This window comes from Eretmochelys imbricata, chromosome 1 (genome assembly GCF_965152235.1).
Source record: "Eretmochelys imbricata isolate rEreImb1 chromosome 1, rEreImb1.hap1, whole genome shotgun sequence".
NCBI lineage: Eukaryota > Metazoa > Chordata > Testudines > Cheloniidae > Eretmochelys > Eretmochelys imbricata.
In genome coordinates this window covers 2,793,166-2,854,113 of record NC_135572.1, presented here as the reverse complement: position 1 = coordinate 2,854,113, position 60,948 = coordinate 2,793,166, and the positions used below count along the sequence as shown (strand labels likewise).

At 46.0% G+C, this 60,948-nt stretch overlaps 3 protein-coding genes across 3 annotated transcripts; all 3 read right to left on the bottom strand.

Annotated features, from left to right (window-relative positions):
- Positions 1-12,509: 12,509 nt before the first annotated feature.
- Positions 12,510-13,457, bottom strand: LOC144277936 (olfactory receptor 52R1-like). The gene has a single exon (XM_077838969.1). It carries the CDS (start codon positions 13,455-13,457, stop codon positions 12,510-12,512), a length of 948 nt encoding a protein of 315 aa, XP_077695095.1.
- A 16,929-nt stretch (positions 13,458-30,386) lies between these two features.
- On the bottom strand, positions 30,387-31,385 carry LOC144277929 (olfactory receptor 52K1-like). The gene has a single exon (XM_077838956.1). The coding sequence runs from the start codon at positions 31,383-31,385 to the stop codon at positions 30,387-30,389; it is 999 nt and encodes a 332-aa protein (XP_077695082.1).
- A 23,544-nt stretch (positions 31,386-54,929) lies between these two features.
- LOC144277920 (olfactory receptor 52E4-like) lies at positions 54,930-55,928 on the bottom strand. Its single transcript, XM_077838944.1, has one exon. It carries the CDS (start codon positions 55,926-55,928, stop codon positions 54,930-54,932), a length of 999 nt encoding a protein of 332 aa, XP_077695070.1.
- Positions 55,929-60,948: the final 5,020 nt, after the last annotated feature.

The window sequence follows — 60,948 nt, the reverse complement described above, 5'->3', positions numbered from 1 at the left end:
TAAATTGGTTAGTCTCTAAGGTGCCACAAGTACTCCTTTTTTTTTTTTGTGAATACAGACTAACACGGCTGTTACTCTGAAACCAGAGAATTTTAAGAGCAGGTTAGACAAATACCTGTGTAGGGATTTTATAGATGGTTCTTGTCCTGCCAGTTGTATGATTCTATTATTCTATGATTCTATGATATAGCTACATCGCTCTAGGGTGTGGATTTTTTTGCTGTTTAAAAATAGGCAAATACAATGTTAGGTTATATTAGCAGAAGTATAACATGCAAATCACATTCCTCATGATGGTATTCCTCGGTGCATGTTAGGTCTCAGTTGGAGAAATGTATCCAATTTTGCTCACTAATATGTAGAAGGGATTTAGAGAAACTGGAAAGGATCCATAGGCAAGTGATACATGTTATGTAAGGGATGCAAAGGAAGCTGTATGTGCAAGCTGAAGGCACCAGTATGTTTATCTGGAAAAAGGAGACTAATGGGTGACATGATTGTGGTCTTCAAATACTTGAAACACTTCCATAAAAAGATGGAGGAAAGTTATTCTGTCTCACCAGAGAGGGGCAGGAGAAGAGGCAATGGATTCAAATTCCAGAATAGCAGATTTAAATAAAATTTCAGGAAAATCTTCCTAACTTTAAGTACAGGAGGCCAGTGGAACAGACTCCCAGGGAAGTCATAGAAGGTCCTTCTGAGGAGGTTTTCCAAAGATGTGTGAATAGCTGTCATCTTAGATGACTAAGACAAAACAAATCCTGCATCTTGTCAGGGGATTAGACTAGCTGTCCTTTGCATTCCCTTATAACTCTGTGGTCCTATAATTCTGTGATGTAAAATCCTAATGTAGACCAGGCCTTAGTCACACACAAGATTTTGGCTCAATACAGAAGTAACTGAGTTGTAATTAATGGGCCTGTGTTTTACAAGAGGTCAAACTGGAGGATCAAATGGTCCCTTCAACTTAAACCCTATGGATGTATTGATAAAGAAATTATATGAGGCATTTACATTTAATGTGAACAATGGAACATTTAGTTAAATTGAAAGTCTGAGCATATAACACTGAGAAAAGAAAATTGCCAACATAATTCATATTTGGCCTGTAGAACTCCTTGCTACTGACATTATTGGAGGGAAAAGCATAGAAGAATGGGATTGACAAATGGATTGGCCATTGTAGGTGCGGCAGGTGGCATCAAGTTTGCCAAATTTTAGGTGTTTGGACTGAAATTTCAAATCCTGGGTGTCTACTTTGAGCAGAATTGTTTTTTTGAAAGTTTCAGGCATAACAGTTCAAACAACTTCTCGAATGAAGCTTGGAGAAAGTATGTGTTACCCATGTTGAAAAATTCTCATTATTGTTCTTTTGAGCAACCGTAGAGCCTCCAAGCATTTCAGCAGCTAGAAGACAGGTAACAGCCCCTATCCCCCGCCCCATTAACAGATAGAGCGCTGAAATGCAAGAGGAGGGGGTGACCGTGTCTGTGCATTAACACACAGCTGGCTCCTGACATTTTACTCAGTTCTTGCTCCAATGGTAGTTTTGCCTCACTGGGGCCAAAGCATGGGCCGTGGTCTCAGAATCTGGCCTTGTATTGCACATCTAATAACATCTTCCATCCTGAAGGAGTCACTGTGCCACTGAAATGCACCACCTTGGTGCTGGAGGCCATCAGGTGGGATGAGCAGGGATGCACAGAAATCAGTGACATTTTGGCCAGTGATTCTTTAGTGAGCTCATCACTTACGGCAAGGGCTCTGGGATGTGTCATGGTTGTGCAGAGGAGAAAGGACCACAGACTTACTCTCTATCCCTCCACACCCACGTTACACAGGGTTTGTCGATCAGGTGAGCTCCTCAGCAAGAGATGGGTACCTGTGAATTCTAAGACGGAAGTGTCCTCCCTAGAAATCCCCCTCAGGTATCTGTGACCAACAGCTCTCTCAACCCAGCGTCTGCAGCAGCATCCCACGCCGAAAGCCGACACAGAGGTGTGCACAGTTTATAATGTAGCTCTGTGTAATCCCAATGGGGTTCGCTCAGCCTCTAGAGAAGGGAGAATCTGAACGTAAACAGGCTGCAGACAAGCATGTCTCTGCTTCTGTGCTAATTATCCAGCTTTAGAAGTAAGTAGTAAGTAGGGGAAATTCCCAAAGGGAGTTGAGAACTCCTGGGCTCTGGGCTCAGGGAAAGAGGGATTGGCTGTTTTGTGTATATTTATAAAATATAGTTGATGAGAAAGAAAATAGTAGGTAATGCCTAGATGTCCATAGGCTCTGGTATCTTGTAAATGCCCATGATGGGTGGGTAGATAGGAGACAGTCAGATCTGGAGAAAGATGACTGAGGGGAGACGTGAGCACTTTCTGCAGACATATGCAGCTGTCGCTATGGGATCAAAGATCAGTAAATCTCCTCACTATATTCATAATGTGCAGAACCCTTCATTGAAGGATCTTCAAAACAGTTAGCAAAGGAAAGTCATTATACCCAGTATACAGATAGGTAAACTGAGGCACAGGGAGATATGAGCTGGCCAAGGTCACACACAGAATGGGACACGATGACAGACAGAACGCAGGAGTCCTGACTTCCCAGCTGTAACCACAGTCTCTCTGTCACACCAAGAAGGAAATGGACTCCAGCTCTTTTAAAAATTGTTTGTGGTGTGGGATGCAGAGGGAAGGCTGGAAGAGGGAGCCTGAGCCATTGCCATCCTCTCAAGGTGAATCTGAGGTTTTCAGAACTAGCTGGACATTGTGAGCTCCCCGCTTCTGTGAGGTGGGAACTCCGGGACTCCACTTCCGCTCCCACTGAGAAACCTGCCAACGCATCACAGTAACATGGGTCGCTTCAGGGGAACAGACTTAGGCTGTTCAATGCATCCGATGAAGTGAGTTGCAGCTCACGAAAGCTTATGCTCAAATAAATGTGTTAGTCTCTAAGGTGCCACAAGTCCTCCTGTTCTTTTTGTGAATACAGGCTAACACGGCTGCTACTCTGAAACCAGACTTAGGCTATGTCCACACTTGCAGATGTAATGATCTGGGAGTTAACCCCTCCTCAGAGGGTGCTGCAGGGATCACTCTGCTGTGTGTTCACACTGTCAGCGGCCAGCGCAATGGCACGGCCAGACTTGCAGCACTTGCAGGGCATTTGGAGTGGTGCACTCTGGGCAGCTCCCACAGAGCACCCCTTCCCCTTCAGCCGCCAATGTTTGTGCGAAGGGGGTGGGGGGTTTCGGGCAACCTGGGTCCTTTCCCAGTGCCCCTTTGTGCATTGGTTCACTCCCCAGCAGTCCTTTCCCTTCCATCCGTATTTGGCAGTATCTTTCAAGAGTTTTTGTACTGCATGGTCTGTCCACTGTTATGGTCTGCGGGAACGGATCCTGAACTGTTCATGAATATGCTGATGGCTCTCACGAACACGTCACAAATGCCAGACCAGCTACTCCTTAAATGGCAAAGTGAGGATGAGGAGTCCACCAAGAAGATGTTGACAGGCATAGTCGAGAAAACTCGAGCTTGCTTGTGGCATTCACAGATGTGCTGACCACAGTGAAAAGCTGTTTTGGAGTGCAGGAAACAAGCACTGATGATATGATCCACCACCACCCCACCTGGGGCTCCCTGCAGGCATTTGTACTGAGACCATCCCTGGGCACATACAGGAAGTCAGGGGAATGTACAGTACATGCAGGAGACACGATTCTGCCTCAGAGTTGGACACCTTCTCTCCTACTCTGTGTCAGATTCCAACACAACCTACTTCACCAACCCCTCCACCTTCATCCTGCTGGGCATACGTGGCCTGGAGGCAGCCCATGTCTGGATCTCTAGCCCCTTCTGTTCCATGTATGCCATAGCCGTCTTGGGGAACCTGACCATCCTGTTCATTGTCAGGAGGAAGCCGAGACTCCATGGGCCCATGTACTATTTCCTCTGCATGCTGTCTGTCACCAACCTGGTCCTGTTTAGGTCCATCCTTCCCAAAATGTTGATCATCTTCTGTGTGTGGTGGCCAAGATGGGCCTGGCTGTTGTGTGGCATGACAGTGTGGTTGTATGGCCCTATCCCTTCCTGGTGAGGCAGTGGCCCTATTGTTGAACAAACATTATCCCCCACTCGTACTGTGAGCATTCTGTTTGATCAGTCTGGATGTGTTTTTTTATTGCTGTGTCCTATATCCACATCTGCAGGGCCATCTTCATACTCCCCAGAAAGGACGCCCCGCTCAAGACTTTTGGGACCTGCAGCTCCCACCTTTGTGTGATTTGATGTTCTTACATCCCAGCTCTCTTCAGCTTCCCCATGCACAGGTTTGGCTACAATGTGGTTCTGCATTTCAAATTCTCATTGCCAACGGCTACCTTCTGTTGCCCCGCATGCTGAACCCCATCATCTATGAGGTGAGGACCCATCAAATCCGGGACAGGCCGCCCCTGCTCTTTATTCAAAAAGGGACCTAAAGTTTTCTCCTGGTGCTTCTGATCTCAGAGTGAGTTCTTTGACAAGCTAGCTGGTGATAGGGTTCTGGGCTCTCTTCCCTGAGTCACTTTCCAGATAGTCGGAAAGCCTTTAAATTCTTTCCTGACCTCACTGTGCTGTGTCAGCATGACAAGCTGAGGAATCGGTCTATGTATAATATAATGGGTTGCCACCTTTCTAATTGCTGTTAACTGGACCCCCAAGAACCCGACCCTTCCCTCACCTCTTCTGCCAAGACTCCACCCCTGTTTTGCCTCTTGTCTCCCCAAGGACCTGTCCTTGTTTCTTGTTCCTCCCTTCACTTCCCCGTCACTTGCTGGATTATTTCCACACCCCCCCCCCCACCACAAGCTGGAAGAGAGACATTTCAGTTTTTGATAGGGGTGGCAACTTTAACCATGACTCCAAAGGCTACCTAGACTTTTGAAAACTCAAGTTTTTTGGCAGAAGGACTGTATCTAATCTAATGTGTTAGTCTGTATTCACAAAAAGAAAAGGAGTACTTGTGGCATCTTAGAGACTAACCAATGTATTTGAGCATAAGCTTTCGTGAGCTACAGCTCACTTCATCGGATGTAGTGAGCTGTAGCTCACGAAAGCTTATGCTCAAATAAATTGGTTAGTCTCTAAGGTGCCACAAGTATCCTTTTCTCTTCGTATCTAATTACTACATAAAAGAAAGAAAATTAACTAAAGATGAGATCCCCTCAGCTCTAATACTAACAAGTCCTGAAATCCAGTGGCAAGTCACTTAAAGGACACTGGTTAAGTATAAAATGTTCATGTATAGTCTTACTTTGTTACTAACTCCGTGGAGAAACGGACCCTGTCAGGACTCCTGGGTTCTATCTCAGCTCAGGAAGGGGAGTGGGTTCCAGTGGGGGTCACATAAATCTTGGGACTACATAAGGACATCGGATTCCCCACATTGGGTCAGACCAGTATCCATCTAGCCCAGTATCCTGTTTTCTGAGATTGGCCGGTGCCACGTGCCTCAGAAGGAATGAACAGAACATGGAAATCATCAAGTGATCCATGTCGCCCACACCCAGATTCTGGCAAACAAATGCTAAGGACACCATCCCTGCCCATCCTTGATAACAGCCACTGATTGACCTATCAATAGAACATAGGTGTTCCATACCCCTAGTTATTTCTGTTGCTTTTCTCTGAAACTTTTCCAATTCCAACTATCTTTTTTTGAGATGGGGTTCACCAGATATCCAGACAATAATCAATATGTGCATGTACCTTGGGGTCTATATAGAGGCAATATGATATTTTCTGTTTTATTATCTATCCTTTCTTAATTATTCGAAATATTCGGTTAGCTTTTGTTTGCCATCACACATTGAAGAGATACTTTAACCCTACTAATGCACATGTAATTTCATGCACTGTCTGTATCCTTAGGTTTTTGTCTTCTCCTGTTCTCTTTGCTCACACACCTTGTGCTCGGAGGCAGGAGTTTGGGGTGGAGGCATCTGTCTATAAATAGGTTTGTCTTGAAGATTATCAGCCCTAACAAAATCTCAGCTGGACTGAAGAAGGAAGAAACTACATTCTAGATTAAACCAGTTTCTTCCAGGTTCCCTGCTCAGAATTGGGCATGGAAGAAATGGAACCTCCCCAGAAGAGGTATCAGAGAGAAGAAGTGTTGTTCAGCCTTTCAAAACCAGAGAGACTGGTTGAGTCAGGAGAAGTTGGGCAGGAGAGAGACACAAGGGTGGCAGAGAGGAATCTTGGGTTGCAGGGCTATGGCTGCAGAAAATAGAGAGACTCCAGATGCAGGAGAAGTTATGAGTTGCAGGAGGGACAAATTATGCTCCAGGGATGTGTGGACAAAGAAATGGCTATTGGAAAAATAAGTCCAACTATGCATATAAAATTATGGGGTCTAAATTAGCTGTTAGCAATCAAAAAAGGGAGCTTAGCGTCATTATGGATAGTTCTCTAAAAACATCCATTCAATGTGCAGCAGGGAATCAGTTAGAAAGGGAAAGACAGTAAGACTGAAAATATCTTATTTCCTCTATCTAAATCCATGGTATGCCCACACCTAAAATACTGCCTGCAGATCCGGGCGTCCAATCTCAAAAAGATATATTGGAATTAAAAATGTATGAAAAAGGGGACACGAATGATTAGGGGTATGGAACAGCTTCCATATGAGGAGAGAATCATAAGAATGGGATTTTTCAACTTGGGAAAGAGACGACTGAGGGGTATATGAGAGAGGTCTATAAAATCATGAATGGTGTGGAGAACCTAAATAAGGAACTGTTATTTACTGTTTCTTATAACACAGAAACTACGGATCACCCAATGAAATTAATTGGCAGTGGTTTAAAACACACGAAAGGAAGTATTTCTTCACACAGCATGAAGTCAACTTGTGAAGCTCTTTGCCAGAGGACGTGGTGAAGCCAAGACTATTACAGCTTTCAAAAAGAATGACATGAATTCATGGAGGATAGGTCCATCCATGGCTATTAGCCAGGATGGGCAGGGATGATGTCCCTTGCCTCTGTTTGCTGGAAGCTGGGAAAGGGTGATGGGGAATGGCTCACTTGATAATTATCTGTTCTGTTCATTTCCTCTGGAACATCTGAAATTGGCCACAGTTGGAAGACAGGATACTGGGCTAGATGAACCTTTGGTCTAACCCAACATGTCCGTTCTTAAGTTCACTGAAGAAAGAAATGGTGTGCAGATGTTGTGTTGTGTTTACCTGGATCTGGGTATCTCTTAGAATCATAGAATATCAGAGTTGGAAGGGACCTCAGGAGGTCATCTAGTCCAACCCCTGCGCAAAGCAGGACCAGTCCCCAGTGTTTGCCCCAGATCCCTAAATGGCCCCCTCAAGGATTGAACTCACAACCCTGGGTTTAGCAGGCCAATGCTCAAACCACTGAGCAATCCCTCCCCCCTTCTCCCCTCTTCTGCTGCCTAAGGTAGATGAGTTGTTTTAGCAACCTGTGAATGGGGTTTCCAGGGGGCCCCAATCTGAGATTGCTCAGTTAGGGCAAACTGCAAAGAAAGGGGATGACAATCCTCAAAATGGGTGGTTATTCTAATACTTGGACTAACCAAGTCAGCATCAAAAAGACTTTTGCAATGCTCTACTGCTTACACAGAAGCCAAAACACAATTCCCTTAAAGCAACCCAGCCTTGGGCTTCCACCCAGACAGACAAGTCAAGTACTATGGGGATTATTGAAAATCTTGTTCATCATATAATAAAGTTATACAAATCCCAAATCACCTCCCAGGTGAATAAATATTTCAGATATAACCCAAATACTCACTTAGAGCCGATTCTTATTAAATAAACTAAGATTTATTTTAAAAGGCTGAGTGTTGGTTAAAAGATAATTATACACAGGGACATGAGTTTTTAAGTCATTTTCATAGCAGAGATGGCTGGCTTCAGAGTTCCACAGAGTTCTTTCAGAATTAATCAAGAGATCACAGTCCAATGTTGAAATATTCATTAGCAGGACAGTTCAGGGTGTAACAGGTGTGAGGGAAAATTAACAGGACATAAAATTCAGGTCAAGGCCCTGACTTTGGTCAAGCTTGCCTGCAGGCCATAAACTGAGATCCTGCTTGTTTATGTGTGTCAAGGGGTAGGAGAAGTCACAGTGGGAAGTCCCCAAAACAGAACAATGGTTTTCTTTGCATAAGGGGAATGAAGAGGCAGGATGGAAAAGTCCCCAGACAGAACAAATTTGCAATAGTCAAGCTTATGAAATATATAACCACAACAGTTGTGTTAGAAGGTGGCTGACCACAAAAGAACAGACAGTGAGTAACAGGAGGGGCCTACAGGGGGAAGACACTTGTTTTTGCTTTTGACCAGTATTGATTTTGCAATTTATTCCAAAGAAGGTAATTAAAAGGAAGTATGTGTAATTTGTCTGTGCTTTTAAACTTTATAAGCTGGTTAAAGTTTAAGGAGGGCAGAGCAGCTTGCCACCTTGCATGGGGCTATGCTGACTCTCCTTGCATATATGCTCGCATAAATAAAGGAGCCTCAGGTGATTCTGATTTCAAACACAAGTGGTTAATTTTCCACCACACAGGAGACCAGAATCTTGGGACTCAGGCTTCCCCTGATGATACTTAAGCAAATCTGAGATAAAAAGGATCAGGTCCCAAGAGCCCTTTATACACTTCCTAGGCAGCATAGCAGTCCTTGGGTGGAGAATAGGCTTTTGAAGTAACCTTCTCTTTCCTAAACATCACTGGTATTTAACTACCTGGATTAACATAAGGTTACTATCCATTAAGAAGTTAAAGAGAGTTCACCAGAAACTTTACAGAGACATATAGAAATGATATTGTTGCACCCAAGTTCCATCTAATAATATTTCCTTTTCATCTCTAAATTAACTGAATACAGTTTTAGACAGGAATTGTTTGGTTTCCCTGTTAATCTCTGACAAGCTGCCGGTAAACGTAGACTGCTAAAGTTACTAACTTCTTCCAGTTCTTTAATAATACAAGTCTACATTTCAAAGCTCTAGCCTATTTAAGATGGAATGGCCCTAATTACCATTTACATACTTTTCTAACTTCTTTCTAAAGGGTGAATCTGGGTCAATTGCTTGCAAGTTGCTTAACTCTTTCTGGTCATGTGTCACACAAGCCATTTTGAAAGGCCTGGGGCTGTTTGGTTTAGAGGTCATGTGACCCAAAAAGGAGAAACTGGCAACAGAGTGTGCTCAATGGGGAGCTCTGGGAAGGGTGGGCTGAAGCAATTGGAGAGTCTGGGGGAGCTGAGCTAAAGCTAGCCTCAGGGCTTTGGGGCTTGCCGTGCAGGTTTCTGCTCCCTGAGGGAGGCAAGAGAATGGAAGCTGCACTGCAAGAGTGGGCCTGGAAACCCAGAACCAGAGGCAGGGCCTGAACAGTGCTGTGACTCAAAATCACATGGGTCTTGTTTGTGAGACCCAAACATGCTCAGCTGGTGAGCTATGTGCCACAAGATTTTTTTTCACTCAAATGTGGCTCCTCTGCCTTCCGTGTTTCCCCAAGTGCTCTCGTTCCAGACCTGATCCAGACGGGCTTCCCTGAAGGAAATGTTTCTGGAACACACAGTGCCTGTTTGGGGTCAGGGAGAGAGTTTGTATCTCCCTTGGAAAGTGCTCCCCAGAACGGCGGAGACCGGAAGTCCCGGTTCTAGTGGGTTTCATCCCATCTCTCTCTCTCTCCTTTGTAACTCACCCACATACACATGTGCCTCCCTCTGTCACTTCTAAGTCCCTGCAGCTGTGGTAGCATACTTGCTTGCCTATATATCTTTTCTTATGGGTTTGATTATTTGTTTTATTAATAAGATAGCCGATTTATAATAGAGTATATTTAACCTGTAACACAAGGGACCTGCAGGCCGCATCCTGTACGTTGAGCTAAAGCAGTGGGCATATATGACAAGGTGTGGTGGAAAGTGCAGCCAGAGCCTCATGTTGAAGTTGTGGAGGAGTTGGAATAGGGGCTGCAACTTTGCACATTCGAGATAAGCATGCATCAGTGTCTGCCTCATGCCACAAAATGGGCAGGCATCTGGAATGGGGGAGAACAGTGCCACATACATCCCTGTGCTCATGGCTCCATGAAGGAGCCACCAACTGATATTTCCATGGGACAAGGATGGAGTACTTTCTGGACCACGAGGCTTTCTCACCCTCCGAAGATGGTACTAGGTCCCGCCACTTGGTATCAGAGCAACTGAGGAAGTGAAGTGTGTGGAGCATGAGCATGTAAAGTTGTTCCCTTGGTGGAATTCAGAAAAGAACCAGCTGCAGGGCATGCAGCCCACCTTGGTTATGAAAGGGAGGGGTTCAGGGGGACTCGTGGGACAGGAGCCCAATCAAGAATTCCAGAGGTCCGGGGGTGAGAGGTAGATGGGGAGCACCCTCTTGTGGGACCCGTTCAAGGAAAAACCAAACAGTGGGCAATAAGGTGGCCCCCACCTCCTGGAGTATGCACAGGGATGTCTGAAGCGAGAAGAGCCCCACATGAGCTCCGAGATGAAAGAGGCCATCATGGCCACTGAGTGGTGGGCCGAGAACTGGGACGGCGAAATGCTGGAGGAGTGGGCCCGTGGAAGATGGAAACAAAATATATACATGCAGTCCAACTAGGAGTGGAAAAACCAATCAACCTCCACCTGGACATAGGTAAAAGTGGAATTGTCTTCCGGATCTTGGTTGTCCCAGATGTCCACCAGGGAGTGATGACTGAAGATCTCTTTGAGGATGCCTGCAGCAGCCTGGCTGCTTTTGATCCCTGAGCAATTCTGGTCCTCAAAATGGTATTAAAATCCACACCCAGGACTAGGCACTAGTGAGGATCCAAGGTGCCGAGGACGGCAGACTCCTGTTGATAGAAATACACACACGCTGGGTCTGCATTTTGGGGGTAGACATTGGACAGATTGAATGTCTGCCGCTCCACACAGACCTGGAGGTGCAGCAGGCAACCTGGGACAACCTAGGCAACTCCCAGCATCTGAGGATGAAGGTCAGGGGAGAACAGGATGGCAAACAAAGCCGCATGAACACTGAGATGTCTAAAATATCCCCTACCCCCCACTCCAGCCACCTACTAGTCTTGGCGGCTGGATACTTGTGGGTTTCCTGCAGGCAAACCACAGAATACCCTACGTCACAAAAGAAGGAGACCACCTGGCAACTGTGGAGACCTACCCTAGAGCCTCTGGAGTTCAATGTTGAAAAGATTGTTGGCTTCATTCTGAGGGCTGATCAGGATCCTCCTGGGCAGGAGGATCCCCAGCTGGATTTGCAACAATCACTGACCAACCTGAAAGGCTTGTCACAGATGTTGTAGGCCCACTGGTAGACCAGGATGTCCTACCTCTCAGTTCCCCTCCACTCCTCTAGAACAGTCCTCATGGCCCAGAAGATGAGATGGATGTCTCCCCAACGCTGGTGAGGGAGGTTCACCTTACCCTTGAAACGACAGGTGTCCACTAGCTCATTCTGCAGCACAGTTTGGGAAGGGGTAGTGGACCCCTGATGATCCTCTGGCTGGGCGCCTGTTATGACCCTTTGGCCCACGGAGAAAGGCAAAGAGGGAGAAGACCACTGGTGCAGCAATTGTACTGGTGGCACCGTGCAACCCATCTCTTTCTCCGGAAAGGGAAAGTGAGCTGGAGGAAAGAGAGCGGCCCCTAAACGGTCAGGGAAGGGAGACAAAAAAACTGCCCCCTGAAGTTCGTCCAAGGGCAGGGGAAATGAGTCAACCCATGAACGGCAGCGGTATGGAAGATGGGGGGATAAAAATGAGTAGGGCTTCTCTCCCCTGCTCCTCTCCTCCTGCTGCACAAGAATCACATGAGGATTGCCATGTTCTGTTTATTCCCTCTGAAACACCTGGCATTGGGCACTGTCAGAAACCAGGCTATGGGGCTACACGGAACATTGGTTTTACACAGTATGGCCATTCTGATCTTATTTAGACCCCAGATGTCTCTGCCTCCTGCTGTAAAACACTGTACCCCATTCCCTTCCCAGAGCTGAGACATATTGCAGGAGTCCTGACGGGGTCTCTCTCTCCACAGAGTTAGTAACAAAGTAAGAATAAACATTAAAATGTTAACACAAACCAGTCCCCCTTAAGGGACTGGTCATAAGATGTGAGAACAGATTGGTTTTAGAGATGACTGGGTCACAGGTGAGAAGGGGAGGGGAAGACAGGAGCAAGTGATGGGGCAGGGTCTTGGGGAGAAGACACAGCAGGGTCCAGGCTTGAGAGAGGAGATGGGGCAAGATTGCAAGTTTAAGGATCCAGTTACCAGCAATTAGAAAGGTGGCAACCCAGTATAGTGTACATGACTGATTCCCCAGTTCATCACATTGACACAGCACAGTAAGGACAGGAAAGGGTTTAATGTCTCTCCAGTGAGTGTTTCAGGGAAGTGGCCCCAGCACCATGCACTAGCCAGTTCTACACAGAGCTCAATCTGAGAGCCAGAGCACAAGGAGAACATATTTAGGTCTCTCTACATGTAAATAGCTGGAGCAGCCTGCCCCGGATCTGTTTGGTCCTCACCCCGTAAATGATGGGGTGTAACATGGGGGGAACCAGCAGGTACACACTGGCAATGAGAACGCGCAAATCCAATGGCACATTGTGGCCAAACCGCTGTGTGAGAGAGGAGAATAAATCTGGGATGTACAAAGCTAAGATTGCACAAAGGTGAGAGATGCAGGTCCCAAAAGTTTTGAACTGAGCATCCTTTGTGGGGAGGCGGAAGATGGCCCGGAGGATCTGAGTATAGGACACAGCTATAAAAAACACATCCATTCCGATCTCAGATAAAAGGTTAAACAGGCCATAGTAACTACTGATGCGGATGTCAGCACAGGCTAGGTTCACCACAGCTATATGCCCACAATAGGAGTGGGGGATGATGTTGGTTCTGCAATATGGCCACCGCCTTGCCAGGAAGGGGTAGGGTAATGTGAGTATTACACTGCGCAGCACAACGGCCAGGCATATTTTGGCCACAACAGAGTTTGTCAGGATGGTGGAATGTCTCAGGGGATGGCAGATGGCCACGTAGCGATCTAAAGCCATGGCCACGAGGATTCCAGACTCCATCGTTGAGAAGGAGTGAACGAAGTACATCTGGGTGAGGCAGGCACTGAAACTGATCTCCCTGGAATTGAACCAGAAGATGCTCAGCATTTTGGGCAGGGTGGATGTGGACATGACCAGGTCAGTGACAGCCAGCATGCACAGGAAATAGAACATGGGCCCATGGAGGCTCGGCTCCCTCTTCACGATGAACAGGATGGTGAAGTTCCCCAATACGGCTGTGGTGTACATAGCACAGAAGGGGATGGAGATCCAGATATAGGCTGCCTCTAGGCCAGGAATGCCAAGAAGGATGAAGGTGGACGGGTTGGTGAAGTCAGTTGTGTTGGAATCTGACATGGAGTAGGGGAGAAGGTGTCCAACTCTGAGGCATGAGTGTCTCCTGCATGCACTGTATGATATCCTGACTTTCTGTGTGTTTGTAGGGTCTCGGATGAGGGTCGCAGTAGAAATGCCTGAATGGAGAGACAACGTCAATATGAGACATTACATGCACAAGTGGAGACTGTTCTCATGGGAGAAGGAGACTGATCACTCTTCACACACTGAAAAATTACATTTTCATTATTCAGAGACAATAATTATGAATAGTGAGCGTACTAAATCCAATTCCATATTTTGTGGTGCTCTCTGCATTAATAATTCCTACACTTTGTGTTGGGGGAACCTTAGGAGGCACCAGCAGGAGACAAGTGTGGATACTGGTTATCCATCATTGTTCCTTAATGGAATGAGAGCCAAGATAGGGAGTCCATACTGTAGGGAGTTCACCATTCATCCAGTTCCTAGAAATCTGAGAGTGGAAAAAAACAAACTTTTGGGAAGATATGTTCTGGAAGAAACATCCCAACTAGAACACACCTCAGGGAAAAGACCTGGGCACCATTGATAGCAGCTCAAGAGAAACACCTGCTCATTCGCAGCAGTGGACAAAACAAAAGCAATGTTCCGATCACTAAGATAAGGGATGGAGAATAACATGTTCTGGATATGAGTTCAGTTTTGCTCACCTAGTCTCTACTATGGATACAGTATGTCTAAAAGGGATTTCCAAGACAGGCTCTGAGAATGGTGGAGGCTGCCATATACAAACACATAGAAAAGTCTGGGACCCTTTAGTTTACACAAGAGACAAAGAAGAGATCATATGATATAGGAGAGGAAAAAAAATGAAACTTATTTACATTCAAATGGACAGTTCCCAACCAGTACTATCTATAGACACTTAGTGCTCGAAGAGGACTAATTCCCAAAGCTGAGAAAACTTATCAGCAAAACTGATTGGGAGGAAAAATGTAAACAAAAAAATATGAATGAAAATTGGTAGTTCTTTTATCAGAGTTTATTAGATAATGGAAAAATCATGATTCCACAAAGTGAACAAGTCTGGGTTAAAAAACCAGTTCTGTGGTAAAGTGAAAGCAGCAATTGGAGGGGTCGAAGCAATATGTAACAAAGAGGAAAAAGGGAAAATAGAGAGCCAAGAATAGAAATGGGAAGTTCTGAAAATTGATAAGGGACATTAAAATATCAGGGAAAACTCCATGTTGGCAGGGCTGTGGATCACAAAAAAAGAGGTTATTCAGTATGTTAGCAACAAGGGAAATCCTAGAAAAGTTTTATGGCAATTTTTGTGTAAAATGTAAAGTATTAAAAATAAAGGGGAAGGTTTTTTTTATAAAAAAGAATTGACAAGGTTAAGAAACAATGGAAAACCTGGTCTGGGATTAGTTCAAACAAAAGTTGAGACATGTAAGGAATGACAGTTACCAACAGGGTTGCTGCAAACCAGGTCTTGTCAAATAAACCTGATTTCATCCTTTTATGAGAGTACACATTGGTTGATCAAGGGTACAGATTTGGTTGATATAAGAGAACCACGCAGATGCAACAATTCTTGATTTCTCGGAGGCATTTGATTTAGTGGGGGAAAATATTGAGTTGAAAAAATTAACACCCTACAATATCAGTAGAGAACATGTAAAATGGACTGAAAACTGGCTAAGTGATGGATCTCAGACAGCTGTCGTCAATAGGCCTTCATCAGTAAATGCAGGTGTTTGTAGTGGGGTTCTGTAGGCAACCCAGTTCCAGGCCCGATGCTATTCAATATTTTAATCAATGATCTGGAAGGAAATAGAAAATCACTGCAGATGAAATATGCAATGATGCAAAGATTTGCAGAGTGGATACAAGAGGCGGCAAGGCAGGCATACCGAGTGATATGGAGCATTTGGTAAGAGGGGCCCATGCAAACAAAATGTTTTAATACAGTCAAATGCAAAATGATTCTCTCAGAACAGGGAATGCTGGCCTGACCCACAGACTACAGCACTGTATTATGGAACACAAGGACCCTGAAAAGGATTTAGGGGTCATTGTGGACAATCAACTCAAACCAACTCATTGTGAGTGCCCAGTGCGATGCTCTAGCATTAAGGGACGATGGGGTCCTCAGATACATAAACCGGGGAGTGGTGAGTTGGAGCAGGGGAAGGATTTACCTCTGCACATGGGATTGGTGAAACAACTGCATCCAGTTCTTGGATCCACATTTGAAAAAATATGTTGAAAACTTCAAGAGGGGGCAGAAAAGAACCATAAAATAATTGGAGGATACAGAAAAAGCCAGACTACTAGACTTGAAGGTGTATATCTCTTTAATTTATCAAAAAGATGATCAAGTGGAGACTTTCATGGGGACAAAAACATAGGTAGTAATGGACTCTAATCTACCAGAGAAAGGCTGATCAAGACCGATGGGCTAGAAGCTGAAGCCAGGCAAATTCCAGCTCGAAATTAGGGCCAAATATTTAGCACTGCTGGCGATTAACCACTGGCACACGCTGAAAAGGGAAGTGTTGGATTCTCCAATTCCCCATGTTGGCAGATCCAGACTGATTGCTTTTCTGGAAGATCTCCTTCAATGGCTGTTTACACTTAAAATGCTACAGCAGTGCTGCCATAGTGCTTCAATATAGACACGACTTACACAGAGGGAAGGGGTTCTCCCCTGAGCGGAGGTAATCCCCGAGAGGTGGTAGCTAGGTGGATGGAAGAATTCATCTCAGGCTGTCTACACCAGAGCACAGATTATCCAGCTAGTTCTTGGAATGTATTGGAGGCATTTATTTATTCCAGAAGCTGGAGAAAGCTACGAGGAGAGAGGCTGTTCTAGACTTCATGTTGACAAACAAGGAAGAACTAGTTGAGAATTTGAAAGTGGAAGGCAGCTTGGGGGAAAGTGATCATGAAATGACAGAGTTCACATTTCTTAAGAATGGTAGGAGGAAAAACAGCAAAATAAAGACAATGGATTTGAAGAAGGCAGACTTTAGCAAACTCAGGGAGTTTGTAAAAAAAAATTTGATGGGAAGCAAGGCTAAGGGGAAAAAACAATAGACGACAGCTGGCAGTTTTTTAGAGACATTGTTAAGGGCACAAAAGCAAACTATCCCTCTGTGGAAGAAAGACAGGAAGTCTGTCAAGAGATGACAATGGCTTAACCAGGAGATCTTGAATGATCTAAAAAACAAAAAAAAAGATCTGCAAAAAGTGGAAACAAGGTCAAATTACAAAGGAGGAATATAAACAAATAACACATATGTAGGGGCAAAATTAGAAAGGCCAAGACACACAACAAGACCAAACTAGCTAGAGACATAAAGAGTAACAAGAAAACATTCTACAAATACATTAGAAGCAAGCAGGAGACTAAGGACAGAGTAGGTCTGTTACTAAATGAAGAGGGGAAAAAATAACACAAAATGTGGAAATGGCAGAGGTGCTTAATGACTTCTTCGTTTCGGTTTTCACCAAGAATGTTGGTGGTATTTGGACACCTAACACAAGAATGCCACTGAAAATGGGGTAGGTTCAAATACTAAAATAGGGAAAGAACAAGTTAAAAGTTACTTGGACAAGTTATATATCTTCAAGTCACCGGGTGTGATGAAAAGCATCCTAGAATACTCTGAAGGAACTGACTGAGGAGATATCTGAGCCATTAGCTATTATATTTGAAAATTCATGGAAGACATGGGAGATTCCGGAAGACTGGAAGTACAGGAGGCCAATGGAACAGACTCCTAGGGAAGTCATGGAAGCTCCTTCTGTGGAGGTTTTCCAAAGACGTGTGAATAGCCATCAGTCTTAGATGACTAAGCCAAAACAAATCCTGCATCTTGTCAGGGGGTTAAACTAGCTGTCCCTTGTGTTCCCTTTTAACTCGATGGCTGTATCATTCTGTGATGTAAAATCTTAGTGTACACGAGGCCTTAGCCACACAAGAGGTTCAATACAGAGGTAACTGAGTGAAATTTAATGGGCCGGTGTTTTACAAAAAGTCCGACTGGATGATCAAATGGTCCCTTCTGACCTTAAACACTATGCATCTATTGATAAAGAAAGTAGATGAGGCATTTATATTTAATGTGTCTCATAACATGAACAGAACATATAGTTAAATTGAAAGTCTGAACAGATAACACTGAGAAAAGGTAATTGCTAATATAATTCACATTTGGCCTGTAGAACTTCTTGCTACCAACATTATTGAAGCAAAAAGCATCAAAGAATGTTATTCACAAATGGATTGGGCATAGTAGATGGTACTGGTGGCATCAAATGTAGTCAAGGCTGTCTGACACCTTCCATTAGAAGACCTCTTTTTCAGTTGCTTATAAGTTTGCCAAATTTTTGATGTTTGGATTTAAATTTCCCTTTCTGGGTGTCTGCTTTGACCTGAATTGTTTTTTTTTTTTTTTGAAAGTTTCAGGCATAACAGTTCAAACAACTTCTCGAATGAAGCTCGGAGAAAGTATGTGTTACCCATGTTGAAAAAATTCTCATTATTGTTCTCTTGAGCAACCGTAGAATCTCCAAGCTTTCCAGCAGCTAAAGGTCAGGTAACAGCCCCTATCCCCCTGCCCCATTAACAGACAGAGCACTGAAATGCAAGAAGAGGGAGTGACCGTGTCTGTGCATTAACATACAGTTGGCTACTGACGTTTTACTCAGTTCTTGCTCCAAGAGGAGTTTTGCCTCACCGGGTCCTGAGCACAGCACGGGTCGTGGTCTCAGAATTTGGCCTTGTATTGCACATCTAATAACATCTTCCATCCTGAAGGATTCACTGTGTCACTGAAATGCGCCACCTTGGGGCTGGAGACCATTAGGCGGGATGAGCAGGGATACACAGAAATAAGTGAGATTTTGGCTAGTGAATCTTTAGCAAACTCATCACTTATGGTAAGGGCTCTGGGATGTGTCATTGTAGTGCAGAGTGGAAGGGACCACAGACCTATTCTCTATCCCTCCACACCCACATTGCACAGGGTTTGTCAATCAGGTGAGCTTCTCAGCAAGAGATGGGTACCTGTGAATTCTGAGATGGAAGTGTCCTCCCTAGGAATCCCCCTCAGGTATCCGTGACCAACAGCTCTCTCAACCCAGCATCTTCAGCAACATCCCACGCCGAGAGCTGACACGGGGTGTGCACAGTTTATAATGTAGCTCTGTGTAATCCCAATGGGGTTCGCTCAGCCTGTAAGGGAGAAGGGAGCATCTGAACGTAAACAGCCTGGAGACAAGCATGTCTCCGCTTCTGTGGTAATTATCCAGCTTTAGAAGTAAACACCAATTAAGGAACCTTCCCAAAGGGAGATGAGAAAACCTGGGCTCTGGGCTGAGTCAGAGAGGAATTGGATGATTTGTATATTTGTATATATTTATAAAATATAGTTGATTAGAAAGAAAATAAGGGATAATACCTAGATGTCCATAGGCTCTGGTACCCCATAAATGCCCAGGATGGATGGGTAGATAGTAGACAGACAGATATGGAGAAGGATGACTGAGGGGAGACATGAGCATTTTTTGCAGACATATGGGGCTGTCACTATGGGATCAGAGATCAATAAATTTCCTGTCTATCATCACAATATGCAGCACCCTTCATTGAAGGATCTTCAAAACAGCTACCAAAGGAAAGTCATTATGAAAATATCCCCAGTATACGCATAGGTAAACTGAGGCACAGGGACACAGAATGAGAGACATGATTGCAGACAGGACCCAGAAAACCTGACTTCCCAGCTGTAACCACACTGTCTCTCCGTCACACCAAGAGGGAAATGGACTCCCACTCTTTCAGGGATTGTTCGTTGGGTGGGATGCAGAGGAAAGGCTGGAAGAGGGAGCCTGAGCCATTGCCATCCTCTCAAGGTGAATCCGAGGTTTTCAGAACTAGCTGGATTTTGTGAGATCCCTGCTTCTGTGAGGTGGGAACTCCGGGACTCCACTTCCGCTCCCACTGAGAAACCTGCCAACGCATCACGGTCACTGTGGTTGCTTCAGGAGAACAGACTTAGGCTATGTCCACACTTGCAGATGTAACAATCTGGGAGTTAACCCTCCCTCAGAGAGCGCTTCAGGGATCGCTCTGCTGTGTGTTCACACTGTCAGCTGCCAGCGCAATGGCACGGCCGGACCTCCGGCACTTGCAGCGGCATTCGGAGTGGTACACTCTGGGCAGCTCCCGCAGAGCACCCCTTCCCCTTCAGCCGCCAAGCTTTGTGGGAAGGGTGCAGGGGGTCACGGGGCAAACTGGCTCCTGTCCCAGTGCCCCATCGTGCATCGGTTCGCACCCCAGCCGTCCTTTCCCTTCCATCCGCATTTGGCGCCATCTTTCAACAGTTTTTGTACTGCACGGTCTGTCCTCCTTTTCGGTCTGCGGGAACGGATCCCGAACTCTTGATAAATATGCTGATGTCTCTCACTAGCACATCACGAATGGCAGCTCAGCTGCTCCTTAACCGGCAAAGTGAGAGTGAGGAGTCCGACGAAGCTGTTGACATGCCTAGTAGAGACAACACGAGATTGCTTGTGGCACTCACGGACTTGCTGACCACAGTAGAAAGCTATCTGGGGGCTTGGGAAACAAGCATTGAGTGGTGGGATGATATCATCATGCAAGTCTGGGATGATGAGCAATGGCTGCAGAACTTTTGTATGAGAAAAGGCACTTGCATGGGACTGTGTGATGAACTCACCCCCACCCTGTGGCTCAAGAACGTGAGAAGGAGAGCTGCCAGGATGATGGAGAAGCACATAGAGATCGCACTGGCTATTCCTGCTGGCTATTCCAGACAGCTACCTATTGTTGGCTAAGCAATTTGGAGTGGGCAAGTCAATCGTTGGACTCGTGTTGATGCAAGCTTTCAGGGCCATTAATCACATCCTTCTCAGAAAAAAAAAAAAAAAACATGACACTCGGCAACATGTGTGACACTCTGGATGGCTTTGCCCAAATTGGTTCCCTAACTGCGGAGAGGGGATAGATGGCACGCATATTCCAATTCTGACACCAGACCACCGAGTCTCCGAGTCCATTTATAGGAAGGGGTATTTCTTGATGGTTCTCCAAGAGCTTGTGGATCACAATGGGTGTTTCACGGACATTAACGCAGGCTGGTCCAGAAAGGTGCACGAAGGATGAATCTTTCGGAACACAGGCCTGTTCAGGAAGCTGCAAGCCGAGACCTTTTTCCCCGGACAAGAAGATCACAGTAAGGAAAGCTGAAATGCCCACTGTGATCCTGATAGACCCCGTCTACCCCTGGATGCCGTGGGTCATGAAGCCATACATGGGAAGCCTTGACAGTAGAAAGGAGCAGCCAAACAACAGGTTGAGCCGGTGCAGAATGACTGTTGAGTGTGCTTTTGGCTATTTTAAAAGCCTGCTGGTGAAGTCTGTATGGGAAGCTGCATAATATTTGTGAAGGGAAGGGTGAAAGCTTCACTCAGGCATAGACCACTGAGGCTCAGCACCTGGAGGCTGAATTTGAACAGCCAAAGACCAGGGCTATTAGAGGGGCCCAGATCAGGGCCGTGAGGATCAGAGATACCTTGAGGCAGCAATTTGTTGCTGAAAGCAAGTAATGTTTGGTGCCATGCACGTGAGTGCAGTGGTCCCAGTGCTATTAGGCGTCTGTGATTGCTCCATAGGATGCACTGTCGAGCCATGCCTGCTGCTTTTCTGGGCTATGCTTGCTTTCACTTAATGCAATAAAGAATGCTTTCAAACCAAAACAATGCATTTATTAATATTAAAAAAAAGTAGTGAGACAGACATGGGATGACATATCTGCGAAGTGGGGGGGAAGAGTGGAGGGATGTGGTGGTGGGGGGGTCTGGAATCATTACATATTTGTGTATATACAGGTGTCATATGCAGCCTTGCTGTCTGGAGTGCCGTGCAACACTTCATCCGAGCTGAACTGCCTGTGGGTGGAGGTTGAATGAAGTGGGTAATGGTTGGAGTCTGCAGGGTTCGACAGTGAAGGTGGAGATGTTGGAGGCAGCTGGTGGTGATATGAACCAGGATAGTGGCCAAACTCTGTTGGAGGTGACATAGGGGCACAGGGGAAAGAATTTTGGGACAAGAACTGCAGGGGCAGGGGGGCAGGGGCGGAGCTGCTCCGAATAAAGTGTTAGGCGCGCCTGAATCGAGTCTGCTTGGTGTTCCCTAATGTTTAGCATTTGCTCCACAGGTTCTTGCCAGCCATCTGTGCTCTCTTGTGCTCTCAGCCTCCTTTCGCTCTCCCCTCACTCATGCTTTTTTTTTTGCTATTCAGCAAGCGACTGCCACATAACTTCCTGCAGAAGGTCCTGGTTGCTTTTCTGAGGCCACTTCCATTAAGCCAGCAAAAATGAGGAGGACTGTGATCCTGAGGTTGTATGTGTGAAGCCAAAACACTTTACAGATATACCATTGTTAACATTAGACAGAGTAATGATACAGCTTATCGCAAAGACAAGCACAATTCACAAACACAAACTGCCTATCCCAAAGGTGAGACCCACTAAAATACTGGACTTTTAGTCTGTTCACGGCTCATGGAGGCATAGAGACTCAAACCAATGGGATAAACTCAAACCCTGCAAAAATGGCCAGATCCCTCAAATTGACCTGGTGTTACCAGAGACAGGGGAATAGGAAATGTGGGTAATGAGCCACCACTCTTAAGAAGGTCCCAGATAACTATGAGGGGTGTAATGTTAAACTTGAGATGAATCCATTATTGCTTCTAAGTTGTGTTTTAATGAATATCATGTTTAGTATAAAGAAGTGGACATGGGATGTTAAATGTTCTATTAATTTTTAATGTTTTTGTATATAATATAATGCTGGTAAATCTTTATTATCCACAGTTGTCCCTATTCTTTACTGAACCTCAACAGACTAGAAACACAAATAAGGTGCTTTGCATGTTCTGATCTTTTTTCTTGTTATCAGCAGGTTTAAAACAAATAAAAGGAAGTATATCTTCAAACAACACAGTCAACTGTGGAACTCCTTGCCAGAGGATGTTTTGAAGGCCAGTCCTATAACGGGTTCAAAAAAGAATTAGATTTCTCGAGGTGAGACAGACCTCTGGGTAAATGGAGTGAGAGCAAGGACTCATATCCTTTTGCTAGCCAAATTCACCAGGGTGGTGCATAAGCCATGAAAATTCCAAAAAAAGTGGGACAGTTGACCTACTTACATCTGTTAGGAACACGTAACACTTTTGTTGTTTTTTTCCACACAATGGACTGACAAAAGTTTTGACAAAAGTGGTAGTGTAGACAAAGCCTGAGTTGCATGTTCGTAAAGATGACCACTGCCTCAAGTCCCGCAATGTTGAAGATTTCAGTTTCTGCTGGTCTTCTTTCTCACCAAGTCCAGCTGCTTTAAATTTATCTCAAAATTCTGCCTGAATCCCTTTCTCGGAGACCAATGCACCACCTGAGAGTTTCAACTCCTTGGGGTTTTCCAGTTGTTCCATCTCTCTGATGACTTCTTTGTTCCTTCACCACAGCCCTGTTACCTCTGCCCTCTCCTCTGGTCTTCTCTCTCATACTATGGGTTGGGAATTCATCAGAAGGAGGTTTCAGAGTAGCAGCCATGTTAGTCTGTACTCCTGTGCAAAAAGAACAAGTGTACTTGTGGCACCTTGGGGACTAAAATTTATTATAGCATAAGCTTTCGTGGACTACAGCCCACTTCATAGGATGCATAGAATGGAACAAATAGTAAGAAGTATATGTATATATAGATATATATACACACACACAAACACACACACAGTGGAAGTTGCCATACGAACTGTAAAAGGCTAATTAATTAAGATGAGCTATTATTAGCAGGAGAAAAAAAACCTTTAGTGATAATCAAAATGTCCCATTTAGACAGTTGACAAGAAGGTGTGAGGATACTTAACATGGGGAAATAGATCAACATCCCATGATCGAAGAATTCAAAGCCCTATCTCCAACACCACCTGCGTAACCATGCATTTACATCCACAATTCAATGCTCCCTACAAGTGAGTATTTCTTCTATGATCCGTTGTGAGAGCTAAGTGTCCTTGATGGTCCAACAGCACATAGCTATGTGGCCCTATCTACCAGAGGGGTGTTACCCAGGAACACAACACATGGGTTTAATAAAAGTCTGTGGACAATATTCAATATTACACTCAGAAAGATTATATATAAATTAGGACAGAAAATATATTGCTTCTATATAAATCCATGCTATGCCCACATCTTGAATATTGAATGTAGATGTGGTTGTCCCATCTCAAAAAAAGAGATATTGGAATTGGAGAAGCTTCAGAAAAGGGCAACAGAAATGATTAGGGATATGGAACGGCTTCCGTATGAGGAGAGATTAATAAGACTGGGACTTCTCAGCTTGGAAAAGAGACAGCTAAGGGGAGATATGATTGAGGTATATTAAATCATGACTGGCATTGACAAAGATGACTGAGCTCCCTGATGAGCTGGCTGGTGACAGGGTGCTGGACCATCTTCCCTGAATCACTTACTGGAGAGTCAGAAAGACTTTAAACTCTTCCCTGAACTCACTGTGTTGTGTCAGCATGACAAGCTGGGGAATTGGTCTACGTACAATATAATGGGCTGTTACCTTTCTAATTGCTGCTAACTGGACCCCTGAAAACCCACCCCTTGCCTCACTTCAGTGTCTCTGAGCCTAATAAGAGAGGTGACACTCCATCGGCGCTGTACGTAATAAACTCCTATGCTTGACCTCTACACGGTGTGGATTTATGTCCTTCAGTTACTATCTTTATAGAGAGAGGGACCCTGTCAGGATTCCTGGGTTCTATCTCAGCTCTGGAAGGGGAGTGTGTTCCAGAGGGAAGCAGATAAACCTTGGGATTACATAAGAACATTGGAATGCCCATATTGGATAAGGCCAATGGTCCAACTAGCCCAGTATTCTGTTTGTCGAGAATGGCCAATACCATGTGCCTCAGAGGAAGAGAGCAGAACATGGAAATCATCAAGTGATTCATGTTGTCTACACCCAGAATCTGGCAAACAAATGCTAGGGCCACCATCCCTGCCCATCCTGGCTAATTGCCATTGATTGACCAATGCTCCATAAATGTATCTATCTCTTATTGGAGCCTTGATACAGTTCATAGATACTAAGGTCAGAAGGGGCCATTATGATTGTCTAGTCCGACCTCCTGCACAACGCAGGCCACAGAATCTCACCCACCCACTCCTTCTCCTCTTACCTATGTCTGAGCTATTGAAGTCCTCAAATCATGGTTTAAAGACTTCCAGGAGCAGAGAATCCTCCAGCAAGTGACCCGTGCCCCATGCTACAGAGGAAGGCGAAAAACCTCCAGGGCCTCTTCCAATCTGCCCTGGAGGAAAATTCCTTCCTGACCCCAAATATGGATACCAGCTAAACCCTGAGCATATGGGCAAGATTCACCAGCCAGATACTACAGAAAATTCTTTCCTGGGTATCTCAGATCCCACCCCATCTAACATCCCATCACAGGCCATTGGGCCTATTTACCATGAATATTTAAAGATCAATTAATTACCAAAATCATGTTATCCCATCATACCATCTCCTCCATAAACTTATTGAGTTTAATCTTGAAGCCAGATAGATCTTTTGCCCCCACTGTTTCCCTTGGAAGGCTGTTCCAAAACTTCACTCCTCTGATGGTTAGAAACCTTCATCTAATTTCAAGTCTAAACTTCCTGGTGGCCAGTTTATATCCATTTGTTCTTGTGTCCACATTGGTACTGAGCTTAAATAATTCCTCTCCCTCTCCAGTATTTATCCCTCTAATATATTTATAGAGAGCAACCATATTGCCCCTCAACCTTCTTTTAGTTAGGCTAAACAAGGCAAGCTCCTTGAGTCTCCTTTCATAAGACAAGTTTTCCATTCCTCAGATCATCCTAGTAGCCCTTCTCTGTACCTGTTCCAGTTTGAATTCATCCTTCTTAAACATGGGAGACCAGAACTGCACACAGTATTCCAGGTGAGGTCTCACCAGTGCCTTGTATAACTGTACTACACAGTCTTGGCCTTCACAACATCCTCTGGCCCAGACTTGCACAGGTTGACTGAAGAAATATTTTTTTTTGTTTCAAAACTGCTGCCTATTAATTTCATTGGGTGACCCCCAGTTCTTCTGTTATGTGAAGGATTAAACAACATTTCCTTATTCATTTTTTTTCTACACCATGCATGGTTTTACAGACCCCTTATCCAACCTTCGTCATCACTTTTCAAAGCTGAAAAGTCAGAGTTTTTAATCTCTCCTCATATGGAAGGTGTTCCATACCCCTAAATATTTGTTGCCTTTCTATGTGTCTTTTCCAATTCCAATCTATCTTTTTTGAGATGAGGCAACCCAATCTGCACACAGTAATCAATACATGGATGTACCAGGGGTTTATATAGAGGCATATGATATTTTTTGTTTTATTACCTATCCTTTCTTAAGGATTCCAAACACTGTTAGATTTTTTGCTTGCCATTGCACATTGATGAGATATTTAACCCTATTCACGCACGTGTGATTGTATGAACTGTCTGTATCTTTTGTTTTCTCCTGTACTCTTTATTCATATACCTTGTGCTCAGAGGCAGGAGTTTGGAGAGGAGGCCTCTGTCTATAAACGAGCTGGTCTTTAAAGACTATCAACCCTAACAAGATCTCAGGCGGACAGAAGAAGGGAGTAACTGCATTCTAGATGAAACCAGTTTCTTCCAGGTTCTCTGCTGAGGGTTGGGCATAGAAGTAATGGAACGTCCCCAGAAGAGGGATCAGGGAGAGGAAGTGTTGTTCAGCCATTCAAAACCAGAGAGACTGGATGAGTCAGGAGAAGCTCGGGCAGGAGAGAGGCACAAGGGTGGCAAAGGGGACTCTTCGGTGGCAGGGCTGTGGCTGCAGCAGAGAGACAGATTCCAGATGCAGGAGAAGCCAGGAGTTGCAGGAGGGACAAAGTATGCTCCAGGACGTGTGTACAAATTAATGGTTATTGGGAAACAATCCCAACTATGCATATAAAATGATGGGGTCTAAATTAGCTGTTGCCACTCAAGAAAGGCAGCTTGGCGTCATTATGGATAGTTCTCTGAAAACATCTATTCAATGTGCACCAGGGAATCAGAAAGGGAAAGATAATAAAACTGAAAATATCATAGTGCCTCTCTATATATCCTTGGTATGCCCGCACCTAAACTGCTGCATGCAGATCTGGTCATCCCATCACAAAGAGATATATAGGAATTGAAAGAGTTATGGAAAAGGGGAACAAGAATGATTATGGGTATGGAAGAGCTTCCACATGAGGAGAGATTAATTAGAAGATGTATTTCCAACTTGGGAAAGACGACTAAGGAAGGGGATATGTTGAAGTTGTGGAGGAGTTGGAATAGGGTCTGCAACCTTGCACATTCTAGATAGGTGTATACCAGTGCCTGCCTCATGCTGCAAAATGGGCAGGCATCTGGAATGGGGGTGAACTGTGCCATGTACATCCCTGTGCTTATGGTCCATGAAGGAGCCACTAACCGATATTCCTGGTGGGCATGGGACAATGGTGGAGTACTTTCTGGCCCACCAGGGTTTCTCACCCATCAAAGGTGGTACTATGTCCCACCACTTGGTATCAGGACATCTGAGGAAGTGAAGTGTGTGGAGCATGAGCATGTAAAGTTCTTCCCTTGGAAGAATTCAGAAATGAACCGGCTCCAAGACGTGCAGCCCGCTTGGGTCATGAAAGTGAGGGGGTCGGAGGGGGGGGGACTCATGGAACAGGAGCCCAATAAAGAATTCCAGATGTCCTGGGGTGAGGGGTCAAGGGGGAGCACCCTCTTGTAGCACCCATTCAAGGAAAATCCGAGCAGTAGGCAATAAGATGGCCCCCACCTTCTGGAGTATGTGCAGGGGAATCTGAAGGGAGAAGAGCCCCAGGTGAGCTTTGAGATGAAAGATGTCATCATGGTCACCAAAATGGTGGGCCGAGAACTGGGACAGCCAAATGCCCGGGCAAGATCGAAACAAAATACATACATGCAGTCCAACCAGAAGTGGTGCAACTGATAGACCTCCACCTGGATATAAGTAAAGGAGGAATTGTCATCCAAGTGTTGCTTGTGCTAGACACCCACCAGGGAGTGATGGCTGACCATCTCTCTGAGGATGTCTGCAGCAGCCTGGCTGCTCTCGATCCCTGAGCAGTTCTGTTTCTCAAAGATGGTATTAAAATACCCACCCAGGACCAGGCACTAGTGAGGATCCAAGGTGCTGAGGACGGCAGACTCCTGTTGATAGAAACACAGCCACTCCGGGTCTGCATTTGGGGTGAACAAATTCAATGTCAGCCCCTCCACACGGGCCTGGAGGTGCAGCAGAGACCTGGGATGACCTCAGCAACTCCCAGCATCTCAGGCTGTAGGTCAGAGGAGAACAGGGTGGCCACCCCAGCCGGATGAGCGCTGAGGTGTCTGAAATAAACCCTGCCCCCTCACTCCAGCTGCCAACTAGTCTCAGTGGCTGGATCCATGTGGGTTTACTTCAGGCAAACCCTAAACTACCTTATGTCACAAAGGAAGGAGAGCACCTGGCAACTGTGGTGACCAAGCATAAAGCCTCTGGTGTTCAATGTTGAAAAGGTGGTTGGTTTCATTCTGAAGGCTGAGGAGTATCCCCAGTCAACCTTACAACAAATGCTGATGAACCTGAAAGGCTTGTGTAACGGTTCCTCCCCCACCCTGAACTCTAGGGTACAGATGTGGGGACCTGCATGAAAACCTCCTAAGTTTACTTTTACCAGCTTAGGTTAAAACTTCCCCAAGGTACAAATTATTTTACCCTTTGCCCTTGGAATTTCCATTGCCACCACCAAACTTTATCTGGGTTCCTGAAAAAACGTAGTTTGGACACATCTTTCCCCCCCAAATCCTCCCAACCCTTGCACCCCACTTTCTGGGGAAGGTTTGGTAAAAATCCTCACCAATTTGTATAGGTGACCACAGACCCAAACCCTTGGATCTGAGAACAATGAAAAAGCATTCAGTTTTCTTACAAGACTTTTAATAGAAGTAAAAAGGAATCACCTCTGTAAAATCAGGATGGTAGATACCTTACAGGGTAATTAGATTTAAAACACAGAGAATCCCTCTAGGCAAAACCTTAAATTACAAAAAAGACACACAGACAGGAATATTCATTCTATTCAGCACAGCTATTTTCTCAGCCATTTAAAGAAATCATAATCTAACACATACCTAGCTAGATTACTTACTAAGTTCTAAGACTCCATTCCTGTTCTGTCCCTGGCAAAAGCAGCATACAGACAGCTCCAGAACCTTTGTTTCTCTCCCTCCTCCCAGCTTTTGAGAGTATCTTGTCTCCTCATTGGTCATTTTGTTCAGGTGCCAGTGAGGTTACCTTTAGCTTCTTAACCTTTTACGGGTGAGAGGATTTTTCCTCTGGCCAGGAGGGATTTTAAAGGGGTTTACCCTTCCCTTTATATTTATGACAGCTTGTCACAGAAGTTGTGGGCCCACAAGTAGACCAGGATGTCCTGCCTCCCTGTTCCCTTCCACTCCTCCAAAACAGCCCTCATTGCTAAGAAGGCTAAATGGAAGTCTCCCCAACCCTGGACAGGGAGCTTCACCTTACCCTTGAAATGGCAGCTGTCCACCAGAAAATGGTCAAGCTCATCCAGCAGCACAGTGGGAGACAGGGTAGAGTAATTCTCTCCTCTGGCTGGGTTTCTGTTATGACCCTATGGCCCCTGGAGATGGGCAAAGAGGGAGAAGACCACTGGTGCGGGGACTGTACCGGTGGCACTGAGCAGCCTGTCTATCTCCGGAAAGGGTAAGGGAGGTGGAGGGAAGAGAGCAATCACTAAAGCATCAGGGAGGGGAAACAACAACAAAAAAACCCACACGTCCTGAAGTTCGTTCAAGGACAGCAGAAATGAGACAACCCCTGGGCGGCAGGGGTATGGAATAGGGAGATGACAAATGAGTAGGACATTGTCTCTGCTCCCCAGCAGCTCCTGTCTCTGCTCTGGGCCTGCAACTAGGACTTGGGACACCCTGAGATGAGGGCTTCTTCTCCTCCTCCAGCTGGAGTGGCCTGGACACTTACCCTCCCCCAGCAGCTCCCACTGGGGCTGGAGGCTTGAACTCCTGCCAGCTGAAGCTGAGGCTGGCTGGCTTGGGGCTTCTGCCAAGCTGCTACATATCAATCACACGAGGATTGCCATGTTCTGTTCATTCCCTCTGAAGCACCTGGCACTGGGCACTGTCAGAAACCAGGCTACTGGGCTTCATGGACCATTTGTTTTACCCAGTGTGGCCATTCTGATCTTATGTAGACCCCAGATGTATCTGCCTCCTGCTGTAACACACTATACCACATTCCCCCTCCCCCCCCAGAGCTGAGATTCAGAGACCCCATCAGGACTCCTGGGATCTCTCTCCATAGAGTTTGTAACAAAGTAAGAATAACATTAAAATGTTAACACTAACCAGTGTCCCTTAAGGGACTGGCCATAAGATGAGAGAACAGACTGATTTTAGAGATGAGTGGGTCACAGGTGAGAAGGGGAGGGAAAGACAGGAGCAAGTGATGGGGCAGGGCCTTGGGGAGAAGATACACAGCAGTGTCAAGGCTTGACAGAAGAGTTGGGGCATGATTGCAATTTCAGGGATCCAGCTACCAGCAATTAGAAAGGTGGCAACCCAGTGTAGTACACATGACTGACTCCCCAGTTTATCATATTGATACAGCACACTGAGGACAGGAAAGGGTTTAAAGTTTGTCTGTCCAGTAAGTAATTCAGGGAAGAGGCCCCAGCACCATGCACCAACCAGCTCTGCACAGAGCTCAATATGAGAGCCAGAGCACAAGGAGAAAATATTTAGGTCTCTCTACGTGTAAATAGCTGGAGCAGCCTTCCCCGGATCTGTTTGGTCCTCAATCCGTAAATGATGGGGTGTAGCATGGGGGGCACCAGCAGGTACACACTGGTAATGAGAATGAGGGAATGCAGTGTAACATTGTGGACAAACCGGTGCGTGAGAGAGGAGAAGAAATCTGGGATGTACAAAGCTAAGATGGCACAAAGATGAGAGATGCAGGTCCCAAAAGTTTTGAGCCGGGCATCCTTTGTGGGGAGGCGGAAGATGGCCCGGAGGATCTGAGTATAGGACACGGCGATAAAAAATACATCCATTCCGATGACAGAGAAAAGATCAAACAGACCATAGTAACTACTGATGTGGATGTCAGCACAGGCCAGCTTCACCACGGCTATATGCACACAATAGGAGTGGGGGATGATGTTGGTCCTGCAATATGGCCATTGCCTTGCAAGGAAGGGATAGGGTAATGCGAGTATGCCATTGCGCAGCACCACGGCCAGGCCTATCTTGGCCACAACAGAGTTTGTCAGGGTTGTGGAATATCTCAGAGGATGGCAAATGGCCACGTAGCGATCAAAAGCCATGGCCACAAGGATTCCAGATTCCATCTCTGAGAAGGAGTGAATGAAGTACATCTGGGTGAGGCAGGCACTGAAATTGATCTCCCTGGAATTGAACCAGAAGATGCTCAGCATTTTGGGCAGGGTGGATGCAGACATGACCAGGTCAGTGACGGCCAGCATGCAGAGGAAATAATACATGGGCCCATGGAGGCTCTGCTCTGTCTTCACAATGAAGAGGATAGTGAAGTTCCCCAACACAGCTGTGGTGTACATAGCACAGAAGGGGATAGAGATCCAGACATAGGCTGCCTCCAGGCCAGGAATGCCCAGCAGGATGAAGGTGGAGGGGTTGGTGAAGTCAGTTGTGTTGGAATCTGACATGGAGTAGGGGAGAAGGTGTCCAACTCTGTGGCATAAGGGTGTCTCCTGCATGCACTGTATGTTCCCCTGACTTTCTGTGGGTTCCTAGGGTCTCGGATGAGGGTCGCAGTAGAAATGCCTGAATGGAGAGACAACGTCAATATGAGACATTACATGCACAAGTGGAGGCTGTTCTCATGGGAGAAGGAGACTGATCACTCTTCACACACTGAAAACTTACATTTTCATTATTCAGAGATAATAACTATGAATAGTGAGCATACTAAATCCAATTCCATATTTTGTGGTGCTCCCTGAATTAATAATTCCTACACTTTGTGTTGGGGGAACCTTAGAAGGCACCAGCAGGAGACAAGTCTGGATACTGGTTATCCATCATTGGTCCTTAATGGAAAGAGAGACAGGATAGGGACTCCATACTGTAGGGAGTTCTCCATTCATCCAGTTGCTCAAAATCTGAGAGTGAAAAAAACACCAAACCTTTGCCAAGACATGTGCTGGGAGAAACATCCCAATTAGAACATGCCTCGGGGAAAAGACCTGAGTGACATAGATAGCAGCTCAAGAGAAGCACCTGCTCATTCACAGCAGTGGTCAAAACAAAAGCAATGTTCCGATCACTAAGATATGGGATGTCTGGATATGTGTTCAGTTTTAGTCACCCAGTCTCTATTATGGATATAGCATAACTAAAAGGGATTTTCCAGAAAGGCTCTGAGAATGGTGGAGGCTGCCATATACAAACACATAGAAATGTCTGGGACTCTCTAGTTTACACAAGAGAGGAAAGGGAAGGCTGAAAGGACTAGGTTTGTTTAGTCTGAAAAAGAGAAGACTGAGCAGGGACATGATAACAGTTTTGAAATACCTAAAAGGTTGTTGCAAGGAGGGAGAAAAATTGTTCTCCTTAACCTCTGATGATAGGTCAAGAAGCAATGGACTTAAATTGCAGCAAGGGCGGTTTAGGCTGAACATTAGGAAAAACTTCCTAACTGTCAGGGTGGTTAGGCAATGGAATAAATTGCCTAGAGAGTTTGTGGAATCTCCATCACTGGAGAATTTTAAGAGCAGGTTAGACAAACACCTGTCAGGGATGTTATAGATGTTGCTGGTCCTGCCAGTTGTATGATTCTATAATACAACTACATTGTTCTGGGGAGTGGATTTTTTTGTTTTTTAAAAATAGGCAAATACAATTTTGGTTATATTAGCAGAAGTATAACATGCAAATCATGGGACGCAATAGTATTCCTCTACTCGGTATGGGTTAGGTCTCAACTGGAATAATGAAAAGGAGTACTTGTGGCACCTTAGAGACTAACCAATTTATTTGAGCATGAGCTTTCATGAGCTACAGCTCACTTCATCGGATGCTGTAGCTCATGAAAGCTCATGCTCAAATAAATTGGTTCATCTCTAAGGTGCCACAAGTACTCCTTTTCTTTTTGCGAATACAGACTAACACGGCTGTTACTCTGAAAACTGGAATAATGTGTCCAATTTGTCTCAACAATATAGTGAAAGGATGTAGAGAACCTGGAAAGGATCCATAGGCAAGTAACAAATTGTATGCAAGGGATGGAATGCAAACTGTATGAGCAAGCCAAAGGCACCAGTATATTTATTTGGAAACAGTAGATTAATGGGGGACATGATAGTGGTCTTCAAATACTTGAAAGGCTGCCATAAAAAGGTGGAGAAAAGTTATTCTGTCTTACCACAGAAGAGCAGGACAAGAGGCAATGGGTTCAAATTTCAGCATAGCAGATTTAAATTAAATTTCAGGGAAACCTTCCTAACTGTAAGTACAAGAGGCCAATGGAACAGACTCCCAGGGAAGTCATGGAAGCTCCTTCTGTGGAGGTTTTCTAAAGACTTGTGAATAGCCATCAGTCTTAGATGACTAATACAAACCAAATCCTGCATCTTGTCAGGGGGTTAGACTAGCTGTACTTTGTGTTCCCTTATAAATCTATGGCTCTATCATTTTATCATGTAAAATCATAGAAGATTAGGGTTGGAAGGGACCTCAGGAGGTCATCTAGTCCAACCCCCTGCTCAAAGCAGGGCCAATCCCCAACTAAATTATCACAGCCAGGGCTTTTGTCAACCCTGATCTTAAAAATCTTAAAGGAAAGAGATTCTACCACCTCCCTAGGTAACATAGACTAGGCCTTAGTCACACACAAGTCTTTTGGCTCAATGCAGAGGTAACTGAATGAAATTTAACGAGCCTGTGTTTTACAGGAGGAGATCAGACTGGATGATCAAATGGTCCTCTCTGTTTTTAAACATTATGGATCTATTGATAAAGAAAGTAAATCAGGCATTTATATTTAATGTGTGTGTAAAAGCGTGTGGACTAACCCCTGCAGCGCCTCCTGCTGGTCTTCATCAGGAATTAGCTCAGCAGGCTCCGGAGCACCCTCTGCAGGCCAGTGATCCATCCTATCACTGGATCCGCATCCCTTCCGGACCCGGTGCGCCTTGGATGGCTGCCCCTGGCAGTACACCCACTGTCTCTCAGGGTCCCCCCTACGCAGGGGAACCCACAGCCCCTATCCCCACCTCACCTCAGTGTAAGGCTACTGCCAGTCACCAACTAGCCTCTTGTATCAGGGGCAGACTGCAGTGTAAAAGCCACTCAGCACTGGCAAGGAGGGGTGTGGACCTGCTGCCTCGGCCTACCCGTGGGCTGCCCCCTTTGCAACCCCAGTACTTGCCGAGCCTTCTACTAGGCCGCAGCCTGGGATTTTCCAGGCCAGAGCTCCCCAGATCCTTAGGCCTTTACCTAGCCCTGCTTCAACCTAGGTACTCTCTGCTCCCTGCAGCCAGGTCCTTCCTTCTCCAAAAGTGAGAGACAGTCAGCTCCTGGCTCACTGCCTACTTATAAGGCCAGCTGAGCCCTAACTGTGGCATGGCCCCAGCTGAGCCTACTTCCCTACTCAGCGTGGCCTGTTTGCCCCAGCCACAGCCCCCTCCTGGGCTTTTCTAAGCCCCTCAGGACAGGAGCGGGTGTCTACCCCACTACAGTGTGTCATAACATGAACAAGGGAACATTTAGTTAAATTGAAAGTCTGAACATATAACACTGAGAAAAGAAAATTTCTAACATAATCCATATTTGGCCTGTAGAACTCCTTGCTTCCAACATTACTGGACCAAAAAGCATAGAAGAATGGGATTGACAAATGGATTAGCCGTTGTAGGTGGTGCTGGTGGCATCACCTAGAGCTAAGTCTGTCTGACACCTTCCATTAGAAAACCTCATTTTCAGTTGCTTATAAGTTTGCTAAATTTTAGGTGTTCGGACTGAAATTTCCCATGCTGGGTGTCTGCTTCGAGCAGAATTGTTTTTTGAAAGTTTCAGGCAGAACAGTTCAGCCGACTTCTCGAATGAAGCTCGGAGAAAGTATGTGTTACCCATGTTGAAAAATTCTCATTACTGTTCTAGTGAGGAGCCCTGACACCTCCAAGCTTTCCAGCAGACCCTGCTACACAACCCCCAGCTCCGTCTGCAGGTGGCGGAGTCCCGCTCGGTGCGCCAGAGGTTGGTCCTGGCAGAAGTCATGAGAGTCGGAGACCTCCTGGACTACAACCGGGGAGACTGGCTAGATCCCCTGACACTCACTCGGTGCATGGGGCTCTCCAGACCTCATACCGCCCGGCACATACTTCAGGAGGTGAAGGCCGTTTTGATGCCCGCTGCTCGGGCTTATCTCAGCTGAGCCCTGTGCGAGGGCGCACCCTGCCCACCCTCTACCCCAGACCCGCCGGACCTTTCAATTGGGCCACTAGCCCGTAGATCCCAACAAACCCCTTAACCTTTCACTGCAAGCCGGCTGCATGAACTGCAGCCGGTCAGCTTCCAAACTGCGCTAAGGAAACATCTATACACACTCATGCTTCACACCCTTCACACCCTCACCCTGGTGTCCCGCCCCAATACAAAGTGGCGGGACCTCCTGCCACCTTTGGAGGGTGAGCAGCCCCGGTGGGCCAGCCTGTATTCCACCTAGGTCTCGAGGTCTGTCGAGGACATTAGTTGGCGGCTCCTTCACGGAGCTGTGAGCACGGGCGTGTTTTTGACGTGGTTCACCCCCATCCTGGATACTTGCCCTTTTTGCAACGTGAGGGAAACCCTGGCGCACGTATATCTAGAGTGTGCCAGGCTGCAGCCCCTTTTCTGGCTCCTCACAAATATTTTATTATGTTTTTGGCTCCACTTTTCCCCTCACCTTTTTATCTACACACTCCCCATCCGTGGCCCCACAAAGTCGCGGGATCTCCTGGTTAACCTCCTCCTAGCCCTAGCTAAAACAGCCATCTATAAAACCAGAGAAGGGAGATTGGCCAGTGAAGCGTCCTGCGACTGTAGGGCTGTTTTCCGATCCTCAGTACATTCACGTATACGGGCGGTGTTCCTCTGGGCGGCGTCCACCAGCTCCCTTGACGCCTTCGAGGAGCGGTTGGCACTGTCTGAGGTTCTCTGCTCGGTGACCCTGTCCGGTTCCCTCCATCTGACCCTTTGATTGAGGGGAAGAGCGAGAGACCCCAGCCGCTGCCACTGTGGATACCATCATCACTGTCACCTAGGAGGGGTCCTATCACATGTGGGTGTACGTCCCCCCAACCCCGCAGCCGTGCCCATCTTGTCGGGCACTCTCAGGAGAGGAATAATCGGTGACACTGGGCGTGGCACTAGGTAACTCGAGGGGGTGGAAGACCACGAGTGTGGAGGAAGCCCCCCCACTCTAGGCCACAAGGTAACTCAGGGGGGTGGAAGACCACGAGTGTCGAGGAAGCCCCCCCGCTCTGCGCCCAGGCTAGCCTGAACACTTCTCCCTCCTGAAGGCTGCTGTGTTATACTTTGTGTTTGCTTTTGTTTTGTTGCATAGTTTTGCTTTATCCTTTTTGGTGATTCTTTGTAAGTGTTACACAAATAAAATTCTTTTCTGCTTCAAAAAAAAAAGTGTCATGCAAATAAAATTCTTTTTTGCTTCAAAAAAAACAAAACAAAACAGACAGAGTTCTGAAATGCAAGCGGAGTAGCACACAGCTGGCTCTGGACATCTGTTCTCAGTACTTGCTCTAAAGGGAGTTTTGCCTCACTGGGGAATGAGTGAAGTATGGGCTATGGTCTCAGAGTTTAGCCTTGTCTTGCACATCTACTAACATCTTTCATCCTGAAGGATTCACTGTGCCACTGAAATGCACCACCTCGGGGCTGTAGTCCATCAGGCGGGATGAACAGGGGTGCACAGAAAAGAGTGACATTTTGTCCAGTGATTCTTTGGCAAACTCATCACTTATGGCAAGGGCCCTGGGATGTGTCATGGTTGTGCGGAATGGCAAGAACCGGAGACGTACTTTCTATCCCTCCATACTCACATTGCACAGGGTTTGTCGAGCAGGTGAGCTCCTCAGCAAGAGATGGGTGCCCGTGAATGCTGAGATGGAAGTGTCTTCCCTGCAAATCCCTCTCAGGTAGCCGTGTCCTACAAATCTCTCACTCCATCTTCTGCAGCAGCATCCCACGCTCAGAGCTGACACAGGGGTGTGCACTGTTTATAATATAGCTCTGTGTAATCCCAGGGGGTTCACTCAGCCTCGAGGGGAGAAGAGAGCATCTGAATGTAAACAGGCTGGAGACAAGCATGTCTACGCTTCTGTGATAATTATCCAGCTTTAGGAGTAAACAGTAATGAAGGAACCTTCGCAAAGGGAGATGAGAACTCCTGGACTCTGTGCTGAGTCAGAGAGGAATTGGCTGTTTGTGTATTTGTATATATTTATAAAATATAGTTGATGAGAAAGAACACAAGGGATAATGGCTAGATGTCCCTCAGCTCTGGTACCCTGTAAATGCCAAGGATGGATGAGTAGATAGTAGACAGACAGATCTGGAGAAAGATGACAGAGGGGAGACATGAGCACTTTCTATGGACATATGGGACTGTCGCTACGGGATCAGAGATCAATAAATCTCCTCACTATCATCATACTGTGCCGCACCTGTCATTGAAGGTTCTACAAAACAGTTAGCAAAGGAAAGTCATTATAAAAACATCCCCAGTATACACATAGGTAAACTGAGGCATGGGGCGATATGAGCAGGCCAAGGTCACGCAGAGAATGAGAGACACGATGACAGACAGAATCCAGGAGTCCTGACTTCCCTGCTGTAACCACAGTCTCTCCATACCAATAGGGAAATGGACTCCTGCTCTTTCAGGGACTGTTTGTTGGGTGGTGTCATAAATATAAAGGGAAGGGTAAACCCCTTTAAAATCCCTCCTGGCCAGAGGAAAAATCCTCTCACCTGTAAAGGGTTAAGAAGCAAAGATAACCTCGCTGGCACCTGACCAAAATGACCAATGAGGAGACAAGATACTTTCAAAAGCTGGGAGGAGGGAGAGAAACAAAGGGTCTGGGGCTGTCTGTGTGATGCTTTTGCTGGGGACAGAACAGGAATGGAGTCTTAGAACATAGTAAGTAATCTAGCTAGAGATGTGTTAGATTATGATTTCTTTAAATGGCTGAGAAAATAGCTGTGCTGAATAGAATGAATATTTCTGTCTGTGTGTCTTTTTTTGTAACTTAAGGTTTTCCCTAGAGGGATTCTCTATGTTTTGAATCTAATTACCCTGTAAGGTATTCACCATCCTGATTTTACAGAGGTGATTTTTTTTTTTTTTGCTTCTATTAAAAGTCTTCTTGTAAGGAAACTGATTGCTTTTTCATTGTTCTAAGATCCAAGGGTTTGGGTCTGTGGTCACCTATGCAAATTGGTGAGGATTTTTACCAAACCTTCCCCAGGAAGTGACGTACAAGGGTTGGGATGATTTTGGTGGGAAAGACGTGTCCAAACTACGTTTTCTCAGGAACCCAGATAAAGTTTGGAGGTGGCAGTGGAAGTCCAAGGGTAAAATAGTTTGTACCTTGGGGAAGTTTTAACCTAAGCTGGTAAAAGTAAGCTCAGGAGGTTTTCATGCAGGTCCCCACATCTGTACCCTAGAGTTCAGAGTGGGGGAGGAACCTTGACAGGTGGGATGCAGAGGAAAGGCTGGAAGAGGGAATCTGAGCGATTGCCATCCTCTCAAGGTGAATCTGAGGTTTTCAGAACTAGCTGGATTTTGTGAGATCCCCACTTCTCTGAGGCGGGAACTCCTGGACTCCACTTCCGCTCCCACTGAGAAACCTGCCAACGCATCATGGTCACTGTGGTCACTTCAGGGGAACAGACTTAGGCTATGTCCACACTTGCAGATTTAAATACATGGGAGTTAACCCCCCCCCCCCCGGAGGGTGCTGCAGGGATCGCTCTGCTGTGTGTTCACACTGTCAGCGGCCAGCACAATGGCACGGCCAGACTTGCGGCACTTGCAGGGCATTCGGAGTGGTGCACCTTGGGCAGCTCCCGCAGAGCACCCCTTCCCCTTCAGGCGCCAAGCTTTGTGGGAAGGGGTCACGGGGTCGCGGGGCAAACTGGCTCCTGTCCCAGTGCTCCGTCATGCATTGGTTTGCACCCCAGCCGTCCTTTCCCTTCCATCCGCATTTGGCACCATCTTTCAACAGTTTTTGTACTGCACGGTCTGTCCTCCTTTTCGGTCTGTGGGAACAGATCCCAAACTGTTGATAAATATGCTGATGGCACTCACTAGCACATCACGAATGGCAGCCCAGCTGCTCCTTAACCGGCAAAGTGAGAGTGAGGAGTCCGACGAAGATGTTGACACACCTAGTAGAGACAATATGAGATTACTTGTGGCATTCATGGACATGCTGACCATAATGAAAAGCCATTTTGGGGGCTCAGGAAACAAACACGGGGTGGTGGGATCATAATATCATAGAATATGCGGTTTGGAAGGGACCTCAGGAGGTCATCTAGTCAAACCCCCTGCTCAAAGGAGGACCAGTTTGCAACTAAAACTTCCCAGCCAGGGCTTTGTGAAGCTTGACCTTAAAAACCTCTAAGGAAGGAGATTCCACCACCTCCCTAAGTAACCCATTACAGTGCTTCACCACCCTACTAGTGAAAAAGTTTTCCTAAAATCCAACCTAAACCTCCCCCACTGCAACTTGAGACCATTACTCCTCGTTCTGTCATCTGCTAGCACTGAGAACAGTCTAGAGCCATCCTCTTTGGAACCCCCTTTCAGCTAGTTGAAAGCAGCTATCAAATCCCCCCCATTCTTCTCTTCTGCAAACTAAACAATCCCAGTTCCCTCAGCCTCTCCTCATAACTCATGTCTTCCAGTTCCCTAATCATTTTTGTTGCCCTCCACTGGATGCTTTCCAATTTTTTCCACATCCTTCTTGCAGTGTGGGGCCCAAAACTGGACACAGTACTCCAGATGAGGCCTTACCAATGTTGAATAGAGGGAAATGATCAAGTCCCTCAATTTGCAGGTAATGCTCCTACTTAAACATCCCAAAATGCCATTGGCCTTCTTGGCAACAAGGGCACACTGTTGACTCATATCCAGCTTCTTGTCCACTGTAACCCCTAATTCCTTGTCTGCAGAACTGCTGCCTAGCCACTTGGTCCCTAGTCTGTAGCATTGCATGGGATTCTTCCATCCTAAGTGCGGGACTCTCCACTTCTCTTTGTTGAACCTCATCAGATTTCTTTTGGCCCAATCCTCTAATTTGTCTCAGATCCTTTGTATCCTATCCCTACCCTCCAGCATATCTACTCCTCCTCGCAGTTTAGTGCCATCTGCAATGTTGCTGAGGGTGCAATCCACGCCATCCTCCAGATCGTTAATGAGGATCATATCATCATGCAAGTCTGGATGATTTAATTGGGGATTGGTCCTGCTTTGAGCAGGGGGTTGGACTAGATGACCTCCTGAGGTCCCTTCCAACACTGATATTCTATGATTCTATGAGAAGTGGCTGCAGAACTTTTGTAGGAGATAAGGCACTTGCATGGGACTGTGTGATGAGCTCACCCCCACCCTGTGGCACAAGAACATGAGAAGGAGAGCTGCCAGGATGATGGAGAAGCGCATGGAGATCGCACTGTGGAAGCTGGGTATTCCAGACAGCTACCTATTGTTGGCTAAGCAATTTGGAGTGGGCAAGTCGATTGCTGGACTCGTGTTGATGCAAGCTTTCAGGGCCATTAATCACATCCTTCTCAGAAAAAAAACAAACATGACACTCGGCAACATGTGTGACACTGTGGATGGCTTTGCCCAAATTGGTTCCCTAACTGCGGAGAGGGGATAGATGGCACGCATATTCCAATTCTGACACCAGACCACCGAGTCTCCGAGTCCATTTATAGGAAGGGGTATTTCTTGATGGTTCTCCAAGAGCTTGTGGATCACAATGGGTGTTTCACGGACATTAACGCAGGCTGGTCCAGAAAGGTGCACGAAGGATGAATCTTTCGGAACACAGGCCTGTTCAGGAAGCTGCAAGCCGAGACCTTTTTCCCCGGACAAGAAGATCACAGTAAGGAAAGCTGAAATGCCCACTGTGATCCTGATAGACCCCGTCTACCCCTGGATGCCGTGGGTCATGAAGCCATACATGGGAAGCCTTGACAGTAGAAAGGAGCAGCCAAACAACAGGTTGAGCCGGTGCAGAATGACTGTTGAGTGTGCTTTTGGCTATTTTAAAAGCCTGCTGGTGAAGTCTGTATGGGAAGCTGCATAATATTTGTGAAGGGAAGGGTGAAAGCTTCACTCAGGCATAGACCACTGAGGCTCAGCACCTGGAGGCTGAATTTGAACAGCTAAAGACCAGGGCTATTAGAGGGGCCCAGCTCAGGGCCGTGAGGATCAGAGATACCTTGAGGCAGCAATTTGTTGCTGAAAGCAAGTAATGTTTGGTGCCATGCACGTGAGTGCAGTGGTCCCAGTGCTATTAGGCGTCTGTGATTGCTCCATAGGATGCACTGTTGAGCCATGCCTGCTGCTTTTCTGGGTTATGCTTGCTTTCACTTAATGCAATAAAGAATGCTTTCAAACCAAAACAATGCATTTATTAATATTAAAAATAAAAGTTAGCGAGACAGACATGGGATGACATACCTGCGAAGTGGGGGGGAAGAGTGTAGGGATGTGGTGGTGTGGGGTCTGGAATCATTACAGATTTGTGTATATACAGGTGTCATATGCAGCCTTGCTGTCTGGAGTGCCGTGCAACACTTCATCCGAGCTGAACTGCCTGTGGGTGGAGGTTGAGTGAAGTGGGTAATGGTTGGAGTCTGCAGGGCTGGACGGCGAAGGTGGAGGTGTTGGGGGCAACTGGTGGCGATACGAAACAGGACAGTGGCCAAGCAGTGTTGGAGGTGACATAGGGCAGGGGTGGCTAACCTGTGGCTCTGTACCCATGTGCAGCTCTTCAACGAGCTGCATATTAACTTCTGTATAGGCACCGACTCCAGGCCTGGAGCTGCAGGCTCCAGCTTTCCAGTGTGTGAGAGGGTGCTCAGTGCTCAACCCCTGGCTCTTCCACATGCCCTGTCCCCACTCCACCCCATCCCAACCCCTCCCCTGAGCCTGCTATGCCCTTGCTCTTCCCCCTCTCCCCCAGAGCCTCCTGCATGCCACGAAACAGCTGATTGGGCAGTGGAGGAGCTGATCAGAGCGAGGGGCATATTACTGTGGCTCTTTGGCAATGCATATTGGTAAATTCTGGCTCCTTCTCAGGCTCAGGTTGGCCACCCCTGACTTAGGGGCACAAGGGAAAGAGTTTTGGGACAAGGACTGCACGGGGGGTGCAGGCGCGGAGCTGCTCCGTATACAGCGTTAGAAGCACCTGAATCAAGTCTGCTCGGTGCTCCCTAATGTTTAAGATCCGCTCCATGTTTTCTTGCCAGCAATCTGTGCTCTCCTGGCGTGTACCCTCCTTTCACTTTCCCATCACTTCTGCATTTTTTGATTTTCAGCAAGGGATTGCTGCATAAAATCATGCAGAACGTCCTCTTTGCTTTTCTGAGGCCAGTTCTGTTCTGCCAGCAAAAATGAGGAGGACTGTGATCCTGAGGTTGCATTTGTGAAGCCAAAATGCAACATTTTACAGAGGCATCACGGTTAACACTAGACAAAGCAATGATACATCTGATTGCAAAGACAAGCACAATTCACATACCTAGCACAAACACAAACTGCCTGTCCCAAGGTAAGTCCAACTAAAACTTTGGACTTTTAATCTGATCAGGGCTTATGGAGGCATAGAGCAACATGTCCAGAGAAGACTGAAACCAATGGGATGAACTCAAACCCTAACAAAAATGGCAAGATCTCTGAAATTGACCTAGTGTTACCTAGGGATCGATGAATGGAAAATATGGGTAACAACCCACCACTCTTAAGAAGGTCCCGGAGAACTACTAGGGGTGTACTGTTAAAATTGAGATGAATCTGTTATTGGTTCTAAGTTGTGTTTTAATGAATATTATCATATTTAGTATAAAGAAGTGGATATAGTATTTTGAATATCTTAAATGTTCTTCTCTTAATTGTTATTGTTATTGTTATTTATATATATATATATATATATATATATATATATATAAAATGTATAAAATGCTGGTAAATCTCTCTACATTCTCTCTCTACAATCTCTCTCTTATTTGTAAGAGGCATGTTCTGATCTTTTTTTCTTGTTATCAGCAGGTTTAAAACAAATAAAAGAAAGTATATCTTCAAACAACACGGTCAACTGTGGAACTCCTTGCCAGAGGATGTTTTGAAGGCCAGTCCTATAACAGGATTCTAAAAAGAATTAGATTCCTTGAGGTGAGGCAGGCCACTGGGTAAATGGAGTGAGAGCAAGGACTCATATCCTTTTGCTAGCCAAATCTACCGGGGTGGTGCATAAGCCAGGAAAGTTCCAAAAAGAGCGGGACAGTTGACCTACTTACATCTGTTAGGAATTATTGAAAGGACTCACTTTACTTTTTTCTTCTAAGGTGAAACTTTTACACTTTGAATATTTTGCTCTTTTGCTGTACTCAAGGCTCTTCAAATTTTTGCAAAAAAGTGTGTAATAGCCTGTCAGTCAGAGGGAGCAGGTTATGTCTACACCAGAGACCTTACAGCGGCACAGCTATACTGCTGAAGATGCACCGCTGTAAGGTCTCCCGCATGGCCGCTCTAGGCCTATAGGAGAGAGCTCTCCTACCAACATCACTAAACCACCCCCACCAAGGATTTCCTGGTCACGTAGCACGCACCACACTTGGTGCTTTTGTTGTCTTTTTTCACACCCCTGACTGACAAAAGTTTTATTGACTAAAGTGTTAGTGTAGACGAAGCCTGAATTGCATGCTAGTAAAGACGCCTGCTGCCTCAAGTCCTGCAATGTTTAAGAAGATTTCAATTTCTACTGGTCTTCTTTCTCACCAAGCCCAGCTTTTGAATAGATCTTTCTCAAAATTCTGTCTGGATCCATTTCTCGGCAACCAATGCACCACCTGAGAGTTTCAACTCCTTGGGGTTTTCCAGTTATTCCATCTCTCTGATGGCTTCTTTGTTCCTTCACCACAGCCCTGTTACCTCTGCCCTCTCCTCTGGTCTCGCATCTGGTACCATGGGTTGGGAATTCATAAGAAGGAGGCACAGTGTCCACTCTAAGAAGGGAGGCATGATTAGAACTAAAGCAGAAAGAAAAGGAGTACTTGTGGCACCTTAGAGACTAACCAATTTATTTGAGCATGAGCTTTCGTGAGCTACAGCTCACTTCATCAGATGCATACCGTGGAAACTGCAGCAGACTTTATATATACACAGAGAATATGAAACAATACCTCCTCCCACCCCACTGTCCTGCTGGTAATAGCTTATCTAAAGTAATCGTCAGGTTAGGCCATTTCCAGCACAAATCCAGGTTTTCTCACCCTCCACCCCCCCACACAAATTCACTCTCCTGCTGGTGATAGCCCATCCAAAGTGACAACTCTTTACACAATGTGCATGATAATGAAGTTAGGCCATTTCCTGCACAAATCCAGGTTCTCTCACTCCCTCACCCCCCTCCAAAAACCCACCCCCATACTCACACAGACTCACTCTCCTGCTGGTAATAGCTCATCCAAACTGACCACTCTCCAAGTTTAAATCCAAGTTAAACCAGAACATCTGGGGGGGGGGGGTAGGAAAAAACAAGAGGAAATAGGCTACTGCATAATGACTTAGCCACTCCCAGTCTCTATTTAAGCCTAAATTAATAGTATCCAATTTGCAAATGAATTCCAATTCAGCAGTTTCTCGCTGGAGTCTGGATTTGAAGTTTTTTTGTTTTAAGATAGCGACCTTCATGTCTGTGATTGCGTGACCAGAGAGATTGAAGTGTTCTCCGACTGGTTTATGAATGTTATAATTCTTGACATCTGATTTGTGTCCATTTATTCTTTTACGTAGAGACTGTCCGGTTTGACCAATGTACATGGCAGAGGGGCATTGCTGGCACATGATGGCATAAATCACATTGGTGGATGTGCAGGTGAACGAGCCTCTGATAAAGCAGAGTTACAAAAGCAAATGGAGAGCCATGTGCTCCCAGCTGTGTGTCTGGTGCAGCTGCACTCAATGGCCCATTTTCTTTAGCCCCAGTTTATTTCCCCTGAATGTGTTCTGCTCTTAAAGGCCCCGGACATACTTCTAACAGGAAAGGCAGGGCTGTACATTTCAGACCCACACAGCAGTCTATGAGCAATTCTTAGAACTGTTACTCCCCCATCACCCCACCTGACCCCTTTCTGATTTGTTGCACACAGTAGCTCTGTCTTCTCTTAATCTTATTTATAGGCTCCTTGGGGCAGGAGTTGTATCTCCTTCTGCATTTGCAAAAAAGGCCAGCATGAGGGGCCCTGAACTGGAGCAGGGCAACAATACAAATAATGATCATAAATAATAAACACAATATTCCAGCCAAATCAGAGCCTGCCCCCACCCCTTTACCTTTAGCTAGAGATGAAGGTCAAACAATGCTGGTCAGCTACAGAGTGTTAGTAACTTGAATACAGGTGGGGACAGCACCCTGGTTCAGCCTGGATAGGAGAATTCGTTCAGTCTCATTCCTGTGCTTAAAAGCCCAGGTACCCCACACCAGAGAAATAATCATGATGAACCCGATGAGCAGGCAGAGACTTCAGCTGTGGGAATCCAAGTGCCCTCCAGCTAGGGCTCTCCTGGAAAGTGCAACTCAGTCTGGAAACTTAAATTTCAATTCCACCTAGGAGACACTGGGAGGAAATGAACCAAGAGGGAGAGAAAAAATCCATTGCAAACACTAACCCAGTCTTTATCCTGCCTACAGGACACCCCTTGTTCTAGGGCAGCTTTGGGAGGAGGTTGAAGCCTCTGTCCCCAGGACATGGCCCCAGGACATGGCCCCAAGACATGCCCCCAGCTGCACTCTATCCATAGGAACATTCTGTTGGTGTTGCTTTTACTGAGCACATGAGAGGGGAAGGCTCCTGCCTCATACTGAGAAAGAGGGATGATCAGCGAGTTATCTCAAGTGCCTATACACAAATGCAAGAAGCCTGGGAAACAAGCAGGGAGAACTGGAAGTCCTGGCACAATCAAGGAATTAGGATGTGATTGGAATAACGGAGACTTGGTCGGATAACTCACATGACTGGAGCACTGTCATGGATGGATATAAACTGTTCAGGAAGGACAGGCAGGGCAGAAAAGGTGGGGGAGTAGCACTGTATGTAAGGGAGCAGTATGACTGCTCAGAGCTCAAGTATGAAACTGCAGAAAAACCTGAGTGTCTCTGGATTAAGTTTAGAAGTGTGAGCAACAAGGGTGATGTCGTGGTGGGAGTCTGCTATAGACCACGGGACCAGGGGGAAGAGGTGGATGAGGCTTTCTTCCGGCAAATCATGGAAGTTACTAGATCACAGGCCCTGGTTCTCATGGGAGACTTCAGTCACCCTGATATCTGCTGGGAGAGCAATACTGCGGTGCACAGACAATCCAGGAAGTTTTTGGAAAGTGTAGAGGACAATTTCCTGGTGCAAGTGCTGGAGGAACCAACTAGGGGCAGAGTTCTTCTTGACCTGCTGCTCAAAAACTGGGAAGAATTAGTAGGGGAAGCTACAGTGGATGGGAACCTGGGAGGCAGTGACCATGAGAAGGTTTAGTTCAGGATCCTGACACAAGAAAGAAAGGAAAGCAGCAGAATATGGACCCTGGACTTCAGAAAAGCAGACTTTGACTCCCTCAGGGTACTGAAAGGCAAGATCCCCTGGGAGAATAACATGAGGGGGAAAGGAGTCCAGGAGAGCTGGCTGTATTTTAAAGAATCCTTATTTAGGTTACAGGGACAAACCATCCCAATGTGTAGAAGAATAGTAAATATGGCAGGTGACCAGCTTGGCTTAACAGTAAAATCCTTGCAGATCTTAAACACAAAAAAGAAGCTTACAAGAAGTGGAAGATTGGACAAATACCAGGGATGAGTATAAAAAGATTGCTTGGGCATGCAGGAGTGAAATCGGGAAGGCCAAATAACACTTGGAGTTGCAGCTAGCAAGAGATGTTAAGAGTAAGAAGAAGGGTTTCTTCAGATACGTTAGGAACAAGAAGAAAGTCAAGGAAAGTGTGGGCCCCTTAATGAATGAGGGAGGCCACCTAGTGACAGAGGATGTTGAAAAAGCTAATGTACTCAATGCTTTTTTTGCCTCTGTCTTCACGAACAAGGTCAGCTCCCAGACTACTGCACTGGGCAGCACAGCATGGGGAGGAGGTGACCAGCCCTCTGTGGAGAAAGAAATGGCTCGGGACTATTTAGAAAAGTTGGACGAGCACAAGTCCATAGGGCAGGATGTGCTGCATCCGACAGTGCTGAAGGAGTTGGCGAATGTGATTGCAGAGCCATTGGTCATTATCTTTGAAAACTCATGGCGATTGGGGAAAGTCCCAGATGACTGGAAAAAGGCTAATGTACTCCCCATCTTTAAAAAAGGGAAGAAGGAGGATCCTGGGAACTACCAGCCAGTCAGCCTCACCTCAGTCCCTGGAAAAATCATGGAGCAGGTCCTCAAGGAATCAATTCTGAAGCACTTAGAGGACAGGAAAGTGATCAGGAACAGTCAGCATGGATTCTGCAATGGAAGTCATGCCTGACTAATCTAATTGCCGTCTATGATGAGATAACTGGTTCTGTGGATGAGGGGAAAGCAGTGGACATGTTATTCCTTGACTTTAGCAAAGCTTTTGACACAGTCTCCCACAGTATACTTGCCAGCAAGTGAAAGAAGTATGGGCTGGATGAATGCACTATAGGGTGGATAGAAAGTTGGCTAGATTGTCAGGCTCAATGGGTAGTGATCAATAGCTCCATGTCTAGTTGGCAGCCGGTATCAAGTGGAGTGCCCCAAGGGTTGGTCCTGGGGCCGGTTTTGTTCAATATCTTCATAAATGATCTGGAGAATGGTGTGGATTCCACCCTCAGCAAGTTTGCAGATGACACTAAACTGGGACTAGAGGTAGATACTCTGGAGGGTAGGGATAGGATACAGAGGGACCTCGACAAATTAGAGGATTGGGCCAAAAGAAATCTGATGAGGTTCAACAATGAGAAGTGCAGAGTCCTGCACTTAGGATGGAAGAATCCCATGCACCGCTACAGACTAGGGACTGAATGGCTAGACAGCAGTTCTGCAGAAAAGGACTTAGGGGTTACAGTGGACAAGGAGCTGGATATGAGTCAACAGTGTGCCTTTGTTGCCAAGAAGGCCAATGGCATTTTGGGATGTATAAGTAGGGGCATTGCCAGCAGATCGAGGGATATGATCATTCCCCTCTATTCGACATTGGTGAGGCCTCATCTGGAGTCCTGTGTCCAGTTTTGGGCCCCACACTACAAGAAGGATGTGGAAAAATTGGAAAGAGTCCAGCGGAGAGCAACAAAAATGATTAGGGGACTGGAACACATGACTTCTGAGGAGAGGCTGAGGGAACTGGGATTGTTTAGTCTGCAGAAGAGAAGAATGAGGGAGGATTTGGTAGCTGCTTTCAACTACCTGAAAGGGGGTTCCAAAGAGGTTGGATCTAGACTGTTCTCAGTGGTAGCAGATGACAGAACAAGGAGCAATGGTCTCAAGTTGCAGTGGGGGAGGTTTAGGTTGGATATTAGGAAAAACTTTTTCACTAGGAATGTGGTGAAACATTGTAATGGGTTACCTAGGGAGGTGGTGGAATCTCCTTTCACAGAAGTTTTTAAGGTCAGGCTTGACAAAGCCCTAGCTGGGATGATTTAGTTGGGGAGTGGTGCTGCTTTGAGCAGGGAGTTGGACTAGATGACCTCCTGAGGTCCCTTTCAACCCTGATGTTCTATGATTCTATGAGTCTGTTCCCCCAAATCAATCGCAGTGACTGATCTGTTGGCAGCCTTCTGAGAGGGAGTGGAAGTGGAGTCCCAGAATTCACACTTCCCAGGAGTGAGGTGCTCACAATCTGCAGCTAATTCTGAAAACCTCAGATTCAACTTAAGAGGATGGTGAAGGATCAGTATCCTTCCAGTGTTTCCTCTTAATCCCATCCAACGAACAGCCTCTGCCAGAACGGGAAGCCATTTCCTCCTTCATGTGAAAGAGAAACTATGGTTATGACAGGGAAGTCAGGACTCCGGGGTGTGGTGAGATGTTGACAGATGTTTGGCTGCATGTGTGTTCCCTCTGTGTGCCACCTCAGCCCTGCACAGACAACTAGCATGGCAGAAATTGAGCGAACCACTCAGTGACCATAAGATCCATTAATTGACAAAGGCACCAGGCCAGGTTTATTGTCAATGAAGCATGGTAATGGTATCTCGCAGACTCTCTGTGAGGATAGTAAGACGTGTATGCCCTTGAAAATGGATGCAGCTCAGTCAGTGGTAGAACTTCCCACTAACACAGGAACTCAGTGTAAGGAAGCCTTCACAGAGATAGCAAGGAGAGAATGGAGAATGGTTGGCCAATGGGGGTGGAGCCCTCACATCACATGCATTGACTTTCCAGCAAGTTGAAAGAAAGTATAAAAGAGGGTGAGTGACATCATCACTTGTCTTCACTTCCGAACAAATCAATACCTGAAAGAGTCTCTCGAAGACAAAGGACTTGAAACAAGGGATGGGAACCTAGGCTGCAAAGCAGACGCAGTCTGCATCTCATGAATCTAGAAGCCTGCTTGTGTCATTATTAAGTGTGAGATATTGCTGATCCAAATCCCATCTAGTTTGTACAAGTCTTAAATTGTGACTTTGTTTGATTTCCTAGGTAACATGCTTTGATCTGTTTGTTATCATTTATAATCACTTAAAACCTATTATTTTGCAGTTAATAAACCTGGCTTATGCTTTATCTTAACCAGTGTGTTTTGAGTGAAGTGTTTGTGTATCTTAGCTCTGTAAACAAAGAGGGTTGCATATGTTCCCCCAATCAAGTGCAGGAGCAGATTTTTTAATGCGCTTTCATCCTTCCAGATTGCTATGAAAGGCAAGATGGTATAATTCAGGGTTTACACTCCAGAAGGGGTGCAAGGCTGTAGAGCTGGGAAATTGACTGGGACCTCCATTGCTGGTCCATGAGTGGCTTAGGTAAAGCACGCTGATAACTCAGTAGGGTGTGTTGCATCATCTACTCTTGTGTTGGATGATAATGGGCCTGGAAGGTCAGGTATGTGTCACTAGCAAAGCAGAGGGAGAGGCCAACAGAGCTAACTATTTAAGAGATACAGTAGTTCCAACAGCTTCCAGGCTTCACCGCAGGGATACGTCCCGACACAATCTCCACCTCCTAGCTCCACACCAGCTGGGCTCCCTCTGCTCCAGGCTGGAAAGTCCGCTGTTGCAGCCTGACAAGGAGGCTGCCCATATGTAGGAGGCAGCCCTAGTTAATGACCCAGTGCCTCCCTCTGCCCTGAAGTAAATGGATACTGCTAGATCCTTTAAAGAAACCCAGCCTTGGGCTGCCTCCCAGACAGCTAAGTAAAATACGATGAGGATTACTGAAAATCTTGTTTATCATATAAAAATTTCTACCAATCCCAAAGGATCACACACATTACTTCCCAGGGCAGTAAATATTTCAGATCTCACAAATGTACGTTCACAGACAATTCTTATTAACTAAACTAAGATATATTTAAAGAGAGAGAGAGTACTGGGTAAAAGATCACTAAACATACAGACATGAATAGAAATCTTAGGTCAGTTTAATGGTAGAGATGGTGAGCTTTACGCAACTTGTGGCTTGAGCTTCCCCTGATGAAGCCTAAGCATATTTGAGATGACAGGATCAGTGGCAGGAGTGGGGCTGGGGCCAGGAACAGGATTAGGAGCAGGGGCAGAAGTTTGACTGGGAAGCCTAGCAGCAAAGCCGAAGGGATGCGACACCTCTTGACTGGGTCAGGGGCTGAGGGGACGGTAACAGGAGGGGAGACCTCAATGACTCTGGGCCCAGACACCACATGGAACTCTACAACCAAGGTGTGGGACATGATGGCATCTGTGATGGGGCTCTGAACTGGGAGGGAAGACGGCCACCCCTCCTCTGAAGGGGGCGCACCCAATGGCTCACAGCACAGCTGCTTGGCACAGGTCATCAGCACAAGGGTCTTGGCGGCAGATGGATGAATTCATGTGTGCCCCAAGTTTGAGAACAGGGGCAACAGCCCGGGGTAGGGGATAGAGAAGAGGAGGGGATGGTGTGACCAAGCCACTACCCAGATTGAGACCCCACCCACAGTTCCTCCCATCATTTGGGAAAGGGGCAAGAGGTAACGCCTGTGGAAGGGGGAATGGAGGGAGTTGGTGAAGGCCAATCTGTCCTCCTGGCTGGGATGGGTGCAGGGGAGTGGGGCACCACCCCAATGACAGGGATGTGGCGAGGCTGACCGAGGCAGGGAAGTGGGGCACTATGGAAAAGGGACACAAGTGTTTAGGGAGGGGCCATGGGTGCATGAAGCAAGGGGTCCAAGCAATGGGGGGAGCAATGGAAGGTAAGGGAAAAAGAGGGGCAAACTAGAAACCTGTGGGAGCAGGGCAGGAAAACCATAGGGACAAGCTCTGGAGGATGGGGTGGGGCAGACAAACTATCCAACCCAGGAGAACTATGGTGTGGGAGGCAAGCTTACAACACTCCAGGGCAAGCCAGGGAAGGACCCAGGAATGGTTGTGGGGTCCTTGCTTCTCTCCAGAGGGCAGGCCAGCAGGGCCCCCCAAGCAGCAGCAGCAGCATCCAGCCAGCAGGGCAGCCAAATCAAACTGGCCGGTTGCAATAGTGAGGTGGAGGGGGCTCCCTCCGAGCCAGAATGGGAAGGACAATGGCTAATCCCCGACAAGGAATCTTAAGAGGGGTGCTAGTGTGAGTAATGTGGAAACTGAACACAAAATGAAAGATTTGATGGTGAAGCGGGTAAGGGGCAAATGTGTTACAAGCTCTGAAGGAACGCTGAACCTCGTGGCTCAGGAGCGTTTCTTAACCATATGTAAAGATGATGTGAAACAGTGTCGAGGGGACAAAAAGATGAAAACTGTGGATGTGATGTGTATCGGAGCAGTCACCCTGCTCCGGCTCAGCCAAGGTTAAAAGCCAGCCCTTGGCGAGGGCTGGGGCTGAGTTGCCAATCAGAAAAGGCTGAGTGGCAGCCAGTGAGGGCCAGGCTGGGCCCTATAAAAAGGCTGCAGGGCCAGAAGGCAGGATTCTCTCTCCAGCCTTGGAGGGAGAAGGGCCTATCTTGGCAACTCCCCAGGCTGAGGCCTTGGATAAAGCCCCAAGCAGGTGCTGGGGCTGCAAAGGTGTAGTGCAGGGAAAGGCAGAGGCATCTGTTCCAACCCCCTTGCCAATCATGAGTGGCCTTTACGGACTGCAGTTAGCCCCAGTGAGTGGGGGCTGGATGACAACTGGCAGTAACCACTGAGGCAAGGTGGGTGTAGAGGGTTCAGGTTTCCCCTGGGAGCAGAGACCCAATGTGTGTGGGTACTGCAGTGGGCAGAACCCCAGGGTAAGGGGCACCAGGGTCCGGAGGGACACGGGGGCCTGAAGCAGGTGAGACACTGGCCAGCAGGGGGAGCTCCGAAGCTGGAGTTGAGCTAATTCCCTGGACAACCAGCAGGAGGCGCCGCGCCGGTGAGTCTTCGCTTCGTTACAGGATGGCTTCTCTCTCTGATGATTTTGAGCAAACAGAGGCATCTAGTCTGAATAAACTACAGACACAGGTGTTTAAACATGGTGGGAAATAGGGTTCCATTTTACCTCATTCCTCTAATTCACAACCCAAATCTCCTTTAAAAGCAGATGAGTCCAGAAGGTGCAACCATTATTATTCCTCTGATCACCTGAGGAATAAACGCCCTGTGCTGGGAAGAAACAGGTAGTCCTTGCATGTTTCAGTGAGTCATATCAGGGACCATAAACTATATTCTAGCCAGAATTTCCCAAGGTAAATCCATCAGGTTTGGATAAGTTTCTTCCATGGCACATGCTGTTCATTGTTGGGCCATCCACTTGAATAGTCCATTCACATTGTGCTGGACACTCTGAATGTAAACTGCCTTGTGGGATTTACCACTATTTAACACATAGTCAATATTCATAACTGCAAATAAAAAAACGAGACGTGCATACAAATAAGAAAATCACATTCAGCAAACTGTAGCTTTTATATTGACGCCTCACACGACCTATTGTTAAAAGATTTGTTGCAAATATCTAACAATGGTTATATTTAATGAGGAAATGTTATTTACTCCTTGACATAACACAAGAACTAAGCATCATCCAATCAAAGGAATAGGCAGCAGGTTTCAAACAAACAAAAGGAAGTATTTCTTCACAGTCAAGCTGTGAAACTATCTGCCATAGGATGTTGTGAAAGCCAAAACTATGACGTGGTTCCAGTAAGAACTAGATAAGTCCATCAAGGGCTATTGCCCAGGATGGGTAGGGTTGTTGTCCCTAGCCGCTGTTTGCCAGAAGCTGGTAGTGGGTGACAGAGCATGAATCACATGGGGATTGCCATGTTCTGTTCATTCCCTCTGAAGCACCTGACACTGGGCACTGTTGGAAGACAGGCTTCTGGGCTATATGGACCATTGGTTTTACCCAGTGTGACATTCTGATCTTCTCCTTTAGACCCCAGATGTATCTCCCCCTGCTGTAACCCACTACACCCCACTCCCCTCCCACAGCTGAGATACATCCCAGGAGTCCTGATGGGGTCCCTCCCTCCACAGAGGTAGAAGCAAAGTAAGAATAAACATTAAAATTTTAACACCAACCAGTGTCTCTTAAGTGACATCCCACAAGATGTGAGAACATGTTACTTTTAGCGGTGACTAGGTCCACTATTTATTTATTTTCCAGATATATATTGTCATAAATATAAAGGGAAGAGTAAACACATTTAAAATCCCTCCTGGCCAGAGGAAAAGCCTTTTCACCTGTAAAAGGTTAAGAAGCTAGGATAACCTCTCTGGCACCTGACCAAAATGACCAATGAGGAGACAAGATAGTTTCAAAGCTGGAGGGGGGAGAAACAAAGGGTCTGGGTCTGTCTATGTGATGCTTTTGCCGGGGGCAGAACAGGAATGGAGTCTAAGAACTTAGTAAGTAATCTAGCTAGAGATGTGTTAGATTCTGATTTCTTGAAATGGCTGAGAAAATAAGCTGTTCTGAATGAAATGATTTTGTGTCTTTTTGTAACTTAAGGTTTTGCCTAGAGGGATTCTCTATGTTTTGAATCTAATTACCCTGTAAGGTATTTACTGTCCTGATTTTACAGAGGTGATTCTTTTTCCTTTTTCTTCTATTAACCTTCTTCTTGTAAGAAACTGAATGCTTTTTCATTGTTCTTAAAATCCAAGGGTTTGGGTCTATGGTCACCTACACAAATTGGTGAGGATTTTTATCAAACCTTCCCCAGGAAGGGGGGTGCAAGGTTTTGGTGAGGATTTTGGGGGGAATGAAGTTTCCAAACAACTCTTTCCCAGTAACCGGTTAAATGTTTGGTGGTGGCAGCGAAAGTCCAAGGGCAAAGGGTAAAATAGTTTGTACCTTGGGGAAGTTTTAACCTAAGCTGGTAAAAGTAAGCTTTGGAGGTTTTCATGCAGGTCCCCACATCTGTATCCTAGAGTTCAGAGTGGGGAAGGAACCTTGAGATATATATATATAGGAGGTGGAAAATGTTCCAGCAACTGGCAAGGTGAGGCAAAGGCAGGAGCAAGCTACAGGGGTAGGACCTTGGGGAGAAGACACACAGCACGGGTGGAGCCTTGACAGAACAGATGGGGCAAGATTGTCATTTCAGGAGTCCAACTACCAGCAGTTGGAAAGGTGGCAACCCAGTGAATTGCACTTAGACTGATTCCCCAGTTTATCATGCTGACACAGCACAGTAAGGACAGGAATGGGTTTAATGTCTCTTGACTGTCCAGAGTAGCAGCCATGTTAGCCTGTATCCGCAAAAAGAAAAGGAGGACTTGTGGCACCTTAGAGACTAAAAAATTTATTTGAGTATAAGCATTCGTGAGCTAGAGCTCACTTCATCGGATGCATTCAATAAATGATTCAGGGAAGAGGGCCCAGCACCATGCACCAGCCAGCTCTGCACGGACCTCAGTCTGAGAAAACATTTAGGTTCCTTTAGGAGTAAAGAGCTGGAGCAGCCTGCCCCGGATTTGTTTGGTCCTCACCCCGTAGATGATGGGGTGGAGCAAGGGGGGCACCAGGAGGTACATATTGGCAATGAGAACAAGGAAGTGCAGTGGCACATTATGGCCAAACCGGTGCGTGAGAGAGGAGAAGAAATCTGGCGTATACAAAGCTAAGATGGCACAAAGGTGAGAGATGCAGGTCCCAAAAGTTTTGAGCCTGGCATCCTTTGTGGGGAGGCGGAAGATGGCCCGGAGGATTTGAGTATAGGACACAGTGATGAACAACACATCCATTCCGATCTCAGAGAAAAGATCAAACAGGCCATAGTAACTACTGATGCGGATGTCAGCGCACGCCAGGTTCACCACAGCTATGTGCTCACAATAGGTGTGGGGGATGACGTTGGTTCTGCAGTATGGCCACCCCCTCGCCAGGAAGGGGTAGGGTAATGCGAATATTCCACTGCGCAGCAGGACGGCCAGGCCGATCTTGGCCACAACAGAGTTTGTCAGGATGCTGGAATGTCTCAGGGGATGGCAGATGGCCACATAGCGATCCAAAGCCATGGCCACGAGGATTCCAGACTCCATGGCTGAGAAGCAGTGAAGGACGTACATCTGGGTGAGGCAAGCACTGAAACTGATCTCCCTGGTATTGAACCAGAAGATATTCAGCATTTTGGGCAGGGTGGATGTGGACATGACCAGGTCAGTGACAGCCAGCATGCAGAGGAAATAATACATGGGCCCATGGAGGCTTTGTTCCATCTTTACAATGAACAGGATGGTGACGTTCCCCAAGACAGCTATGGTGTACATTGTGCAGAAGGGGATGGAGATCCAGATGTGGGCTCCCTCCAAGCCAGGAATGCCCAGCAGGATGAAGGTGGAGGGGTTGTTGAAGTGGGTTGTGTTGGAATCTGACATGGAATAGGGGAGAAGGCATCCAACTCTGAGGCGTAACGCTGTTTCCTGCATGTACCGTACGTTCCCCTGACTTTCTGTGTGTGCCCAGGATGCCTGGATGGAGAGAGAACGTTAATCTGAGATATTACATGCACTACTGGAGGCAGTTCTCATGGGTGAGGCAGATTGTTCGCTCTTCACTCACTGAAAAACGACATTTGAATTGTTCAGAGAAAACAACTATGAACAATGACCACATTAAAGCCAATTCCACATTTTATGGGGCTCCCAGTGTTAATAAGTCCTACACTTAGTGGTGGGGGAACCTTAAGAGACACCAGAAGGAAACACAAGTCTGGATACTGGTTATCCATCATTATTCCTTAATGCGATGAGAGCCAGCATAGGGACTCCATGCTGTAGGAATTCCCCATTCATCAAGTGGCTTGATATGTGAGAGTGGAAAAAACCAAACTTTTGTAAGACATATGCCAGGAGAAACATCCCAATTAGAACATACCTCAGGGAAAAGACCTGGGCGCCATTGACAGCAGCTCAAGAGAAACACCTGCTGATTCAGAGCAGTGGACAAAACAAAAGCAAGCTTCAGATCACTAAAATATGGGATGGAGAATACGATGTTCTAGATATGTGCTCTGTTTTGGTCACCCAGTCTCCATGCAGGATATAGCATATCTAAAAGGGATATCCAAGACAGGCTCTGAGAATGGGGGAGGCTGCCATATGCAAACAGAAAGAAAAGTCATGGCTACGCTCCCTGATACTGGACACCATGCAGAAAAGTCTGGGACTCTTTCGTTTACAGAAGAGACAAAGAAGGGAACATATGAGAGAGGAGAGGAAAATAAAAAATGATACTGATTTATGTTCCAATGGACAAACAGAGAACAGTTCCCAACCAGTACTATCTATAGACACTGAGTACTCCAAGAGGACTAATTCCCCAAAGCTGAAGAAAATTGTCAGCAAAATTGATTGGAGGAAAACATTATACAGAAAAATATGAATGAAAATTGGTCGTTCTTTGCGGAAAAAGTCATGATTCTACAGTCAACAAAATGAACAACTTTGGGTAAAAATCCAGTTCAGTGGCAAAGGGAAGGCAGCAATTAGGGGGAAAAGAATATGTAGCAAAGGGGGAAAAGGGAAACCAGAGAGCCAAGAATACAAATGGAAAGTTATGAAAATTAATAATGGACATTAAAGACATCAGGGAAAACTCAACATTTGGCAGGGCTAAGGATAACAAAAAAGGAGGTTATTAAGAATGTTAACAACAAGAGAAATCACAGAAAAATGTTATGGCAATTCCTGTTTTAAATGTCAAGTATTAAAAACTAAAGGGAAAGTGTTTTTTTAAAAAAAGATTTGACAAGGTTAAAAAACAACCGAAAAGCTGATCTGGGATTAGTTTTTTTTTTTTTTTTAAAGTCTAGATATGTAATTAATGCCAGTAAACAACAGTGTTTATAAAAAAACAGGGTTTATAAAAATAAAACTGATTTCACCCTTTTTGGAGAGTACACATTTGTGGATCAAGGGAACACATGTGGTGGATCAAGGGAACCATGCAGACGCAATGGACCTTGATTTCTCAGAGGCATTTTATTTAGTGGGGGAAAATATTGAGTTAAAAAAATAAACACTCTATAATATCAGTAGAGAACATGCAAAATGGACTGAAAACAAGCTAAGTGACGGATCTCAGAAAGCTGTTGTGGAGAGGCCTTCGTCAGTGAACGGGGCTGTTTGTAGTCAGGTTCTGCAGGGATCGGTTCTATGCCTGAGGCTATTCAATACTGTCATGAATGATCTGGAAGGAAATAGAAGATCACTGCAGATAAAATTTTCAGATGACCCAAAGATTGGCAGAGTGGTTGCAATGAGGTGGCCAGGGCAGGCATACCGATTGATTTGGAGCACTTGAAATGTGGGGCCCATGCAAACAAAATGTTTTAATACCGTCAAATGCAGAATCCTTGGAAAAGGGAATGCAGGCCAGACCCACAGACGACAGCACTGTATTATGGAATGCAAGGACCCTGTAAAGGATTTTGGGGACATTGTGGACAGCCAACTCATCTTGAGAGCCCAGTGAGATGCTGTAGCATAAAGGGATGATGGGTCCTCGGATACATAAACAGGGGAGAGGTGAGTTGGAGCAGGGGAAGGATTTTACCTCTGAAGATGTATAGACTTTGAAGATGTATATCTCTATAGCTTATCAAAAAGATGATCAGGCGGAAACTTTCATGGTGAGAAATCCATGCTTAGTAATGGCTCTGTAATCTACCAGAGAAAGGCTGATCAAGACCGAAGGTCTGGAAGCTGAAGCCAGGCAAATTCTAGCTATAAATTAGGGCCACATATTTAGCAATGAGGGTGATTAACCATTGAGACACACTGAGAAGGGAAGTAGTGGATTCTCCAACTCCCCATGTTGGCAGATCGAAACTGGATGCTTTTCTGGAAGATCTGCTTCAATGGTTGTTTGCACTTAAAATGATACAGCCGTGCTGTCATAGCACTTCAGCATAGACACTACTTACTGAGGTGGAAGGGGTTCTCCCCTCAACTTAGGTAATCCACCTCCCCTAGAGGTAGTAGCTACGTCGATGGGAGAATTCACCTCATGCTGTCTACACCAGTGTTAGGATGATATAGCTACATCTCTCTGGGGTGTGGATTTTTTTGCTGTTTCAAAAAAGGCAAATGCAATGTTAGGTTATATGAGCAGAGGAATAACAAGCCAGTCACAGTACACGATCATATTCCTCTACTCGGTCAGGGTTAGGTGTCAATAGTAATGTGTCCAATTTTGCTCACCAATGTATAGAAAGGAGGTAGATAAACTGGAAAGGAGCCATAGGCAAGAGACAAAGATTATGCACAGGATGGAATGCAAGCCGTAGGAACCGGTGTGTTTATCTGGAAAAGTGGAGATTAATGGGGGACAAGATAGTGAACTTCAAATACTTGAAAGGCTGCCATAAAAAGGTGGAGGAAAGTTATTCTGTCTTACATTGAGAGAGGCAGGACAAAAGGCAATGGGTTGAAACTCCAGCATAGCAGATTTAAATTAAATTTCAGGAAAATCTTCCTAACTTGAAGTACAGGAGGTCAATGGAAGAGACACCCAGGGAAGTCATGGAATCTCCTTCTGTGGAGGTTTTCCAAAGATGTGTGAATAGCCATCAGTCTTAGATGACTAAGACAAAAGAAATCTTGCATCTTGTCAGGGGGTTAGACAAGCTGTCCTTTGCCTTCCCTTATAACTCTATGGCTCTATCATTCTATAATGCAAAATCCTAGTGTAGATCAGGCCTTGGTCACACACAAGCATTTCGGCTCAATACAGAGGTAACTGAGTTGTAATTAATGGGCCTGTGCTTTACAGGAGGTCAGACTGGATGATCACATGGTCCCTTCTGACCTTAAACCCTATGGATCTATCGATAAAAAAAGTAGATCAGGCATTTATGTTTAATGTGTCTCACAACATGAACAAAAGAGCATTTAGTTAAATTGGAAGTCTGAACATATAACAACAAGAAAAGAAATTGCTAACATAATCCATGTTTGGCCTGTAGAAATCCTTGCTACCGACATTATTGGAGTGAACAGCGTAGGTGAAAGGGATTCACAAATGGATTGGCCATTTATAGATTCATAGATATTTAGGTCATTATGATCATCTAGTCTGACCTTCTGCACAACATGGCCACAGAATTTCACCCACCCACTCCTGCAAGAAACCTCTCTCCTATGTCTGAGCTATTGTAGTCCTCAAATCATGGTTTAAAGACTACAAGGAGCAGAGAATCCTCCAGCAAGTGACCCGTGCCCCATGCTACGGAGGAAGGCGAAAAACCTCCAGGACAGATTGGAAGAGGCCCTGGAGGTTTTTCGCCTTCCTCTGTAGCATGGGGCACGGGTCACTTGCTGGAGGATTCTCTGCTCCTGGAAGTCTTTAAACCACGATTTGAGGACTTCAATAGCTCAGACATAGGTGAGAGGAGCAGGAGTGGGAGGGTGAGATTCTGTGGCCTGCGTTGTGCAGGAGGTCAGACTAGACAATCATAATGGCCCCTTCTGACCCCAGATACGGCGATCAGCTAAATCCTGTGCATATGGGCAAGATTCATCAGCCAGATACTACAGATAATTCTTTCCTGGGTAACTCAGATCTGACCCCATCTAATATCCCATCACAGGCCATTGGGCCTATTTACCGTGAATATTTAATTACCAAAACCATAAAGAAAAGGAGTACTTGTGGCACCTTAGAGACTAACCAGTTTATTTGAGCATAAGCTTTCGTGAGGTATAGCTCACTTCATCAGATGCATCCGATGAAGTGAGCTGTAGCTCACAAAAGCTCATGCTCAAATAAATTGGTTAGTCTCTACGGTGCCACAAGTACTCCTTTTCTTTTTGCGAATACAGACTAACACGGCTGTTACTCTGAAACTTACCAAAACCATGTTATCCCATCATACCATCTCCTCCATAAACTTATTGAGTTTAATTTTAAAGCCAGATAGATCTTTTGCCCCCACTGCTTCCCTTGGAAGGCTGTTCCAAAACTTCACTCCTCTGATGGTTAGAAACCTTCATCTAATTTCTAGTCTAAATATCCTGGTGGCCAGTTTATACCATTTGTTCTTGTGTCCACATTGGCACTGAGCTTAAATAATTCCTCTCCCTCTCCGGTATTTATCCCTCTGATATATTTAGAGAGAGCAACCATATTTCCCCTCAACCTTCTTTTAATTAGGCTAAACAAGCCAAGCTCCTTGTGTCTCCTTTCATAAGACAAGTTTTCCATTCCTCAGATCATCCTAGTAGCCCTTCTCTGTACCTGTTCCAGTTTGAATTCATCCTTCTTAAACATGGGAGACCAGAACTGCACACAGTGTTCCAGGTGAGGTCTAATCAGGGCCTTGTATAACGGTACTAAAACCTCCTTATCCCTACTGGAAATACCTCTCCTGATGCATCCCATGACCGCATTAGCTTTTTTCACAGCCATATCACATTGTCGGTGCAGTTGCTGTCATCACCTGTAGTT

Bases quoted from the DNA above. Each gene is read 5' to 3' on its own strand.
- LOC144277936 (XM_077838969.1), bottom strand. From the start codon at position 13,457: ATGTCAGATTCCAACACAACTGACTTCACCAACCCGTCCACCTTCATC.
- LOC144277920 (XM_077838944.1), bottom strand. From the start codon at position 55,928: ATGCAGGAAACAGCGTTACGCCTCAGAGTTGGATGCCTTCTCCCCTAT.
- LOC144277929 (XM_077838956.1), bottom strand. From the start codon at position 31,385: ATGCAGGAGACACCCTTATGCCACAGAGTTGGACACCTTCTCCCCTAC.